We start from the raw sequence: 72,089 nt of genomic DNA, 5'->3' as shown, positions 1-72,089 counted from the left end.
TAAATTTAGTATTAAAACCGTCTGTAAATTTACAGACAGTTTTATAAAACCGACTGTAAAACTATAATTCTAGACAATTTTCAAAGCCGTCTAACAAAAACCGTCAAGAAAATGTGATTTTTTTGTAGTGCAAGTTCAGACGAGGAGAAGTATTACACTGCTTCTCGTCCGAATGAGTTAGTAGTCCTGTGTGGACGAGATTGCGACAAACTGACTGAATTGCGTGTTTAAGTAGGGTAGCAACTCTATTTACCATATAAGCTAAATATGAACGGCTTAGGCTGCCAGTTCTGTGTAATTTTCATCAATTTTCAATAAAAAACACTTAATGAGTGATTTTATATTTATTTTTCCTCAAATTCTTGATTTGTTCTTGGTTTTTGAAAGGGTTTTTAATATAATGTTGTTTGTTTTGTGATCCATCACATCCACCCTGCATCAGTTAGTATCATAGCCAAGGTTTTCTTTCTATGATGCGAAGGGGACGCAAAAGGGAAAACTGTTTTGCAAAGATTGGTTATGTGCCCGAGCATGAAGAAGCAATGTGTGATGAGCAATTGACGGCACGTTTGCAACACTTGTATGAGCAGTTTGATTGGGTTGATGATCTTTTGAGCAATTTGGAGAACAAATTGGCACACAAATTAGAGCACTATCCTAGTAGTTTACCGCCATGAGTGGTCTAAATGGTCGTTGCTGTCGACCAAATCCGTGTTATGTGGAGGAAGAAGATGAGTATGGTATGGAGGATAAACTCACCAATCCTTTTGCAGAGCATAAAGTGTGGTGTCAAACACCCCACCCCTTATCACTCCCCTAAATTTTTTTCCTCTCTCGATCGATAGAACTCCTTAATTAAATGTCTTGGTTGCCCACCCTCAATCATTCATTAGGGTTAAAGCTTTTTCAAGACGATTGGTATTCAAACTAGACGCCCTCAACCCCTCACAACTCGTGCATTTTGTTTTATGTTAGATGAAGAATATTAACTGAAGATTGAAGAAGGAAGATATTTTAAGGTAAGTAAAGCTGGACAAAAGCGCCAACTTTGAAACATATTCTCAACAGCAATATTCTTCAACGGTCATATTTGCCCACAGTAATATTCTTCAACTACCATATTCTCTCAATATATATAATAGATCCATTTCCTCTTTAATTTTCATCTACCTCAATCCAAATTTCTCTTCCATTCATTCTTTGTCTTTCCTCTATGGATCATATTTTTGAACTTAATGGCCTTCTATATAACTCTTCCTCTGATGATGAATTGAAAATAATTTTAGCTTTTTTTATGAAAAAAGAATGATTGAATAGTGAAAGAGGATCAACATCATGTTGTTGTTATGTTTAACGACGCAAGTTCATCAAGCATAAGGGCAAGGCCACGAAAGCCTTTTCTGCGACTATTTGGTTGAACCATCAATATATCCTCTCAATGTATTTTAAACGAGGGAGGATTCAAATGATCATGATCTTTTTCGCCGCATTCAATTTGTGGTGGAAGCTTATGAACTATACTTTGTCTTAAAAGAGATTATACTAGAAGCAGGCTTGGGCTGCCTTCCCTTCAAAAGAATGAAAAGATTATTGTCAGATTTAGGATGCTCGTTTATAGAGCAACAACCAGAAAAAATTGCTAAAGAGATGGTTTTGATTTTTTCTAACGAGTACTTGAGGTCACCAAACAACAATGACATTGCTAATTCCTAGCAGCTAGCCAAAACCATGGTTAATTTTTCAAAGATATTCGGAAGCATCGATTGCATGCACTGAAAATGAAAAAAATTGTCCGATTATGTGGGGAGCAATGAGAAAGATGTTTTACTTATATACCACAATTCAAAACAAGCAAATAAACTAATGTGTCGATCACTACTCCCACTGTACTGGGTGACTATAAAATGAACTTCTAAGAAATATTCTAAAAGATATTAATCGCGAAATAAATGTCATTCATGGGAAGTATATATGGAGATGCATGCCAGATAATTAACCATCAATGACCAACTCAATCAAGCTAATCAAGTATCAGTTAAATGGAAATATAATTATTATTATTATTATTATTATTAAAAATGGAAATATAATTAAGGATAAGAGTTCTCATGCAACGTAAATTCCACAGTACTAGTACTCTCTGTTAATTAATACCTTAAGAGGCATATTCACTAAATAAATGCAGATCGAGCTCTTGGTTGTAATTTTGAAGACGACCACTAAGTAGCCATTAAGAACTTTCTTCCTAAATTAATTGTCATCAGGAATGGTGGACAACAACAACCCATGAACAAACTATCAGAAGTACAAAGTGGAAGAGAAAAAAACAGATGGAACAGAGTTGGATTGAATCTGTGATTGTATTGCATTAACTGAAACAGAATTACAAAGAGTATTTTATATACAACTCTGCGTGAGAGTAAAGAACTAAAGCTCTACTGCTAACTATCTTCCAGCTGTCTAACTAAAAAAACAGCTTAGTTACAACTCAAAACAACACGTGTTTTATACATATAATTACATTCACCACGTGTTATCTAATACCCCCCTCAAGATGAACAATGTTTGTTTAGGATGTTCATCTTGGATAAGAGAACCTGAAAAACTTCAGAACCAAGGGGTTTAGTGAACAAATCAGCCAGTTGAGCAGAAGAGGAAACATGAAGAGTTCGAACTAAGCCAAGTTGGATCTTTTCTCGCACAACATGGCAATCAATTTCGATATGCTTAGTTCTTTCATGATATACAGGGTTAGCAGCTATGTGTAAAGCTGCTTTGCTATCACAAAATAAAAGTGTAGCTTGAGGATGAGAAATCTGGAAATCACGAAGTAAATGAAACAACCAAGTTAACTCACAACAAGTAGCAGCCATGGATCTATATTCAGCCTCTGCAGAAGAACGTGATACAGTAGTTTGCTTCTTGGATTTCCAAGAGATTAAAGAGTCCCCCAAGAAAACACAAAAACCAAAAACTGACCGGCGAGTATATGGGCAACCAGCCCAATCTGAATCGCAAAAGGCCTTCAAATGACATGTGGAAGAGGTTGGAAAGAAGAGTCCTTGACCAGGAGTTGCCTTGATATATCTGAGAATACGGTAAGCAGCATCTAAATGAGGCTGCCGAGGTGCTTGCATAAACTGACTCAGAGTATGGACTGAATATGTCAAGTCAGGTCTTGTGATGGTGAGGTACAATAATCTTCCAATCAGCCTGCGATAAACCGTGGGATCCTTAAGCAAAAGTCCATCCAGTGCAAAAAACTTTGCATTAGAATCCATAGGAAATTTTGAAGGTTTGGCAGCCAAGTGACCAGCATCACTAAGGATGTCCAAAGCAAATTTTCTTTGACAAAGAGAGATGCCTGCATCAGTACGAGCAATCTCCAATCCAAGAAAGAACTTCAAAGGACCTAAATCTTTAAGCTTAAAATGAGAATTCAAGAACAAAGTTAAGTCTGAAATAACTTGACGATTATTACTAGCTAGTACTATGTCATCTACATAGACTAACAAGGCTATGAATGAAGATCCAGTCGACTTGGTAAACAAGGAATAGTCTGCTTTAGACTGAATGAAACCATGAAGAAGTAAGGTGGAGAAAAACTTAGAGAACCATTGTCGGGAAGCCTGCTTCAAACCATACAAGGACTTATTCAACCGACAAACCCGATTATCACCTTTGGAAATAAAACCAAGAGGAGGCTTCATAAAAACTTCCTCATCAAGGTCCCCATGTAAAAAAGCATTATTGACATCTAATTGATGTAGATGCCAATTCTTAATTGCTGCCAATGCCAGTAAACACCTCGCAATGGTGAGTTTAGCCACAGGAGAAAAAGTTTCAAAGTAGTCTAAGCCTTCACATTGAGTGAAGCCTTTAGCCACAAGCCGGGCCTTGTACCTTTCAATAGTCCCATCTGCCTTGTGTTTGACCTTAGACCCATTTACAGCCTATAGGAACTTTGTTGGGAGGTAAAGACACAAGAGTCCAAGTATTGTTTTCTTCAAGTGCCTTGATATCATTCTGCATTGCCTCACGCCAGCAAGCATGCTGTACAGCTTGGTGAAAAAATTGTGGTTCCTCATGGGAAGAAATTGATAGAACAAAATGTTTATAAGAAGGAGACAATTTTTTATATGAAAGTACAGATGAGAGAGTATAAGGGATATCTGAAACAGTAGAAGAATGACAAGGAACAGGAGATGAAGAAGATGCCATTTGACAATGAAAATCATGTAAGTAACTAGGTTTCTGTCGAATCCTAGAAGATTGTCGAGTAGGTTTGAGTTGACCAGAAACACCAGGAGTAGAAGAAGAAGAATGTGAATCAATAGGTAAGGAAGTATCAGAAATAATGGAAGGAGAAAGGGGTGCAGAATCTGCATGGGTTGGTACAGAATCTGTATTAGATGGCACAGAATGTGAAACAGAATCAGAATGGGAAACCGAATTAGATGGAAAATCAGGTGTAGGCTCATCAGAATCTGAAACTAGATTAGGAATAACAGTGTTGTGAAGAAAAGGAAAAAATGAATGAAATTGAGTATGAAAAGGAAACACATTTTCATGAAAGACAACATCTCTAGAAACAATAATAGTGTTAGTAGAAGGATCAAATAATTTGTACCCTTTGACATTATATGGATAACCAATGAAAATGCAGGGTTTAGAACGTGGATCAAGTTTGGAACGATTCCTAGTGAATGTAGAAACAAAACACAAACAACCAACAACCCGAAGATGAGAAAAGGTAGGAGGAACAGAGAAAAGACACTCAAAAGGAGTTTTGTTTGACAGAATTGGAGTAGGAGTTCTATTGATTAGATGGGCAGCAGAAAGAATGCATTCACTCCAAAGAAACAAGGGAAGATTGGCTTGAAATCTTAAAGCTCGTGCTACATTTTAAAGGTGTTGATGTTTTCTCTCTACTACAGAATTCTGTTGAGGTGTTTCAACACAACTCAATTGATGGACAATGCCTTTGGATTGAAAGAAATCAGACATCTGAAATTCAAAACCATTATTACTCCTTAAGCATTTGACTTTGGATTCGAATTGATTTTCAACTAGAAGAATAAAGGTTTTAATCAAATTTCTAGCTTGAGATTTATTAGTCATGAGATGAATCCAAGTAAAACGAGAAAAGTCATCAACAATGGTGAGAAAGTATTTGATACCATTAAGAGAATCAGTGGAGAAAGGTCCCCAAATATCACAATATATCAAATCAAAGGCTTTATTTGAAAAAGACTGACTTACAGGAAATGGCAAGCGATGTTGCTTAGCCAATGGACAAATTGTGCAACATTTATTCATATCAACAGAAATACTAGAATCATATTGACTAAGAAGTTGAAGACGAGAATTAGACAAGTGGCCTAAACGATAATGCCATACATCTGAAAATACAGATTTAACAGAAGCACTTTGAGCAGGAAATGGAGAAGTTGAAGGTGGCAAAGCTGGTTTATTGAGTAAATGAAATAAGCCGCCACATTCTTTACCCACTCCAATCATTCTCCATGTCAACAGGTGCTGAATGAAGCAAAAATCAGCAAGAAAAATGAGACAACAAGAAAAGAATTTAGTGAGTTGACTTGCTGATATGAGATTAAAAGAAAAAGAAGGAACACAAAGCACATTGGTTAAAGTTAAGAGAGCAGAAATCTTAACAGTTCCAATATGTGTTACTCTAGCAAATTGACCATTAGGAAGTTTAACAAATCTTGAAACAGTAGATGTAATGGTAGTAAGATAAGAAATGGAATATACCATGTGATCCGTAGCACCAGTATTTATAATCCATGGATTATTAACAAGTTGAGAAGCAACTTGAAAAGATGATATGGATGAAAAAATAGAATATTTAGAATGATTTTTGATCATGTTAGGAGAAAATAAAAAATTACCTGACATATGAGCAGCAAGATGATTGTGAGATGCACCTACTGGATTGATTGAATAAGCCACATCCGATACACCAGATTGAGAATTTTGCTGTAGCATGGCAAACAATTGCTGAATCTGCTCTTGTATAATTGGCAGTGTGACAGATGGAGATTCAAGTTCTGAAACTTGATTGGCAGCATGACTTTCAGCAACAGATTTTCCTCTGGTAAACTTGAAACCAGGTGGAAAACCATGTAGCTTATAACACTTTTCAATTGTGTGTCCATAGACTCCACAATGAGTGCATGTAGGACGATCTTTGCGAATCATATTCGGTTTTCCATACCGAGGATTTGCAGAATTTGCAGGATTAGCAGCAACAGGTCGAAAAGAAGGAGAAGGAGAAGAAACCTTAGCCATCAAAGCAAATGTGTTGTGATTCATTGAACTAAGAGAACCAGATATACCTCTCTGACGTTCTTCTTGAACAATTACAGAAAACACCTTATTAATAGGTGGAAGTGGATCCATTAACAAGATTTGGCCTCTTACATGAGAGAAAGACTCATTCAATCCCATCAAAAACTGAAGAATATATTCCTGGTGATGATACTCAGTAAGAGTTTTCAAAACACCGCAGGAATACTTACCACACAAACAGATTGGTAAAGGCCGATAGATAAGCAGTTCATCCCATAATCCTTTAAGAGATGTGAAATAACTGCTTACCAATTGATTTTCCTGAGACATTGCAGAGATGGCCTTCTGGATTTGGAAAATTCGTGGACCATTTTGTTGAGAGAAACGATCACGAATATCATTCCACATAGTTTCTGCTGAATCAACATAAATCACACTTGCTGCAATCTCCTTGGACACTGAATTAATGATCCATGATAGAACCATATTGTTGCAGCGTGTCCAAGCACCAAATTCTGCATCAGAAGGATTCGGCTTTGGCAAACCACCATTGATGAATTGAAGCTTGTTCTTTGTCGTCAAAGCCATGAACATGGACCGGCGCCATGTGTAGTAGTTGTCTCCTGTAAGTAGTTGAGAAACAAGAACAGAACCAAGGCTATCGCCATGGTGAAGATACAATGGATTAGAATCCATTGTAGATAGAACAGAGGTTAAGGAATTTGATTCCATGAAGAAGATGAAACAGAAAATTGAGAAGCGGAAGAGAAAAATCTAGGGTTCAAGCTTGCTCTGATACCATATCAGAAGTACAAAGTGGAAGAGAAAAAAATAGATGGAACAGAGTTGGATTGAATCTGTGATTGTATTGCATTAACTGAAACATAATTACAAAGAGTATTTTATATACAACTCTGCGTAAGAGTAAAGAACTAAAGCTCTACTGCTAACTATCTTCCAGCTGTCTAACTAAAAAAATAGCTTAGTTACAACTCAAAACAACACGTGTTTTATACATATAATTACATTCACCACGTGTTATCTAATACTCACATCTTTTTGCCTTCTCTTCCTGATCCTTGATAGAGAGGGGAGATGACTGGACATTTCTGTCGCCAAAAAAACACAAGTATATATTAGAGTTGGCCAGAAAACTCAAACAAATAACGAAATGATTTGATATATATATATATATATATATTATTAGATGTATTAATTGTAGTAGAATCCAAGGATAGAAGAAACGACAGCTTCATCCCTTTCCCCTTTGAAAGGAAAAATATAAAATAAAAAATATATATGCTGCATTTGCAGAAGCAAAAGAAAGGTAGAATATGACGAATTAAATGCCATATTTTCTATTTAAAGAAACTTACACAAAGGTAAAGAAAAGGCTATTTATATCCATATGTTTTATATATATACACACTTACAAGATTGTTGTTATGTGAATGAAATACTTTCATGAGTGGTGGCCTCATAGAGAGAGGGGTGGCCAACGGTCTGTGAGGAGAAGTTGTCTAGCATAGGAGAGGGGCCGCCACTCCTCCTCATCTAGTGAGGGGGCACATACATCTTTCTCTCTTTCTTTCTCTCTCTCTCCCCTTTTATATATATATATATATATATATATATATATATATATATATATATATATATATATATATATATATATATATATATATATATATATATATATATATATATATATATATATATATATATATTAACTTTTTTTAATTTTCATCGTAATTTATAGTAACTATGTCACGTGGTACATACGATTGGTTCACGTCAAACGAAAATCACATTACATTTGAAGTGATATATCCTTAATTAATTGGACGCTAGGTTAACGGATATACCTACTTGAAATCAAAGAAAAAACTTAAAAACCTAATTATCAAAATTTTAGATCTAGAAACGAAATTGAAATTGCAAGAGATCTCCTCATCATAAACTGAAACATTTAAGAATGTTTCAGATGGCCTTTTAAAGCAATGCTGCTATAATAGCACACAAAGATTACAAACAACATTCTGCAATCAAAAGAAAATTGCTTCCAAGCAAAATTGAAAGAACCCACAAAAACGCCCAACAATTTAGATTGGGGGTTGGAAATTCCAATCCAACCAAATGGAGAGTAGGGGAACCCAATGAACTCTTTGCTCTCTTATTCCTAGCGTCTAATTCAATCAAATTAGGGCTAAAACTATCCATCTTAATGGCAAAATACGAGGTCGTCGGTCGTTTATGTATCCACTACCTGTTCTCCATTCCAAAACAAGAGCTTAACCTTGCTCACAAATTCTTAGATCAGAAACCCACAAAAATTCAAATGTATCTTAATTTTATAGAAGAGTAATCCTATTTAGTAGACTATATATATGATTGTCATACAACTGTTGGGATGACATACGTAGCAGTGAAAATCAACGTGAGCTTGTAAAAAATAAAAATTAAGAGTTGATTTTCACTGTCACGTCATCTTAGTCGTATAGTAATCTAATAAATAGCATCGTAATTATTACGTTTAGAACTAAATTAACTCACTATAAGAAATCATGTTTTTTTTTACACTTTTTTTTTTACATGTCCACACAAGAGGGGGGAGGGAGATTCGAACTAGTAATATCTGCTTCATAAGGCGTGGTCTCCAGCCGATTGAGTTTCCCCTTAAGGACATGTTTTTTTTTACTCATTTCAAAATTGCCGTTGCTTTTAAAATTATTATTAAATTTTGATCTCAATAGTGATTTTAAAAACCAAAGCAATTTATAATGTTTTTTTCGTCGGAAAATATTTTCAACTAAAATCTTTTTTTCCTAAAAATATTTTCGGTGTTTGGCTCGTACGAAAAAATTACTGAAGGTGAAAGACTATCGGTGACGAAATTCCAGCTGTTGTGGCCAGAATCTGGCAGCATTGACCAGATTTTGTGGCCAACCGGAAAAATTTTGGCCAGATTCGTCGGAATCAAGCTACTATTGCCAAATTTTGACTACAGTAGCTGGAATCCAACGAAAATGGCAAGATTCCAGCACTGGCTGGCCGGATTTTGGCTACTGTCTCTGGAATTTGGCAAAACTAGCCACTAGATTCCAATGCCAGAACCCAAAATCCGAAAACCTTCGGCGCAAATTTGGGCCGCCAACAAACTCCAATGTTTGGCTGTTGCGAATTCCCACGAACGTTCGTACAAGAACAAAGAGTTTAAATTCAAGAAATGATTTATGATTTTTAAAACCGTAAATCATTTTCCAAAAATTAAATAAGTTTTTTTTTCTATCAAACTGAAAATGATTTTTGTTGACTATCATTTTCGCTTGCACCAAACATCTGAAAATAACTAAAATATTTTCCAAAAAATATTTTATGCCCAAACAAACGGTGCATAAGAGAACTTAAAGAAGACATGGTGATTTTAATTCTAGAAGTCCTTCTATTTTTCTTCTTGTGTCTTTCCAATAATAATGTGGCTTTTAAAATCACCATTCAGCTTGTGATTGATCATTATTTAATTTTGATCACACAATGATTTTAAAAGTTACCTCATTTTTGGAGGGACACTGGAAGAATATTAGAAGGACTTCTAAAATTACTTTTATCGATTAATGCTAAAAGTCCATCTCGTGTCCCTCCAATAATGATGTAACTTTTAAAATTATCATTGAGCTTATGATTGATCATTATTGAATTTTGATCAAATTATGATTTTAAAAACCATCTCATTTTTTAAGGGACATTGAAAGAACATGATAATGACTTTAATTAGAATTACTCAAAATTGTCCGATTACATGGGGAGTTATGTTTTTTGGTCATATCCATGAACCAATAATTATTTTTGAAGTTGTGTCATAAAATATATGTATTCCATCAATACGACATTCAGTATGCATAAATCAAGAGATACCTTTTTATTAATTATATTGTTATTCTAAGGTTTTGTTTCAGAGATTTATTAACTTGCTTGAACAAACATGGCTGGATGCATGTAATCCTAGACCTCTATATTTCCCTCTGCGTTCATATACTTGGAGCATATATATATATAATCATGTGTTTATGCTTGCAGTAAAAAGATTTAAAAAGAAAAAACAAGCAAATTAATAAACTTCTCAATTTACTGGGCGACCATAAAATGAACTTCCAAAAAATATAGTAGAAGATATTAATGGCAAAATGAATGCAGAATTCCACAGTACTTTGTTTGAGCACTAAGCAGCCATTAACAACTTTCTTCCTCATCAAGAAAGGTAGACAACAGTAAACAGGGGGTCGTCGTCGATGTTTGCATCGGCCACTACCTGCTCTCCATTCCAAAACAAGAGCTTATCCCTGCTCGATTATTGATTTTCAAAAAGGAAAGTGATGAAAGAAAGCTTGGAGAGAGGAAAGTGTTTGAGAGAAGAAAATTATTCTTGTATTGATAAAAGTGCGTAAAATGAATTACAACAGAGAGTCAAATATTTATGCTAAGACTAAGGATCCAACTCGACTAAGCTAGGATCCAGCTCATACAAAACTGAATAACAGAAAATGAAACTAATTAACAAAAGCTTAACTATATAACAACTAGTCTAAGCTAAACTGATAAAATATATCGTAATACCCCCCCTCAAGATGAAGGGAATATGTCAATAACATTCATCTTGGACTTGAGCAATTGAAAAGGACCCCAAGCTAAAGGCTTGGTGAATATATCAGCAACCTGATGCTGAGTGTTAATATGAAGAGTCCGTAAAATGCCTTCTTGTATTTTGTCCCGAACAAGATGGCAATCAAGCTCAATGTGCTTGGTCCTCTCTTGAAAAACCGGGTTTGCAACAATATGGAGAGCAGTCTTGCTGTCACAAAAAAGTAATGCAGTTTGTGGGTGATCAATCCTGAAATCCTTAAGTAAAGATAAAAGCCAAACAATCTCACATGCTGTGGAAGCCTTGGACCGGTATTCTGCCTCAGCGGAAGACCGAGAAACAGTATGTTTTTTCTTGGATTTCCAGGAAATAAGAGACTCTCCCAAGAAAATGCAAAAGCCAGTGATGGAACGGCGGGTGTCCGGACATCCTGCCCAATCCGAATCACAAAAAGCCTTTAAGTGAAAAGTGGAAGAAGATGAGAAGAAAAGACCTTGACCAGGAGACCCTTTAAGGTATCTCAAAATTCTGTATGCTGCATCAAGATGGGGCTGTCTAGGATGAGCCATGAACTGACTGAGCTTCTGCACTGCATATGAGATGTCCGGGTGTGTGATTGTCAAGTAGAGAAGACGACCAATTAATCTTCGAAAAACTGATGGATCTTCAAGCAAAACACCATCAGATTGAGATAACTTCAGGTTTGACTCCATGGAAAATTTTGCAGGCTTAGAAGCAAGTAGACCACAATCATCAATAATTTCTAAGGTGTACTTTCGTTGAGAAACAAAAATACCTTGAGCACTTCAGGCAACCTCTAAACCAAGAAAAAATTTCAGAGGTCCGAGGTCTTTCAACTTAAACTAATTGTTCAAAAACACTGTCAACTGAGAAATAGCTTGAGAATCATTGCTGGCCAGGATAATATCGTCAACATAAACCAATAGAATCACAAAAGAAGAACCTTGAACCCGGGTAAACAAAGAATAATCAGAAAGAGATTGGGTAAAACCCGAATTAAGTAAAGTGGTAGAGAATTTGGAGAACCATTGTCTCGAAGCCTGTTTTAAACCGTACAAAGACTTGTTCAATTTATAGACTTTAGATGTGTCTTGTTTACAGCCAGCAGGTAACAAAATCCCTTTACAATCAAAATTGGGAGGAAGAGTCATATAAACCTCTTCGGGTAAATCGCCATGTAAAAAGGCGTTATTCACATCTAATTGGTGTAAAAACCAATTTTTGGCAACAGCAACAGCAAGTAAAATTCTCACAGTAGTGAGCTTAGCAACTGGAGAAAAAGTGTCATAGTAATCCAGGCCCTCACACTGTGTGTACGGCTTGGCAACAAGCTGGCCTTGTAACGCTCTATAGAGCCATCGGCCTTGTACTTAAGTTTATAAACCCATTTACAACCAATAGGTTGCTTATGAGAGGGTAAGTCAACAATTGTCCAAGTATTATTAAGTTCAAGTGCAGATAACTCAGCATGCATAGCATCTATCCAAGACTGTGATTTAACGGCTTGGTAAAAATATTTCGGTTCAACATGAGAAGAAAGACTAAGACAAAAATGTTTATGAGTAGAAGAAAGTTTGTCATAAGCAATGCAAGATGAAAGGGAATAAGGAATACCTTGTTCGTCAGTAGAGGATGAAGAAGATGGGTGAGTGGCAAGCTTACAGTGATATTGTTGCAAATAACTAGGTTTACATTTAACACGAGTAAATCGTCGAACAGAAACTGGATCAGTAGAAACAGGAACTGAATTTGGAACAAAATCTGCAATATCTAACGAAGTATGTGGAATAGGAACAGAGGGAGTATGTGAAGGAATATGTGGAATAGGATGAGAAACAGATTTTGGAAAATCAGAAAAAGAATGAGGTAAAACAGAATGATGAAAATCTAAGGAATTAGATTTATAAGGAAAAATAGACTCATGAAAAATCACATTTGGAGATAGAAAAATGGACTTAGTTTGCAAGTTAAGCAACTTGAAACCTTTGACACCAGCTGGATATCCTAAAAACAAACAAGGAATAGCTCTAGAATCAAACTTATGACGATTTTTTGTTAAAGTTGAAGCAAAACAAAGACATACAAAGACCCGCAAATGTGAATAAGAAGGAGGTTTAGAAAATAATATCTCATAAGGAGATTTATTTGATAGTAAAGGAGTCGGAAGTCTATTAATGAGGTGAACGGTTGTAAGTACACAATCACCCCAAAAATGTAAAGGAAGATGTGATTGGAAACGCAACGCATGAACTATGTTTAAAAGGTGTTGATGTTTACGTTCAACAATGGAGTTTTGCTGAGGAATTTCAACACAAGATCGATGATGAATAACTCCTTTAGCCATAAAAAATTCTACCATATCAAATTCAACCCCATTGTCCGAACGTAAACATTTAACTTTGGTATGAAATTGAGTTTCAACCATTTGAAAGAAGTATTGAATGAAAGAACAAGTTTGGGATTTAGAATGTAACAAAAACACCCAAGTGAAACGACTAAAATCATCCACAATTGTCAAAAAGAAACTAGCATTATTATTGGATTTCACATTAAAAGGACCCCATAGATCACAGTGAATCAAATCAAATGAGGCCTGTGAAACAGAAATACTAGATGGAAAAGGAAGCTTATGCTGTTTTGCTAGAGGGCAAACTGTACAAACAGAATCAAGACTACAAGGAACAAAAGAAATGAAATTTTCTAACAATGTCATTCTAGAATGTGACAAATGACCTAGCCTATAATGCCATATGTCATTAGAAGTATTCTTTATTGAAGCAGAATAAACCTATGCAGAATATAAACGTGGTTTATGCATCAAATAGAAAAGGCCACCGTGCTGTCTACCCACTCCAATCGTCATCTAATCCAACAAACTCTGTATGAAACAGAAATTAGCAAGAAAGATTAGACAACAATTAAGAGATTTAATCAACTTTCTAGCCGAAATCAAGTTGAAAGAGAAAGAAGGAACGCAAAGAACATCATGTAAAATAAGATGTTCAGAAAGCTTAACTGTACCGATATGAGTAACCATGGCAAAATTGCCATTTGGTAGTTTTACACGAGAAGAAATGGTTGCAGTAATTGAAGTGAATAATGATACTGTACTGATCATATGATCAGTAGCACCAGTATCGATAATCCAAGAATGAAGATTAACAGATGAAATATGCGGTGGTAAATGTGAAGTTTAAAACACGGAATGCTTCATATCCAAAGAAACAGAAGCAAAGGAAATCACAGAATGAACCATAGAATGCTTCAATTTCGAAAGGAAAGAAGCAAAAGAAAAAGGAATGGAATGAGAACCATTACCTCCCATATTAGAAAACAAATGGTCCTGAGAGTTGACGACTTGATGTGCTGAAGGTTCTTCAGCAGCTGAATTTGAAGTGGACGGCTTGATTAGAGCCAACAGCTGTTGAATCTGCTCCTGAGAGATAGAGAGCTGAGGAACCTGGAAAGGTTTATCAGCTTCTTGGACTTGATTAGCTGAAGAAGAATTCAGCTTGTTCTTGTTGAATGTGTAACCTGGGGGATAACCATGGAGTTTGTAACATTTCTCCATTGTGTGGCCAAGTAAACCACAGTGAGTACATACAGGTCTTTCTTTACGAAACGGTGGTTTGCCAGTACGATTTGGCTGATTCTGGTACTGTGAAGCAATCTTTGTCAACAGTGCAGCAATTTCAACTTGAACAGGATTAACAGAAATCACGCGCTGCCTATCCTCCTGAATCACTAGAGAAAACACCTTATTGATCGACGGCAATGGATCAATAAGGAGAATTTGCCCTCGGATTTGAGCAAAATTGTCATTCAGTCCCATGAGGAACTGAAAAACGCAATCTTGATGATAATGATCAGCAAGAATTTTCGGAGTATCACAGGAACACTGTGGAATTGGCTTGTAATTGGTCAATTCATCCCAAAGCCCCTTGAGTCGAGTATAATACTCGCTAACAGAGAGGTTCTGTTGAGAGTGAGAAGAAATTGCCTTCTGCAATTGAAAAGGCCGAGGCCTGTTCTTCTGTGAAAAACGATCCTTTAAATCTTTCCACATTTCTTCGGCCGAATTGATGTAGATCACACTCGTCGCAATATCCTTGGACACAGAATTCAAGATCCAGGATAATACCATATTATTACTGCGATTCCATGCGTGAAATTCATCTTCAAGCTCAGTAGATGGTTTCTTCAGTGATCCATCGACAAATTTGAGCTTATTCTTGGCTGTTAAAGCCATGATCATCGAGCGTCTCCAAGTGTGATAATTGTCCCCTTGGAGAAGTTGAGAAACAAGAACGGAGCCGGGACTATCCCCGTGATGAAGGTAGTAAGGACTAGAAGAATCAGAGAATGCGAAAGAAAAAGAGCTAGACGCCATTGACGTTTGCTCTGATACCATATTGATTTTCAGAAAGGAAAGTGATAAAAGAAAGCTTGGAGAGAGGAAAGTGTTTGAGAGAAGAAAATTCTTCTTGTATTGATAAAAGTGCATAAAATGAATTACAACAGAGAGTCAAATATTTATACTAAGACTAAGGATCCAACTCGACTATACAGCTAGGATCCAGCTCATACAAAACTGAATAACAGAAAATGAAACTAATTAACAAAAGCTTAACTATATAACAACTAGCCTAAGCTAAACTGATAAAATATATCGTAATATCGATCACGACAAATTCTTGAATCAGACCAAATGTATATTAATTTGATAGAAAAGTAACGTTGTTTACTATGTTGTTACACCGTGAAAATCGACTTTTGAATCGGTAAAGAATTTGAAGTGCAATTCTTGCTTCTTTGATTTGCATAATAGGGGCTCACTAAAATCTTCAACCTGAAGATAAAGAATCAGTGAGGAGTTGAGTAGTCAGAAATAAATCTCTAAAGAAAATTAAATAGGGATTTTTACATATTTCCAGCCCAAGTGCCCCAAGCATTTGTTGCAAATCAAATCTGCCTTTGTGTTAACACCAACCCTCCGATAATGTTCCGGACCGTCAATCACCAGGTTCACACTACATCGATCTCAAACACCCAGGTAAAATAAAAAAGAAAAAATAAAATAAAAAAGAAAAAAGAAGAAGAAGAAGAAGAAGATTAAATGCATCATTATGCATGCGTGGAATTAAGTTTGAAGTATATCTTACGCTTCTTCAAAGTAGCCTTCATTGTCGGGCTTAGTCTGCAAAATGAAATGCAAACGATTGTGAGTAAAAAAAAATATATTCTTTTCTCGATGATTATTATAATATATATATATATAAACAGTGATTTATGCATGCAATATTATACATAAACATCAAATTTTGACTGTCCATGCCACGTACGATGGGAAAAGAATTGACATTGAAACGGGGGAATTTAATAGACAAAACAAAAGAATAGATAAGTTTTATTCTAAGAAGAATGCACGTAATTACTCCTTTTTTTTCTTTTTCTTTTTATTTATCAAATCTTGGAAGTTGGAAGTAGTTGAAGATAAGAGAAACTACATCAAATAGTCTTAAAAATAACTAAGGTCGTACACTCGCACGTATCTTCAAAGAACATCCCAAGAACAATCAAATTCTCAAAAATGTATATATATATATATATAGTCTTAAAAATAATTTGAAATCTGATTATTTGCAACAAGTTTTCTTTGTATGCATAAGAGTATCCAAGAAATTTAGAAAACCGAGAAGAATTAAGGTAACAGACTTTCTTTGATAGGAAAAACTGAAAAAAAAAAATCAACACAGACGCACAGGAGAGAGAGAGAGAGAGAAATCTGTTACCACGAAAACGAAGTCTCGGACCAAGACAATATGGGTATGGCATGTACGGCACAAGAAGAGCTTGGTGTGGGGAGTTTGATCGTATTGAATGAGAAAGAGCCTCCCCATTTCAAAGAGCTCTGAAACTTAATTCAGGTGTTATGAGAAGTAGTTCAAGAAACTCTGCTTCAGAATTGTGAGAAGATCGAAGATTTATAGCAGTGATTGATTATCAATCTGGAGGGGGAGTGGTGACCACAAGGATCACCTCATTTAACTGTTTCAGTTAAATGCCACCGTGGCGGGAACTAAACAGTTTGTGGGTTGCCAAACGTACATGCACCAAATTGCTTTACTCTGCGCGCGCATATATATATATACATTTAAAAAAAAAATGAAACTAAGGTATGGTCATTTCGTGTGTTCGTTTCTGTTGGGCAAACATCATATTCATGCAAAGCGCTCTCTTCATATTAATTGGGTAAATTAGTTGGCATTCGATTTCGATCATGAAGAAAACGACGGAGGACGTTGGTGTCCGGAAGAGGCATGTATAAAATCCGTTGGAAAGAGTTTACTGGGAGGATAGTGGAAAAGGGTTCAGGGAGCTTTTTTAGAATGACGATCAGTTCAAATCCGAACAAGTCATTAAACATGAGGATTCGAGACGCTCGTTCGCCAGCCCATTTGGAACAAGTTCGGACAAGAAGTATTATGCTGCTACTCATCTGAATGAGTTAGCAGTCCCATGTGGACGAGATTGTGAAAAACTAGCAAACGTCTCAAACTAGATTATTCACGTTTCCAAACGTCTCTCTTAAGAATATTCCATTAGGATTTGCTGTTAAATCCTAACGAAGTACCCAAAATACCCTTCTTCTTTTTTTAGGAAAAAAATGCTAGGATTTAAGTATTAGTCAAAATTTAACGGAATTTACAAAAATACCCATGCTTGAATTTTTGAAAAAAAATATAATTTTAAAAAAAAAAAAATACAAGGATATTTTGGAAATTGTGGCAGGATTTAACAGTAAATCCTAACGGAGTACGTACCCTTAAGTGAAACGTTTGGAAACGTGGATACCCCAGTTTGAAATGATTGCTAGTTTAGTACCCTTATCTCAAAATGACGTATAATTTGATACCATTTTGTGAAGTTATCCCAAAGATTTAAAGAGAAAAAACAAGCAAATTAATAAAACCTTTCAATTTACTGGGTGACTATAAAATGAACTTCCAAAAAAAAGTATACTAGAGGATATTAATGGCGAAATGATTAATGCAGAATTTCCACAGTACTCTGTTTGATCACTAAGCAGCCATTAACAACTTTCTTCCCAAATTGTCATCAAGAAAGGTGGACTACAGAAACATGGGGTCCCCATCCATGTTAATTTGCATCTGTTAATAGGGACATATTCAGACTATGAACTAATTATACCATTCGGCCACTTCCTGTTCTCCATTCCACAACAGGAGCTTATACCTGCTCACGACAAATTCTTGGATCAGGCCAAATGTATGTATCTTAATTTGATAGAAATTAAAGTAACGTTATTTATATAATTAGAATGATGTGAAAATAAACCTTTTGAATCAGAAAAATTAAAATTAAGTTCATTGAAACTTAATCATATGACGACAGTCTAATAAATAACATTTCTCTTTAAAGAATCGAGGATAAGTAGGACTTTTAGAATTAATTAACTTACATACGGAGTACAATTCTTGGTTCTTCTCGATCATCTTCAACCTGAACATTAAGAATCGGTGAGGATCGAGTTGAGTAGTCAGAAAGAAATCTAAAAAGATCAAAATTAAATAGAGATATTTTTACATATTTGAAGCCCAAGTGCCCCAAGCATTCGTTGCAAAGAGCATCTGCCTCTATGTTAACACCAACCCTCCGATAATGTTCCGGACCGTCAATCACCAGGTTCACACTACATCGATCTCAAACACAAAAGTCAAATAATAATAATAATAATAATAATAATAATGAATTGAATGAATTAATTTTGAATAATATCTTACGCTTTTACAAAGTAGCCTTTATTCTCTCGAGGGGTCTGCAAAATGAAATTGAATAATATGTTATTATTATTATTAATATTATAATTTTTTTTTTTTATAAAAAGTGATTTATGCATGCATTATATATAAACATCAAATTTTGACAGTTCACGTACGATGGGAAAAGAATTGACACTGAAAAGGGGGAATTTAATAGACAAAAACAAAAGAATAGATAAGTTTTATTCTAAGAATGCACGTAATTACTACATTCTTTTTTTTTTATTAATCAATTCTTGGAAGTTGAAGTAGTTGAAGATAAGAGAATTGAAACTGCATCAAATAGTCTTAAAAATAACTAAGGTCGTACGTATCTTCAAAGAACATCCCAAGAACAATCAAATTCTCAAAAATATATATATATATATATATATATATATATATAAATTTGAAGTCTGAATATTTGCAACGACTTTTCTTTCTATGTATAAGAATATCCAAGAAAACCGAGAAGAATTAAGAAAAAAATCAACACACACGCACAGGAGAGAGAGAGAGAGAGAGAGAGAGATTTGTTACCACGAAAGATAAGTTTTCGGCCAAGGCAATATGGGTACGGCATGTATAGCACAGGAAGAACTTGGTGTGGGGAGTTCGATCGTATTGAATAAGAAAGAGCCTCCCCATTTCAAAGAGCTCTGAAACTTCAGGTGTTATGAGAAGTACTTCAAGAAATGTTGCTTGAGGATTGTACGTGAGAAAGAAGATTTATCAATCGATCGATCTGGAGGGGTAGTGGTGACGAGGATGATCACCTCATTTAACTGTTTCAGTTAAATGCCACCGTGGCGGGAACTAAACAGTTTGTGGATTGCCAAACGTACGTGCACCAAATTGCTTTACTGCACATGCATATATATATATATATATATATATATATATATATATAAAGATGAAACTAATTAAGGTAAGGTCATTTTGTGTATTCATTTCTGTTGGGTAAATCTTATATTTGTGGAAAGTGTTTCCTTCGCATTAATTGGGTAAACTAGCTGGCATTTGATTTCATGAAGAAAACGGTGGAGGACGTTGGTGTCCGCCGGACAAGGTATAAAACCCGTAAGACAAAGTTTACTAGGAGGATACTGGAAAGGGATCCAGGGAGCTTGTTTGGAATGGCGATCAGTTCAAGTCCGAACAAGTCGTTAAATATGAGGATTCGAGAAGCTCGTTTGCTAACCCATATGGAATAAGTTCAGACAAGGAGAAATATTACGCTGCTACTTGTCCGAATGAGTTAGTAGTCTCGTGTGGACGAGATTACGACAAACTGACTGAATAGCGTGTTTCAGTAGGGTAGCAACTCTATCTACTATATAAGCTAAATATGAACGACTTAGGCTGCCAGTTCTGTGTAATTTTCATCAATTTTCAATAAAATAAAATAAAAACACTTAATGAGTGATTTTATATTTATTTTTCCTCAAATTCTTGATTTGTTCTTGGTTTTCGAAAGAGCTGTTAATATAATATTGCTTGTTCTATGATCCATCACATTCACCTTGCATCAGTTAGTATCATAGCCAAGGTTTTCTATCCATGGTGCGAAGGGGACGCAAAAGGGGAAATTGTTTTGCCAAGATTGGTGATGTGCCCGAGCATGAAGAAGCAATGTGTGATGAGCAATTGACGGCATGTTTGCAACTCTTGTATGAGCAATTTGATTGGGTTGATGATCTTCTGAGCAATTTGGAGAACAAATTGGCACACAAATTAGAGCACTATCCGAGCAGTTTACCGACATGAGTGGTCTAAATGGTCATTGCTGTCGACCAAATACGCGTTATGCGGAGGAAGAAGATGAGTATAGTATGGAGGATAAACTCGCCAATCCTTTTGCAGAGCATAAGCGTGGTGTCAAACGCCCCACCCCTTATCACTCCCCTAAATTTTTTCCCTCTCTCGATCGATAGAACTCTTTAATTAAATGTCTTGGTTGCCCACCCTCAATCATTCATTAGGGTCAAAGCTTTTTCAAGATGACTGGTATTCAAACTAGACGCCCTCAATCCCTCACAACTCGTGCATTTTGTTTTAGGTTAGATGAAGAATGTTCCATCTTGGTTAATGGTACCCCTTCTGGTTTCTTTCAGAGCTCGCAGGGGATTAGGCAAGGTGATCCTCTTTCTCCTTTGTTGTTTGTGGTGGTTATGGAGGCGCTTAGCAGGATGTTGTATGAGTCTATGCGTCAAGGCTTGCTGTCAGGCTTCTCAGTGGGCATTAGGGGTAATGAACCTTTAGTGGTGAATCACTTATTGTTTGCGGATGATACCTTAATTTTTTGTGGAGCACAGGCCGAGCAAGTTCGAAATTTGAGGTGTACCTTCTTATATTTTGAAGCGGTGTCAGGGCTGAGGATCAATTTAGGCAAATCCGAATTGGTCCCTATTGGCGAGGTGGAAGATGTGAAGTCTTTGGCACACATTCTGGGGTGTACAATTGGGTCTCTGCCGATGACTTATTTGGGTATGCCGTTGGGGGCGTCTTTCAAATCTGTTGCTATTTGGAACGGGGTTATCGAGAAGGTGGAACGAAGGCTGGCTAGTTGGAAGAAACTTTATTTATCCAAGGGTGGTAGGGTGACGTTGATCCACAGTACTCTTTTCAGCATTCCTTCTTATTATTTATCTCTGTTCCCTATTCCTGTGAGTGTAGCTAAAAAACTGGAGCGGCTTCAAAGGAATTTTCTCTGGAACGGTATGGGTGATGAGACTAAATTTCATTTAGTCAATTGGCATCGTATTTGTTCTCCAATCAAGGCTGGTGGACTGGGAGTTCGTAATGTTATTAATTTTAATCAAGCCTTATTGGGGAAGTGGATCTGGAGGTTTTCTCAGGAGCGCGATGCTTTGTGGAGATCGGTGATTGAGGTGAAGTATGGGAGTGTGAGGGGAGGTTGGTGTTCTTTACCGGTGACGGGGCCTTATGGTGTCAGTGTTTGGTAGTTTATTCGAAGGGGGTGGGACAATGTTGCCAAGTTTTTGCGTTTTGAGGTGGTGATGGGTCCCATATTCGCTTCTGGCATGATTTATGGTGTGGGGATAGGCCTCTCAAGCTCTCTTTTCCAACTTTGTATACTATTGCGCGTTCTCCTGACGCTTGGGTGGTGGATAATTTGTCTATGGTAGGAGGTGTGGCTCATTGGAATGTTCTCTTTACGCGCAATGCTCAGGATTGGGAGTTGGAGTTGGTGATGTCCTTCTTTGAACAATTATACTCTACTCGGGTTCGGCATGGGGAGGTTGATAGGGCGGTGTGGATTCTTTCCAAGAGGAGGAATTTTGAAGTGAAAACCTTCTATAAAGCTTTAGCTTGTCACGAGGCGGTTTCTTTTCCTTGGAAGGGTATATGGCGTGTTAAAGCTCTGAAGCGGGTTGCGTTCTTTGTATGGACAGCAGCTTTAGGAAAGATTTTAACTCATGACAAACTTCGAAGGCGTGGCATTGTAGTGGTTGAGTGGTGTGTTATGTGTAAAAAGCATGGGGAATCCATTGATCACCTTCTTCTCCATTGTGACGTGGCTCGGGTTGTTTGGAGTTTTTTTTATAGTTTGTTTGGGGTGGAGTGGGTTATGCCTAGTAGTGTCTTGGATTTATTAAGTACTTGGGGCACTTTGCTGGGTCGTGGTCCTGTTCACCGTATTTGGAAGCAGGTTCCTCTTTGTGTTTTGTGGGGCTTGTGGCGTGAGAGAAATTCTAGGCTTTTTGAGGATGTGGAGGTTCAGGTTGGGGCTCTTTGTAGAAATGTGCTTAATATGTTATATCTTTGGGTGTCGGCGTATAGCGTGAGTAGTATGCCGTACGCTGATTTTTTACTTTCTTGTTCGTTTTGGTCCTCTAATTAGGGGTTCATTTGTATACTTCCTGTGTACTAGGGTTGCGCCCCTCTGCACTTTTTAATGAATTTTTACTTATCAAAAAAAAAAAAGAATGTTTTAGGTTAGATGAAGAATCTTAACTGAAGATTGAAGAAGGAAGATATTTTAAGGTAAGTAAAGCTGGACAAAAGCGCCAGCTTTGAAACATATTCTCAACAGTAATATTCTTCAACGGTCATATTTTCGCACAGTAATATTCTTCAACTACCATATTCTCTCAATATATATAATAGAACCATTTCCTCTTTAATTTTCATCGATCTACCTCAATCCAAATTTCTCTTCCATTCATTCTTTGTCTTTTCTCCACGGATCATATTTTTGAACTTAATGGCCTTCTATATAAATCTTCCTTTGATGATGAATTGAAAATAATTTTAGCTTTTTCACTACAAAAAATTTTGTTTTTAGTCACTTGCAGTTAGCCACGTGTATGGGGGGTCATACACGTGGCTAACTATTAGCCACATGAGTTACGCATAGCAAATCCGGTTGTTGTTAAATGTATATTTAGATACGTGTCATTTTATATATGTGGTTATTTAGCCACATGACGTTTAGCCACGTGCTACTCACACGTGGCTAAATGTATTTTATTTTTTGAAAAAATAAAATAAAATAAAAAATAAATTAGACTCCTTTAGCCACGTGGAAGTGACACACGTTGCTAACACCACCATTTTTATTTTATTTTTCGCCAGTGCCCTTGCCAAAAACTCTTTTTGCAATTTTTTTTTTTCCCTCACCGGAAATTTCTACAAGGCCAGGGAAATTACTACAAAACTTCTCCATGAAATTTGATCCAGAAAATCCCTCAAAAATCCTCCGTCAACCACATTACCAAAAAATACAAACAAAACACCAAAAAATCTCCAACAAAATACCAAAAAATCACCAACAATCACCAAAAATCACCTTCATTCCCCCATGAAATCCAATCCAGGAAATCCCCCCAAAATCCTCCATCGACCCGCATTACCAAAAAATCACCAACAATCACCTACAATCACAAAAAATCAACAACAAAAACCAAAAATCACAAACTTCCAGATCAAAGAACTCAAAGAAATAGAAAGGAAAAGAAACAAAAAAAAAAAAAAAAAAAAAAAAAAAAAAAAAAAAAACCCCAAAAAAAGGCTAGAAAAACACCCCCTTGGCTTCACCGGCGTCGGGCCATGACACTCCGGACTCCGGCGCCATCGTTGAACACGGCTCTCTCTCAGAATCGCTCAAGTTCTCTCTCTCCAACTCTCTCAGTCTCCCTTTCCATCTCCCTGTCTGTGAAAAAAAAAAGAAAAAAAAAAAAAAAAAAAAAAAGGAAAGGCGGCTGTGCAAGGGAAAAAGGGGAAGAAGGATGAAAAAAGAAGAAAAAAGAGAAGAAGGAAAGGTGTCTGTGCAAAGGAAAGAGGAAAAAAAAAAAAAAAAAAAGGAAAATGAAAAGAAAAGTCAAATGGGGTGTGGGTAAATGAAAAAGAGAGAACAGAAAATGAAAAGATAAAGAGGCGGGGAAATGGTAAAAAAAAGGGAGGGGGAAATTAGAAATGAATTTGAGGGAATTATTTAGCTACGTGATTTATGTGCCACATGCCCAATAAACCACGTGGCTAAAATTTCAAACCTTAAAAAAAATTCAGAAAAAATTTCAATTTTTTTAAAAAAATATGAATATTTTAGCCACGTGTCTTATTATACACGTGGCTAATTGGCAACGTGGCCAATAAAACACGTGACTAAAATTTTAAATTTGAAAAAATTTCAATTCCTGAAAAAAAAAAAAATTATAAAAAATATGAATATTTTAGCCACGTGTAATTTGTACACGTGTCCATGTGGCCACGTGTAATTAATACGCGTAACCACATGGCCACGTGGAATAATTACACACGGCCATATGGCCACGTGTAAAAGTACACGTGGCCATATGCTTATATTGGCTTTTTTCCTACATATAGCAACGTGTTTTGGAAGACATGTTACTATATGGCCACGTGGCGAATCCCCCGTTTTTTTTTTTGTAGTATTTCTATAAAAGAAGAATGATTGAATAGCAAAAGAGGATCAACATCATGTTGTTGTTATGCTTAACGATGCAAGTTCATGAAGCTAAGGGCAAGGTCACAAAAGCCTTTTCTGCGACTATTTTGTTGAACTATCAATATATCCTCTCAATGTATTTCAAACAAGGGAGGATTCAAATGAATCATGATCTTTTTTGCCGCATTCAATTTGTGATGGAAGCTTACGAACTATACTTTGTCCAAAAAGAGATTACACTAGAAGGCTTGGGCTGTCTTCACTTCAAAAGATTATTCTCACATTAATTTAGGATGCTTGTTTATAGAGTAACGACAAAAAAAAACTGTTAAAGAGATGGTTTCGATTTTTTCTAACGAGTACTTGAGGTTACCAAACAACAATGACATTGCTAATTCCTAGCGGCTAGCTAACCAAAACTCTAGTTAATTTTTTAAGGATATTCGGGAGCATCGAATGCATGCACCGAAAATGGAAGAATTGTCCGATTTTGTGGAAATATACTTTCTTTCTTTTTTTTTCATTAAAAATGGAAATATAATTAAGGATAAGAGTTCTCATGCAACGTAAATTCCACACTCTCTGTTTAATACCTTAATAGGCATATCCACTAAATAAATGCAGATCGAGCTCTTGGTTGTAATTTTGAAGACCACTAAGCAGCCATTAGGAACTTTCTTCCTAAATTAATTGTCATCAGGAATGGTGGACAACAACAACCCATGAACAAACTCACGTCTTTTTGCCTTCTCTTCCTGATCCTTGATAGAGAGGGGAAATGACTGGACATTTCTGTCGCCAAAAAAACACAAGTATATATTAGAGTTGGCTAGAAAACTCAGACAAATAACGAAATGATTTGATATCAGATGTATTAATTGTAGTAGAATCCAAGGATAGAAGAAACGACGTACAGCTTCATCCCTTTCCCCTTTGAAAGGAAAAACATAAAATAAAAAATATATATGCTGCATTTGCAGAAGCAAAAGAAAGGTAGAACATATGACGAATTAAATGCCATATTTTCTATTAATTTAAAGAAACTTACACAAAGGTAAAGAAAAGGCTATATATATATATCCATATGTTTTATATATATACACACTTACAAGATTGCTGTTATGTGAATGAAATACTTTCATGAATGGTGGCCTCATAAGAGAGAGGGGTGGCCAACGGTCTGTCAGGAGAAGTTGTCTAGCATAGGAGAGGGGCCGCCACCCCTCCTGATCATCTATTGAGGGGGCACAGACATTTTCTCTCTCATATATATATATATATATATATATATATATATATATATATATATATATTAACGTTTTTTAATTTTCCGTTAGGATATAGTCGTAATTTATAGTAACTATGTCACGTGGCGCATACAATTGGTTTGCATCAAACAAAAATCACGTGACATTTGAAGTGATATATATATATATATATATATATATATCCTTAATTAATTGGAAAAACCAGAGAAAAACCTAAAAACCTAATTATCAAAATTTCAAATCTAGAAACGAAATTGAAATTGCCTCATTATAAACCTTAAATGTTTCAGATGGCCTTATAAAGCAATGTTGCTATAATAGCACACAAAGATTACAAACAACATTCTGCAATCAAAAGAAAATTGCTTCCAAGCAAAACTGAAAGAACTCACAAAAACGCCCAACAATTTAGATTGGGGGTAGGAAATTCCAATCCAACCAAATGGTGAGTAGGGGAACCCAATGAACTCTTTGCTCTCTTATTCCTAGTGTCTAATTCAATCAAATTAGGGCTAAAACTATCCATCTTAAAGGCAAAATACGGGGTTGTCAGTCGTTTATGTATCCACTACCTGTTCTCCATTCCACAACAAGAGCTTAACCCTGCTCACAAATTCTTAGATCAGAAACCCACAAAAATTCAAATGTATCTTAATTTTATAGAAGAGTAATCCTATTTAGTAGACTATATATATGATTAGCAGTGAAAATCAGCGTGAGCTTGTAAAAAATAAAAATTAAGAGTTGATTTTTACTGTCATGTCATCTTAGTCGTATAGCAGTCTAATAAATAGCATCATAATTATTACGCTTAGAACTAATTAACTTACAGACGAAGTACAATTCTTGCTTCGTTGCATAACAGGGGCTCTTTTTCATCTTCAACCTGAACATCAAGAATCAGTGGGGAGTTGTGCATGTGGTAAGAAAGAAATCTCAAAAGATCAAAATTATAATTAGAGATTTACATTTTTCCAGCCCAAGTGCCCCAAGCATTTGTTGCAAATCACACCTGCATCTGTGTTAATACCAACCCTCCGATAATGTTCCGGACCACCAATCAGCAGGTTCACACTACATCGATAAAAATAAATAAATAAAAAGAAAGAAGAAGAAGAAGAAGATTAAATGCATGAAAGGAAGTTTGAATTATATCTTACGCGTTTTCAAAGTAGCCTTCCTTGTGGGGCATACTCTGCAAAATGCAATGCGATTGAAAGATTTTGACTTGTAAGTAAAAAGAATCTCTCCTTCTTTTCATGATTTTTATATAAACACAAGCTGCTCAATGGATGCATTATATATAACATCAAATTCTTACAGTACTCCACGTACGATGAGAAAGAATTGACATTGAAAAGGGGGAATGATCAATAGACAATCTAGATATATATAAACAAAAGAATAGATAACTTTTATTCGAAGAATGCACGTACTCTGTTTTCCAAGTTATTCTACATTTTTTTATCAAATAGTCTTTGAAGTTGAAGTAGTTCAAGATAACAGAAGCTGCATCAAATTTTATCAAGAACCCATTTCCAAACACTTTTTCGAAACTGAGATGCTTTGAACGCACACCCCAAGAACAATCAAATTCACAAAATATATAGACTTAAGAATAATTTAAAGTCTGAATATTTGCAACCACTTTTCTTTGTGTGTATAACAGTATCCAAGAAAACCGAGAAGAATTAAGAAACAGACTTTCTTAGCTATGAAAAACTAAGAGAGAGAGAGAGAGAGAGAGAGAGAGAGAGAGAGAGAGAGAGAGAGAGAGAGATTGGTTACCATGTAAACTAAGTTTCCGGCCAAGGCAATATGGGCATAGCATGTACAGCACAAGAACCCAGTGTTGGGAGTTTGATCGTAATCAATGAGAAAGAGCCTCCCCATTTCAAAGAGCTCTGAAACTTGAGGTGTACGTTATGAGAAGTATATACTTCGAGAAATATGGTTGCTCTGAAAGTTTGCTTGAGAATTGTGAGAGAGAAGAGCAGAAAGAAAAAGAAGAAGAAGATTTATAGCGGTGCTTAGTTATCAATCCTCATTCAACTGTTTCAGTTAAATGCCAGCGTGGCGGGAACTAAGTTAACTAACAGTTCGTGGGTTGGCACATGCAGAATATTGCTCCCTCAGGAGACAGGAACAGAGATGGCAGATTATTTAAGAAATCTGTGAACCATGCAATGCAGAACTAGGAAAGTCGATCGACGACTCTTTTGTATAAAAAGAAGGGTAATTTATAGTTTGCATGATCCCTATATTCTAGTTTACTATCTATATATAATTATACTAGAAAACTATGAATGGATTATAGGAAGATAGTTGGAAGAATGAGTACACTTTTGAATATTTTGTACAAAGTGATCACAATTACCATTATAATTTGATCAATGACTATCTTGCAGTCACTTATTGAATGATAGATAAATCACTACAAGTGAGAGAGATACAAGATTTAAACACACCCTAAGGTTTTAATTTACAAGATTCAAAAACGGAGCCAGAAGTTCTTATGGCCAAGAGCCAGAGACTAGAAAAATTTGTTAGTAAGGACCAATAAGCTAAATTTTTATTTTACTTATTTTCTTTTCTTTTTGGAATTGAGGGGAGGGGGGGGGGGGGCGTGGCCTATATGGATCGAACCTTTGTTTAAGCTGAGCCATTAATTAATTATTTATGGCTCCTTCTAATGTGGCCATTAATATGCGTTGAGAATAATGTGGGGTGCCCTTGAACTAAATTGTCAAGCACAAATAATTTGAGAAGGTCATTTCAAACTATTTGCTCGAATTTTAGAGAATTCGGCCCAAAGACATATTACATGTATATTTTTTATACATCTTTCATACATGATTTATGGGAGATGTAAAAAAATCATTTCTTTTCGGCCCAACTATCTATTCTAGGTGGGTCTCATAAATAATATCTCATAGTTACCTGTCTGAATTTTCTAAAATTCGACAAATAACTTGAGAGGATTTTGATAAAAATGAGCTTAAAATTCTTTTCAAAACAAAAAAAAAAAAAAAAAAACAGTTCTTAAAAGAACAAAACTACAAGCAATGAAAACCCAGAAACCCAAAACAAAAACATAAGGAAGAATCGAAAATTATTATTGTTTTCAAACAGCCTTTATCCAGATTCAATTTTTTACCACCACTTCATGAAATTTCACACTTTAATTTGCTGAAAAAACCACCCACCATCAACAATTCTGACATACTGTGAGCATCAAAGTCAACCACCAAACTAGAATGAAAAAAAAGAAGGGAAATAAAAGACAGAAAAAGAAAAAGAGGAGAAGAAGAAGAAGAACTCAGTGCTACTGTAGTTTCATCCATGCTCAATGAATTTCAGACAGATTTTGTTGAACTCTCTGTGCGAGGTGGTTCTGTCGTCGTTATAGCCAGTACTGCCTCGTGTCCATTCCAAAACAGGAGCTCCTTCCTGCGTGCCCACAAATTTGTCAAATGTTTCTGTTCATACAAACCAGTGTCATAATGATCATGCTGACAACTTACAAAGGAATGAAAATTGGTCCTTCTCTGATTGCCCCGGGAGGTTTTTCAACTTCAACCTGAACATAATTAATCAGCTAGTGTTAAAGTATATCATGAGATCAAGAACTAATCCAAGTTATGGTCGAAGATAATCACAATTGAAGATTGTGACTTAACTACAGTTGAAGCTTGTGACCTATCTACAGTTAAAGTCTATTACGAAGTCACAGTTGAAGACCTAGTTGTAATTGAAGTATATTTGTATTATCTAATTCTCCTATAAATAGGAGTCTGTTATATTGTAAACATCACTCAAAAAAATAAGAGCAAAATGTAATCATTTGAGCTTTATCCTGTGAACGTAGTCATAGACTGAACCACATAGTTTTTTGTATTTATTTTTATATTCAGCATTACATTATCTTTCAATTAAGAGTAGTTCTGTAGCCACTTCATCAAAGTGAAAAAAATTTGATGCAACGGGATATAGTGAAAAGCATCTTCAATTCTAAGAACACTAGCAACAGCTTCTTTAAATATACGGAAAACTCCTAAAAAAACCCCTTGAATCAAATTTTCTTATTATTCCCTAAATAAAGGAAACATCAAAAGGACCAAAAGTTGTACCTAGATCTAGGGAAGCAAAAGTGGTTCCCTTAACATTATTTCAATATAAAAAAACTTTATATTTTCTCTTTTATTCCCTTAACATTTATTTGAAACAATATTTAAATTAAATGATTTATCTTTCTCCTACCATTTAATTTAAAGGATATTTAAATGGTATAGGGAAATGATAAGAGAAGCTATTATAGAATACAATTAAATAAGTAAGCAAAAAGTAATTTAGTTCTATAAATTGATGAAAAGTTAAAGGCGGCTAGTGCTCTAACACTAACAAGTTAAGAAATTTGTAACACCCCGATCTCATGTATAGTTGATGATTTATAAAGACACTCATGGGTTCTAATTAAGTTTCACGTTACTTACTATGTGAAACTGAACTTTATGAGTAATTTTAGAAAAACTCAAAGTTGATTAATTAGTTGTTTTGGAGTGTGATAATGCAGTCCTCGTTAGCTTTGAAAAGCAAAAAGGAACTCAGAAATTTCCCTAGTATTTAAAATTCGTTATTCAACTCCCATTTTCCATGCATTCAACAGTAATCTTTTTATAATGGTAAATACAATAGGTCAAAAGAAGAGAAAGTAATTGCTAGGATATTCATTCTAAATATAGGCAATTTATTAAATACGAAAAATATAACTAAACATAATAAATATAACCAAAAGAAACAAAATCAAAGCCTCAATAAAAATAAATTGAATTGATTTATTGTCTAATTAAGTTGAAAAATCAGAATCTCAAAAAGAAAAATAAATAGAGATATTTACACATTTCCCGCCCAAGAGCCTCTTGCATTTCCTGCAAAACACATCTGCCACTGTGCTATTACCAATCCTCTTATAATTTGCAGGACCGTCAATCAGCACGTTGACACTACATCTCAAATAAGGAATTCATAACTGTGTTAATTAATTAAGACATAATAAGTGAAAAATATAATTTAAAATGGGAAAAAATAAAAATAAAAATGGAAGATGAAAATGCAATGAACTTTAATTCAAGGCTCGATTACAATTACAAAGATCGAACATCATATGTTTCAAGATAAATGAACAGGACTTTGGTGATCAAAATAGAATAGAAAGATCAATTGGATTGAATCATATAATATTGAAGGAAGTTTGAATAATATCTTACGCTTTCTCAAAGACGCTCATGTGGACAGCCTGCAAAATGGATGGAACCAATCATAAGAAATAGGATATTTTGTAAACCAATGATTTATGCATGCATTATAACACCAATCATTATTACCACTTATTTCAAGTTTCTCTAAATCATCTTATTCAAAGTATTAATTAAATAATTAAATTTACTGTTTCCTATAACAATGATCGAACAATTTTATAAATTGTCTATACAAAAAAAAAAAAAAAAAAAAAAAAAAAAAAAAAAAAACCCTCTGCTATACAGATATCAGGATATGATTTTAAAAGTTAGATTACAATATTGTTGAGGAACTGAAGAACCCAGAGCAGCATCTCCAAACACACTAGTTCAAAGCTGTGATGCTATTGAATGCATATATCTAAAACACAACATTCCAAGAATGAGGCTCTTGAATGCATATATTACTATGAACCAGAAAGCACGTCATATAAAGAGCAATGAAATTCTTAAAGAAACCCAAATGCTTCAAAGTCGACCTTCCTTTTCATGTATAACACTATCCAAGAAAACCCTGAAGAAGTGAGAGAGAGAGAGAGAGAGTTATTACGTACCCTGCAAATAGAGTACTTCGCCAACGCAATGTGGTTATGGCATGAACGGCACAAGAAGAACTTATTGTCAGGAGTTTGATCGTATTCAAGCCTCTCCATTTGGGAAATTTATTGCTCAAAGAGCTCCGGAACTTGAAGCCTTGTGAGAAGTAGATTCAAGAAAATGTTGCAGCTGCAAACGAAGTTAGATTGGGCATATATATATATGGGAAGAAGCCGGAGAAACAGAGCCAAGAACGAATTCAAGAGTTTGATTGCAGCTGTCTATGAGGTTCACAAGTGGGTTTAGATAGAGGTTCCCGGTTGTGAATTGTGAGAAGAAAAAGTAGAAGATTTATAACAGTGTTTCTCAGCCCAGGAGGGAGGAGAAGGGCCTCGTTTAACTGTTTCAGTTAAGAGCCATCGTGCTATGAACTACCAGTTTGTGGGTTGTTTGTGATCAAACCAATTTGTAAATAATTGACAAAAATCCCAGCACTTTGTGACTAATATTCAAATGATGCATCATTTTCAGTGAAAAAAAAAACAACATAATTTCACATGATGGTAATTAATATACATAAGTTTTTGTTCGTCCCCTTCCTCGACTTCGTTTTCCGGACTTATTTTTTCTTCAAATTTCCCACTTTCAAGTAATATGGGCTATAAACCCTCTTCTGGCCTCCAAACATCTTTAACAGAGTAACCGCAAGCTTAACCCTGAGACCCTTATCTACACTATCCAACCCAACTCTGACACCCTAAGCCTAGAGCATAAACCCTGACCCCATTCAAAGGCCAAAGAGAACCCAAATGCATTTCCTAACAGACTCATTCAGCTTTACACCACCGCTACTACACTTCTCATCCACAAATTCCACACCGCAACCAAAAACCCAGTTCAGATAGAGAATCTTTGCCCAACACAACATCACCAAAACTTCAGGGATTTAAGGTAAAAATTATCAATTTGGCAACTCTGAAATCAGAAGCGTCAGCATCACAACCGGAATTTCATCCAAACAAGGACCATAACGCTCAGAATAATTCAGCTTTCCACCACCACTACTACAATCCTTATCCACAAATTCAACTCCGTAACCAAAACCCAGTTCACAGAGAACATTTGACCAACACAATTTCTTTTGTAACCAGAACACCGCAACACCATCAAAGCGACATTCCTTCAAACACCTTGGGTAACAAATTAGAAATTATCAATTGGGGAAAACCCAATCCAAGCCAACAATTCAGATTAAAATTCCACAAAACACAAATATTTAACAAAAAATATTCCATTTCATTTCCAACATGCACATAACCCGGATCGAGCGGATCCATCTTCTTCACAAACAAAACCAAAACAAAAAAGTGCAAGAAACTGAAATTAAACCCTAACCCTAACCCTAGACAGAAAGCCTTTTAAGAGCTTGTGAACTTGGTGACGGCCTTGGTCCCCTCGGAAACAGCGTGCTTGGCGAGCTCACCGGGCAGCACGAGGCGAACAGCGGTCTGGATCTCCCGGGATGTAATCGTGGGCTTCTTGTTGTACCTAGCGAGCCTGGACGATTCCTGGGCTAGCTTCTCAAAGATATCGTTGATAAAGCTATTCATAATGCCCATGGCCTTGCTAGAGATCCCGATGTCAGGGTGCACCTGCTTAAGCACTTTGAAGATGTAGATCTTGTAAGTCTCCACGCTCTTCTTCGTCCTCTTCTTCTTCTTGTCTGTCGCGCCGGCTCCGCCTTCCTTCGGGAGCTTCTTCCCGGCTTTCGGCTTCTTCTCAGCCGGCGCCTTCTCTGCTACCGTGGTCTTCTTCTCCTCAGCCGGCTTCTTCTCGGCAGGCTTCTTCTCACCTTTGGGGGCCATCGGAAATTGCTTTGAGTGTGGTGGGTAAAACGAAAAAGTCGAAGGGATTGAGATTCGCTAAGTAGATGGTTGTGTGAAGACGTAAGGGGTTGGGAAAGCGTTTATATAGAGAGGAGAAGTGGGCTTGTATTGGACAAAGGGAGTTTCACGCGGATTGATGACTTGGCGTGTGTTGGGATGGACCGTTGGATTGTTTATTGTGCAAAAAGACTGAATCGACGGCTGAGGTAGATTGTAACTTTGCGGACATGGGGTTGCTGTGCGGATCGGTGAGTTGGCGATTGTTTTAGCCGTTGAACGGCTTTCACGTGGGCTCGCGGATCGACGGTTGCGCTGATTTTAGCTTGCAAAATTTGGACGCGTTTGGCTCGCGCGGGAAGTTGTTTTTTTCATTTTTTTTGGCTCGCGCGGTAGCGTTTGAAAATGAGTAACCGCTTTTTCTTTTTTTGATTTTTCAGGCAAAATTACGCCATCGCCCTTGATGTTTGTAATCCAAGGAACCATACTTCAGTAGATTTCCAAAAATTTTAAAATAAAGAGTGAGAACGACGCGTCGTCGTTACAAATTCAATGGAAAATGAACTCAAACCCTTCAATTGTATCATAATTAAATTTGTGAAAATTGAACTAATTCATCAAATGATTCTTCCATTCTACTATTTATACCAATTAAAAGACTTTGGGTGGGATAACACATGTTGTTTGGATTTTCTTTGCGTATGCCAACCATTTCTACTATTTATACTAATTAAAAAATAACGTATTTCTCACGTGCTAAGAAATGTCTGACATTTTTATAAACTGAATTTAAAGTTTTGAAGAAAATTATATCCATTTTGAAAATGTTCTCCACTCTACCTAACACTGGAATAATCGGTTCAAAATGTTTGTCTATTATTAATAATTAAGAAAAATTGTTAAACCGATCCATATGGTTTGACCTTGTGATAAATAGATCTATGAGATTTTAGATTGAACAATTAACTCTTTGTGTTATGCCTGTGTAACAAATAAGTCCCACCTACAAATTGCTATACTTCTCTTCTTAAGACAATATCTCTTTATAAAGAATAATTTATTCTTGAAATAAACAAAATTTCAATCATGTTCACAATGCCATTGAATGGAAACAAGTACATAAATGGCATTTAAAATTTGTTTATGAATGAAACCTTTATACAACAAATGTTGATAATAATTAACTTGAAGGAATCTTTAGTAGAAGGAGTAGGTATATTACCTACCTATATCTTTGAAATGTGGTGAAACTAATTGAACTGTTGAGGCCTTGAACCAATGAATTAAGTTTAGTTAGACACAAGCTTCACACCTCACTTAATAATTACCTAGTTATGAGTTGGCACTAACTTAAGTTTATCTGTCTTTGACTTTTTCCCACTTTTCTTTCTCTACAATTAACATTATATATTATATATTAACATATACGAGTCGAGCTAACAAACAAGTTGAGCATTATACGAGCTTATTTACGAACGTTAATTGAGTTGAGCTGAGTTTTTTACGAATATGTATCATTTAATAACCGATGCTTGTTTTGTGTTCACGAACAGCTTGTTTAATAATCGAGTCGAACCCAAACATCTTTACAAATAGCTTTATTCATTTTACGGCCCTACCGACTACCAAGTAAAGTCTAAAAGTTTTACAACACAAGTTGTTAGCATTAAATACAAAGATACTAAGTCCTCGAGTGTATTCATGGCAACTACATAACATCTAGCAATACCCCAACAAAAATCCTAAGAATTTGTTGCCCAATTTGTTATTATGATCATGCCACAAGATATTAGACAACTCAAGGTCTTACTCCTCAAAGACTAGTCTAACAATGTCCTCCATGGCCATCAGTTTCCTGCTCAACCTCCCAAACTTCATCTTCTAATGGATAACCGAATGTAAAACAATAATATTGTACATGTGAAAAAAATAAAGTACAAGTCTACTACTTATTCCGTTAGCATAAGAGAAAACACGTCATCATGTAGTGAACTCAGTAAATCTGTAAAAGAATAATAAGTCATACGCATTATGCAATGGGGTTATTGTCAAAATAACAAGGCAAAAACCATATTAATGCTTTATAATAATAATATATGATATTGCATGTGAACAAGTCATAGCTATTCATCCATATGGTTTATTTGTATTACTAACCCTCTTATGATGAGGTTTGTGCGTCCCGTGGAACATTTGCTACAATATCGGTGCTCCATTGAGTTACAATAACTAGCCACCACTAGCCGTCCGACCAAGCACAACCTTGGTTGATCCACACAACTTGCAGTATCGCAAGGCGTGACCATCATCCATACATAGTTGCGTTGACCACTCTCCCCGTTGGATCCAAGGCAAAAAAAAACTAAAATAAAACTGAATCATATGGTTAAGCTCATATACTGGTATGCACATGCTATATATTCTTTATCTATATCATCTATGGTAACCATGTTATATGATGCAATTAATTATTATCTTTTACATATATGCACTTATAAAACTCACACGATTCATAATTCATTTTTTAAACACTCTTATCAAGGCACTAGTATTATGCTATATGTCCCACGGAACACACAAATTTCATTATAAAATGGTTATGGGTACAGATAAGCCACGTGGAGGATGGTGATGGACTAAGATATAATTATATCTATTATATTGCATGCTTCATCAGCATAATTTTTTGTCTTAAAACTGTTGCTTATTTTCTCAAGTATATGCCTTGAAATTGTCTGCTAAATGTGCTGCTTCCAAATTGACATGATTATTGTGATAACTACTTATAAGCATAATTTGTTCTAATAACCTAATGTTTAATCCTTATTCCTTAATGATATTTTGATGACAATTCCTCAACACTCTTTCTACAAACGATTGTCTTTCTAATGTTTATTACTAACTTAAACCAAGCTCATAGCATGGTTTAAGTTTTATTAACGATTTACTTACAAAGTCGTGGACTTGCGTGATTATTTCTACCTTTATATTGTTTTACAGACTAGCAAGTAATAGTTTCAAAGGTGAAAAATATAGGTATTTCACGGAGATATGAAGTTGCTATGCGAAGTTTTGTAGAGGCTGCTTTGTGTGTATTTATGTATATTATTGTATTATGAGATAATAATTCAATTATATTGAGTAATGCTATATCCTGCACCCACATTTTACTGGCTGGATTTTTTTTTTTTTTTTTTTAACAAAAACTGATTTAAGAGCTAATAGGCATTGTCATATCAACTCAATATGATGAGAGTGTAGTATTTAGCATTACTGATAGACATTTGTTGCTGAGGTAAAATGAAGAAAATAGGAGAATTCTTTAAAACATACAAGAATTTGGATTAAATGGTTTAAGATTCCAAAATTTTCATTTCACTAGGCAAGATTTCTGATTAATCAACTAGCTGAAAATCTTAGGCATTGTCAAGTATGTGCAAGCAGCTAAACAACAATTTAACAGTTCACAAACAAAAGGTCCAGGTTAACTTCAGGTATATCTGCTCCAAAAAGATAATATTTGCTTTGTTTGATAACAATTTTTTCTTTTTTCTCTATTCAAAATAAAAAATTAACAAACAGTTCCAAAATATAAAACACTCAAAACTACTTCCAACTTCATGTTATATCAAAACACATTTTCAAACAAAACACAAAAGATGTCATCTAAAAAGCATTAACAAACCGAGCTACATCGATATCTTCATGCATTCAAAAAACTACAAGCATGGAATTGCAGAAAGTGACCACCATGAAGGTGGAAGAAAACTGAAGATGCCATATGGTAGGAGGGTTTAAATGAATGGTAGAAATTAGCAATAAATTAGCCTGCATAATATCCTTTGGCTGTTGAGTAATTCTCATCTATGAGGACTAGAGTCTTCCTTGTGTCCTAAATGTCATATGGCTTTAAAATCACCATTTGATCAAAATCTAATAGTAATCATCTCAAATTTAATGGTGATTTTAAAAGCTACGTAACATTTTGGAGGACACAATGAGGACTCCTCCTTATAGCATTACTCTTGCCTGTTTGGACAAGTAAACCATCTAAATTTGAACTTCTACTACTATAGTGGTAACCGGCACATTTCTAACTTTCCGATCCCCAGCAGAAAGGATCGTAGAAAGAAATAACCTACATCTATAGACTGAATGGCAACAACATAAAATAAAAAAGAAATAAGAAAAGAAAAAAGGATAGTTCTTTAGATCTTCAGGGTAATGTAGAAGCTCCTATTACCTGCCGCATAAGAAAAACAAGCGATCAGAAAACAACATCAATAAGTGCAAAACAGAAATTCATAACAATGATATAAAAGGACAATAAATTTTATTTTTTTTTTTATAAAAAAAAAAAATAAAAAATAAAAAATAAAAAATAAAAAAAAGCATCACAAACACCCAAGTTGCACAGTAGAGTAGGGAAAGACAAATTTTCAGTGGCATTTAATGGCACAACAGTGTGCATTGCAAAGCCTGTTCAAAGATTTCGTGAATTCAGCTCATAACAATCCAGAGGAGAAGGTTTACAAAATGGTTTAGCTAAGAAAAAAGGGTTTATACACATTCGTTCTTCAACGCAAAAGGCATTAGATGCATTGAAGCCTACACGGTGTTAAACAAAACAAATAAAGGGATATCTCAGTCAGAACAGAGAGCTTTTGTGCGTTCAAAGGTTAAACTAGGTTAGTTTAAGAGGAACCGAAGCTTCCAAGCAAATTGAAGAGAAACCTAATAGATTGGCAAAAAAGAAATAACATAAATTAATGGAAAATATTTCAAAAAAATAACATGAAAATACTATTATGCCATTCTAATCAATTTTTTTCTTTTTTTCTTTTTTCTTTTTTTTAAAAAAAAAAAAAAGACCCACCCATTCTATTGGGGGATGGCCACGAACCACCCCTCTGTTTAGGGGCCCGTCACCCCAGTCAGGGGGAGAGCCATCCCTTTATATATATATATATAATTTTTTTTAATAGAAATGGCATAATAGTATTCTCATATCATTTTTGTTATATATTTGAGGGGAAAATACGGACAGAAGTCTTAGATTTAAAATTTTCATTAACTCAGGTCTTAAATTGACAAATTAAAAACTGGGATACCATCAACATATATTAATTCTAATCATAAATGCTATTTCTGATAATTATGATTAATGTTGTAGAAATATCAGACAATTATGATGAAATCCCTCTTCTAGTACCACAGAGGTAATCCTCTAGCCTTGCAGCACTCTTTTTTACACTAAAGAAGGGTTCTGACACTGGTTACCATGGCTCTTCTTGCCTTAACACACCATTCAAACCAAAACTAAATGGAAAACGTAAAACATCAAACGCATTAAAGACTACACCAACCAGAAAACATTTTGATCGAATCAATATTTAAAATATATTTTCTAAACTTTAAGCATCATTGATCTGTGGGCAATTTTAGGTATAGTATAGATAGAGATTGAGATTTGAGCTACCAAGACGACATAAGAAAGAAGACCTCTGGCCTAGAAAGGATTGCTTTCTGCAACTATCTTTCCTTTCTAGGATGGAGGACTCGAAGTATCTCTCTAGATCTGACAAAAGGACCATTTAACAAAACGGTTCTGGTATCAGGCAGGACCCCAAACATAAGAGTGCACTAAATCAAAAAGAGAAGCAGAAACAGATGTTGTACTAGAGGGATAAGAGAACAGATGTCGTACTAGAGGGATAAGAGAACGAACTACAAATATATTGCAGATGAGTGTGAGACCACAGCTACAGAATTCGAAGTGTAATTCAATATTAGTTAATAAATATCAAACCTATAAGATGGCTATAAGACCATCCATGACAAGAAGCAAGTTATAACTCAATTAGAGCATCTCCAGCAATAAGAGGTATTTTAGCTAGTAAAAAAGTATTTGTTCTTTATTTTACCTATTCATTTTTCTATACAAACTCCAACATATTATCTATTTCATTCTCTACTTTCTTTAAATATTATTTTACTTTTGTTTTTTTTTTTTAAAAATATTTTCTTAACAACACCTTTTCTTCCACACTCTCTCATCTCTCCCCTTTTGGACATGGAAATGGGGGAAGACATAACCCCCACCGTTGGAGCTAAATTTGTTGTTAATTTTCCTTTCACCTCAGGAAGCGGAAGATCATCATTGTGGATAGATGCTACTTATGCAAGGGAGATGGGGAATCTGTGGACCACCTTCTTCATTGTGATGTGGCTTCCACTATGTGGAATCATGTTTTTTCTCGGTTTAGTATGTCTTGGGTTATGCCTAGAAGAGTTATCGACTTATTTGCCTGTTGGTGGAAGGCTGAAAGGCCAAGAAGTGCTGCGGTTTGAAAGATGGTGCCAATTTGCATTCTTTGGTGTGTTTGGAATGAGAAAAATCTTAGGTGTTTCGAAGACATTGAGAACTCCTTAGAGGATATTGTTGCCTCGTTCCTTCATATGTTGTATTTTTAGACAGTGGCCTTTTTGTCACCCTTGTCGATTAACTATTCTGATTTTCTTGTTCGTTTTTCTTTGCCTTCTTAGGCATTTCCTTGTGTATACTTCCAGTATACTTAGGGGCACCTTACGCTTTCAATAAAACTTTATTTACTTATCCAAAAAAAAAAAAAAAAATCCCTTTCACTTTCCTGTTTGTTGTTTGAAGAAAAAAAAAATTTACTTTCCCATTCTTCCTTGGACCAACTCTGCACACTCATTACTGTATAATAACAAAGACGCACAGAGCAAATATGGAAACCCATTTCTACCTGCTCTGCATAATTTTCTTCTTCCTCGTCTGAACATTTCTCCGCAAATTTCTTCCTGTTCGGGCTGCGCAATTTAAGAGCAAAAGAGAGAGGTGACCTAGAATTACTATTCACTATAGCAAAAAATGCATTTTAGCTCTTCTAGAGCTAATTTGTTGGAGACGAAAATTGACTCATAATAGCTAAATATAACTATTATGACTCCTTTTAGCTACTCTACTAGAGTTGCTCTTAGTATTTGCTTAGAGTGAGCTTGATTATTTTGGTCATGCGCAAGAAAGACAACTTTTGCGCCAACAAACAAAGACTTTATGATTCCAATCCCAAAGTAATTAGGATGGGGCATTGTTAAGCGTGTGCTATAAGTCCTGTAGTAATCCTTAGGAATACAATCTGTATAATGGCGAAGGACAATTTTTTAAGTCAACCCCCAAGATGGAAAGTGGACAAAAACAACCAAATAATTCTGATGATAATGATAATTTACTGTCATGCACAGAATCTTAAACAAAATAGACATGAAAATACAAAAGTTTGAAGAACACAAGACACTAAGATCTATGTGATTTGGCTTGAAAACCTACATCCATGGGTGAAACACTAAGGTTTTAATTCCAAATCCTTAGTTTATAAAATGATTCAGCTCCTATCTACCTTCTTGGGCGAACTTCTGAAAAGTAACTTCCCTAAAGAATTATTCTTCATCAAATCCAGTCAACATAATAATTTTGAAATTGATGACCTTTCAATGAGCAACCCAATAGTATAACAACTTTTTGATGGGTTGTCAACCATGGTTCTATTACGATTCTAAGTGCCCCAAATCAGTTAAGTGCAATCTTAACTATATATATACAAGTTCATGGGCACTCGCCCTTTGCAAATCAGTTTTCAAAGATGAGTTGTACCTGAGGTTTGTCTCATTTGGGTATCATAGCCGCCACCACATTGCGTATGGGATCGGATGCAGCTTGTCAAACATGAGATCGAATGGGTTACGACTTTGTGGCCGAGTCCAGGAGGAAGTAACCTATAGGATGGATTAAAATATTTTGGTATTATGTATGGGATAGTGTTAAGTCATTGAATACTGATAGGTAAGTAGAATCGCCAAAAGAGAAATTGCTACCATCGACAATGTCGATAGAGTGGGCCGTTGGCAACGGAACTTGGTTGTATGTTACGATTTTAAGTGTCTCGCATCGGTTAAGTGCAATCTTAACCATGTGTATATAAGCTCTTGGACACCCTCCCCTTGCAGGCCAGTTTTTAAGGGAAAGTTGTACCTGAAGTTTGTATAATTTGGTAACAGAGTGTGGTTGTGTATACTATGATACCAATTGTTAAGGGCATAACTATTGATACAAAAGCCCTAGGATTGTTGGATACTAATTTGGTTAAACCCTTAATCCTTAGAATCGTAACAGGTTGTGCTTGTATAAGAGTTTGAGAAAGTATGAACTTGAGCAACCAGCCTTTTCAGAGTAACTAAATTTAAGGGGAAAGGCTTTGCTGCAACAACACTCTCTCTTAACAAAAGACTTCACTGATGGATACTTGAACACATGCATCAAAATTTTTAGCAGGCAATGCACATGTAACTGAAATACATTTATATATAATGCATTCCCCATGCACCAAATCATAACCATTCATCTTCCGAGGATTAGGAGACAGTAAATTTTACACAATCAGTGGCTAAATAACCAAATAAATGTCACAGGAAGTAAATTACCAAAAGACACAATCACATATGAAATCAAGATATGCTAGGAATTAAATGTATCAAAAGCTACATTTACAGAAAAGAAAGACTCTGCATTTTAAATTTCCTAGGGTGGAACTATATTGAAAGCTAAAAACCTCTAACGAATGAAAGAGGATCCTAAATATATTTTTTTGATAAGTAAGAGGATCCTAAATATATAATTAAACCTAAACACATTATACTACAACATACCCACAAATGTCGATGAAATTCCATGATCAGATAATAGTGACCATTTATTAACCATACAGATAATTAGCATTTTACCAAAAAAGCTTTGCCAATACAAAAATCATGCAACAACCAACAAAATCGTGCAAACCCCAACCCTTAAAGAACTGCAATGCGTAATATCTATGAACACGTACAAACAATGAAACAAAGCAAGAAAATTTTGCCATATACCAAAACGACAGAAAACCCATAGAACAATATATGAATTAATGCAAAAGCCAATAATGATTCCTTGAATTAGACCTGAAAAAACACCAACTACTTCATTTTGACACTCAATGTAATGTAATGTAATATAGACCCAAACACAACGCAAGCATATGCATACCAAAATCGAAACTACCTGCAATAATTAGCACCCATTTTCCTAGAAAATGGAGGCGGCCAGTCCGACAAACTCATGGCGGCAACCAAGTCTCCCAACCCTAGACTCCTTTCCTCGCTTTCTTCATCGCTCTCGTCCCCAAACACCTTCCTCATCGTCCTCTCAAAGTAATTCCCATACACGTACTCCTGCGCAAACCCATTCTCTTCGTCGTAAAACACCACGTGCCCGTGCCACTCCCAAACTCTGCAATCCGAGTCAGGCTCCTCGTGAGACGAAACGCACACGTAGTGTTCGCCAATGGGTACGGACTGCCCCGAGTTGGGCCGGAGGGAGTCGAGCTTCCCAGCCGTGACGGCCTTTATAATCTCCCTCTCGATCTTTGTTTCTTCTTTGAGTATTTGTGCCCTATGATTGTTGGGGGTTTCCTGAGCGTGGGGTTTTGGGGTTTGAGAGAGGTTTGTGTAAAGGTGTAGTGGGTTCAGAGATTGAAGAAAAATGGAGTCACGGTTGCTGGGTTTGTACGAATTCATTGTTAAATTGAGATTTTTGAGACTTTGGCGCTTTTGGCGATGGGGAAGAGGGTACCGTAGGGCTTTGAATTTTGACGATGGGGTTTAATAACCCATTAAAACTACTCTTTATTTACATTTTACAGATTGCCATGAACACGTTCTAATTTTTAACATGAAATGATGAGTTCAAAAATTAAATTTACTTAAACTTTTAAGTTTTTTTTTTTTTTTAAAAAAAAAAAAAAATCAAATAAAAGAGACTCAATTTTTTAAAAAATAATAATAATAATAAGAAAAAACTAATAAAAAACAAGGTGTAGTTGACCATGTAGGGGTGAGTAGGGCCGGCAATTTTGACACGATCCGACAACCTGACATGAAATTAGTGGGTTTGGGTCTATCTTAAACAGGTTTTGGTCATAAATGGGTCGATCCGTTTAACTTAGTCTGGTGGGTGACCTATCAGACATGATTAACTCTCTTTTTTTTTCTTTTTTTCTCTTTAACAAAAAAAAAAAAGGGGGAGAGGGGGGGGGAGGGGAATGGGATTATTTATGTTTTAGCCGAGAACACAAAATCGGAAAACCCTAACTTCTTTCTTTTCGGTTTTTCCTTTAGTCGTGCTGCCCTTCTCTTCTTCTTCAGTTCCGCGCCCGCCGCCCCTTCTTCTTCCTCCTGCGAGTCCCGCTGGACGCCTAGACCCGCTGGACGCTCTCTCTCTCTCAGTCTCTCTAGTCTCTGCTCTCCGCTCAGCGCTCGCTACCGACATCTCTGCTCTCCCCGTCTCTCTTCCGCCGATGTCGCATCTGGTACCGCTGGGTCCGCCGATATGTTAATAGTTGATTTCAATTTTTATAGCATCATTATTGTGGGTATTAAAATCATAATCGTGATGCTTGGTCGGCATCTAATCCTAATAAAGTTTTCGTATTAGAGATTATATATGCATGAATCCCGATTTTTTGGGAAATAATTTATTTTTCTTCTTGTATATTTACATCTCGTGATTTGAAAGGTCATACCCTTTTAGTTTATAAAGCTTTAAGGGGTGTCACTACTAAAATCAAACATCTTCATGTTTGTTAATGTATTTTAATGAAGGGGTGTTTTTTGTTTTTAGTGTATTAGGAATTAGTAACATGAATGTAAATTTGTCAGTGTATTTGTCTTGAAAACAAACAACAAATTAAAAATACAAACACAAACAAATATATAAGGTTTTAATATATTGTGTTAGGTATTGTTATTATTTGTAAATTACTTATTGAGTGTCTCTGTTTGGATGCTAGGAAAATGCAGGAAAACAATGAATGTGAATTCATATGCTAAACGGGTCGAGTCGACCCGATTTGACACATTATGCTTAACAGGTTTCACGAGTCACGTCGGGCGACCCGTGAAATTGTCATGCCGTGTCGTGTTTGGATCTAGCATAAATGGGTCGCGGGTCGTAAACGGGTTGTGCCGGGTGCCTGTTTTGCCAACCCTAGGGGTGAACAAATTATCCGATTGCCGCCCACCGACTGACACTGAACCGCTCACCACCTCACAAAAAAAAATTAAACTAAAACATCTATACCAACATCAGGTCGGGTCGGTAATCATTGAAGGATTTTTTTAGTCGTTTATCGACCTGACCCGACATAAGTAAGCGGCGTTGTTTTACTCCTACTATATATTCATGCTTATAACCTCTTTCTTTTTTTTTTTTCCTTTTCTCTTCTCTAAACCCTAACCTCTAGCAGCCAAGCTGCCTGCCTTGCCTCTCTCTCTCTCTCTCTCTCTCTCTACCCCACTGCCACAGGCCCCTAGCCGCCCACCCCTCTCCCTTTTTCCCTAGTCTCTACTCGCCTCTTGTCGTCTCTCTCTCTCTCTCTCTCAAAGTCTCGGACTCAAAGTCAAACTCTCATACCCTTACTTAAAGTCTCCTTCTTACCTCTCCCTCCATCTCTCTCTCTCAGCTCAAATCATTAGTAGCTCGCTGTAGGTATGTGTCAGTTTTGGGGATTCCATTAGTTTTGTATTCCATCCCAAATATAAGGGCTTTCTTTCTTTGTTTTGTTTTTTTTTTTTTCTTTCTTTCTTTTCCCATCTTTGCGGATTTTAGCTTTTGTTAACCAATCGACTAGTTACCGAATTACCCGAACTACCTAAGAATTTCAAAATTGATGCTTAATGGAAAATAGTTAAGTAATTACCCGAATTACCCAACAATTTAGGGTAGAAAATTGAATTTCCTATTTTTGATATCGAATTACCCAATACCTAGGGCTAGCTATGTGGAGGTTGGTCAAACTACCTCAATGCCTGATGATGGTGATTGAACCACCCCCAATGTAATTTAAGGTAGCTGAACCATTATTGGGAGTGATCGAATCACCCTTCGTGAATTGGAGGTGGCCGATCCATTCCAGGTATCCAGGTGACTTTGCCACCACTAAATGTGGTTCAATCACCTTGCTACTAATTTTTTATTTTTTTTAAAAAAACTTTAGGGCATTTTTGTTATTTCAAGTAAATATAAGCACATGCATATCACACGTATGCTTTTTTTTTTTGGTTTGTCAAATTTAATGCGCTTGGCTAATAGAAGGGTTTTGTTTGTCAACAATTTGTAGTTGAAGGGGTCATGTGTCACGAATAATAGTTCGCGGGGGCAATTGATAAATGAGTAGTAGTTGGTATGTGCCATGTCATAGCGAATAGTTTTGTGACATATGTATACATTGCACAATCAACCTCATTATGTCAAATGCATACCATTGTCAACAACATGTCATTAAAAATACCATGTCAACAAATCACTAAATCTCGTGTGTAAAAAAAAAAGAAAACGAAAAGGTGAGGGAATGACTAAGTGACCACCCTTATATGTTGTGAGAAGGGTGATCGTGTGACCATCCCACCATGTATTGTAGCACAGGGTGACCATGCAATTACCCTTTCCCATGCCATAAGGGATGGGAGCACAACCAATTATATCCCACAATAGATAGGGTGGTTGTGCGACCACCACTCACACAAGAGTTAGGGTGGTCACACAACCACCCCTAAGAGTTGGTTGTGTCATCACCCTTTCTACAATAGATTGGATATTTGAATGGCCACTTAGCTACTACCTTCTACATAAGGGAGTCACCACCCCCTCCCAAAACATATGGGAGTGGCTGCCCATTCAAACCTTGTAACATCCCGATTAAGCATGTTGCAATATTGAATTTAAAAATTTTAAGTTTTATTTGAAAGAGAGAACTAGGTTAAGTGAGGAATTTGGGACCCATTATTGGTGGGAGAGATGAAATGGAGAGTAATAAAAGGTGTTGTTAGAATGAAATGGAGAGTAATTAGCCGCTGAAGTAATAGTTCATTTTAAAATAACTTTTTAAATTTTCAAATGTATTAGGGTCCGTTTGGGTTTGCGATTTCAAAAAGTGCGATTTAAAATCACGATTTTAAAATGTGCGATTTGAAAAAAGTGATTTTTAAAAGCGCAGTTAAGCGTTTGGCAACATTGCAGTTTAGCATTTAAAATCGCAAATTAGCCTTTAAAATTATGCGTTTTCAAAAAAACACCATCTTACCTGCGATTTGGAAAAACAGATTTTTTACGTTTTCAAATCGCAATTTTTAAAAACGCAATTTTCAAATCGTAATTTTTAAAAACGCAATTTTCAAATGATTTATGTTATCCGATTTGGTTTAAAATTACATTTATTATCTACGAAATCGCAATCCCAAATCACACTTAATGTGATATATCAAATTATTAAAATGTGTAAAAAAAAAAAAATTTATCGAAATATTTCTATCTTACCCCTACTCTCCTGAAAAGACCATGTCTCGGCCTTGTTCTCACGCCCGATTTACCTCTGGGCCTCTGGCGGGGAAGCTAAAAGAAACGATTTCAGAAGCAGAGTTTGATTGAGGAAATCGCCGGGTTGCTCTGTTTTTCTTCTCTTATTTACCCAAAATAGTTATTGGGCGTGCCCTGGAAAGTTAGGAAGAAAGCAAAGGGCCGGAAGGGTGCGCTATGAATTCATTTCTAAGCCGAGCATTGGCAAAAACTGCCTCGACGCTTTCCACAACGAAGCGGCGTCGGTTTCTACAGCAACCCTCTCTCTTTCTGCAATCTTACGCCGCCACAGCTAAAACCGCCTCTGCAGGCAATAGTGCAAGTCGTAAAACTGCTTATAAGCTGGAAAAGCCCAAGGTGTTTGAGCCCACCGCCGCCACCACTGGAAAGCCCGAACCCGGAGAAAAGCCAGCTCCTAAGGTGTGGGAGAGGCCGAGCGAGATTCCGTTTCAGGCCAAGGTTGCCAATTCGGTGAACCTGATCGGCAAAGTTCACATTCCAGTCCAGTTCGAAGCCTCTCCTGACGGCAAGTGCTGGGCTGGGACTGTTATCACCCAGGACCATCCTTCTGACTCTTCCCATCTTTGGTATGCACTTTACCCTAAACAGAAAAAAGAGTCAAAAGCCTTTTTGAATTTCATGCAGAGATTTTGTTATTCATGATTTTCTAGAAATGTATTTCCTGGTAAGTTATATAGTTACCCGTTTTATTCTTCACATTTTGAGTTGTACAAAAGTGAATTGATTTGGTGATTCTGTTACAAGCTATAATCATTCTTGTTTCTCCTTAAATTCTCATTGTTAGGGTTGATTAATTTTTCATTGCTTTTGCTTATTAGTCTAGGGACAAAGTTTTTAGTTTGGAGGAATTCCAGTCTATTAAATTTACATGTGTGGACACATGTCAATTAAATACACCGGATCGAAAGAATTAACTCAATTTGGAGGAAAACTTTGTTAGTAGTTTGATCGGTTAATTCTATGAATTGTGTTAGCTATCTCTTTATGTAATCATTTGTGGTATTATTTTTCCTACTTATGCAAGAATGTCTTATATGTTTTTCGCATAAATCAGGATTCCGATCATTTTCGAGGGTGATTTGGCTCATATTGCTGCTTGCCATTTGAAAGAAAATGATTGTGTTCATGTAGCTGGACAACTGAGTGCTGATCCGCCTCATGTGAATACAAGTCAGGGTCAGGCCAATATGCAGGTATGTTTCTAGTTGGACCGTTGCGTTGAACATGTATGCTTTGCAAGTAAAAATGTGGCCCTGTGGGCTTCACTGACATTTGGTGTTAATTAAAGTCTTAGTGAATTAATTTGCGACTGATTGTGGATTTTTCTCAACTGTTTGAGGAAACCAATTTTTCTTTTTTGGATGAATTTAAGGAAACCAATTTTATGTTCCCACTGAATCATTTTAGATTTGACGCACCCCCGATCTTCTGATTGAATTAGAGTTTAAGAATCTTTTGGGATCTAGGGAAATGTCTTAATTCAGACTTTCAACCTTGGTCACTAAAAATGGCAGCTAGCTATATGATTCAGAGGCCCTATTTACTGTCTACAGCTGCCATTCAAAACTCGTTTTTTTCTTTCTTAATTTCAATCTCAAACCTTCGAAATTTTTTGGACGATTGAGCCCCATACATTGTTGTTGGAGTAGTGCTATTTATTTTGGCATATGTAGTAGAGAGAAATTACATTTGTTCACATGTGTCTCTTTTAAAGTCAGTCTTTTTTCTTTTATATTATTTATGCAAAATTTTGTATTGAATCTGACATCCAATGTTTGACTGTATCAGGTTATAGTGAATAGTCTTAACTTGGTCCAGGGATATCCTCAAATGAAGAAAAATTTTACATCTCATGAAAAAGAGATACCATTACAAAATTCTGGTAATCCATATGTTCTTAGTTCCATGATCTATGCTTGTCACCTTAATAATTATTTGAATACTTGCTACGCATTCAATTAACGTTCCTTTCTCATGCTTGGTGATTTATTCTTTCTGCACATATGGTCTCAAGCCCTGAAATGGGAGGGTTGTGATAAAACTGAAGACCAATGTGAATTAGTCACATCTTATTAATCTAGACCTTTAGAGATGACTTGGGGCATCTTGTACCAGAGCCACACAGTGCATTGGTCCCCATGTGTAGTTAGAATTGGGCAAGGGGCATTCCTTACGAGCAACATGCTATGTTGGGGCTTGTATGCACTGAGAAATGGGGAAGGGCTTCCATACTTTATGTCGATAAAAAAGTTAGTCCAAGAGAATAGGATTTGTTTATTTATTTATTTTTTATTATTATTATTTTTTTATATATAAGTAATAATACCAATCTCATTAAAAGCGTGCGGTGCCCCTAAGTACACAAGAAATATACAATAGGAAAAACTTAACTAGAAAGAGCAAAGCGAAAAAGAAAATCACTAAAACTAATTGACAAAGTTAGTCCAAGAGAATAGGATTCTGTAGCCTCTTAGAATTTAAGTTCATCAACGCGTACATTGATAGAATTATGGATATTATAATTAGGATGAGAATAAACATAGCTTGCTTTCAAGAGATTACTGGTGGGCTCCCTTAGCTTTTGGATAACCTTGGAAGCTCCTATACCCCTCTATTACATTTTTATCTTAATGTTTTAAGGCATTGGTTCCTTTAGCCTTGGCATAATCTCACCTCATCTTCTCATGAATAACTTCATTGTTTATCAAATCTTTCTTAGTGTTTCCATAGATCCATCACAATGTCCTCATCTCAACTACACTTTTCCATGGTAACCTAGATGCAGCTCTCTTGTTCATCCAACCTGCCCTAACTTCATCCTCTTGATTGTCCAAAAGAAGCTTGAGACAATGGCATTTGATTTCAAAACTCAGTTGAAAAGCTGGAGAAGTACTTACCTTATTCATTAAAAATTTTCATTTTAGCACTTTGGTGACTTCATTGTGTCAAACGTTTAGAATGTTTTTACTAATATTTTCTATGCCAATCACAAAGTGGGGACTAACTCATTTTCAGATGGTGCAAAGAAAAGTGGGGACCCTGTGTTAAATTCTTGGAGAGAACTTCTTGATGATCCAAATCAATGGAGGGATTACCGTGATAGTAAGCGCAATGGATCGGTAATAACCCCTCTCTTCTGGTGTCTACTCTATCTGACTCATTTTATTGGTGAAATGCATGACCTTCTTGTTTTCTTTATAGGTGAATCCAAGATACCCTGATTTTAAAAATAAGGTTGGCGGTCAAGGACTCTGGCTTTCATCTGCACCAAAATTGGTTTTGTCACAACTTGAAGGATTAAAGTTTGACGTTCAAACTCAAAAATCAAAACAAGCAAAGCAGCAAAAAGGTGAGCATGGAAAATATTTCGTATTCAGTATCCCACAACTGTGCATAGGAACCGCAATGAGACGGTGGGTTTCTCCTTCCCTCTCCCAACCTTGCCTAGATGGAACCCCTATCTCTCTACCTGCCCCATACCCAAGTTGGACAGCAGTTCATTTCTTTCTCAACACCTAAAATTTCCCAACCCTGTCTGCACCCCATCCTACCCTGATTAACCCAAGTAAGTGATAGTATTCGTATATTTTTTATCAGCTATGCTGTTATACACCAAAAGATCAAAGGGAAAAAGTTACTCAAAAATGAAGGAATCAGGTTCAAAATAAAAATAAGAACAAAAAGTCTGAAGAGCCAAACTTGAATTGAAAAATACCCCATAGATTGCAACACTAAATATTCCAAGGGTGGAATATATTTTAAGAAAGATAGATAATCAAATACAGATGCAATTAAAAAAGGAAAAAAGAAATACTGATTAAAAGTTGTATCACATAATATATTATTGCATAGATAAGTTGTAGAAAATAGAAAGGAAAGGGATGATGTTAATTTTAATGGGGATTTCAAAAATTGAAAGCTGGATAAGAGATATGTTGATGATTGATGGTGACCGGAGAGGGAGTAAAAACTACAGAAAAATGGGTAGGCATGGGCATAGTGGTGGTTGAGTAGGAAACCTAATAAACATGTAGATATGAAGTTATGGAAAAGATATGTATTGTTGAAGGGCATTTTAGTGAAAAGAAGTTTGGGTGGAGAGACCTGTCTCTGAAATTCTATTTCAAGTTTTTATCTGTTTTACCTTTGTCTCGTCTATCTAGGCTCCAAACCTGCCCCTAAAGCAATGGGGTGGGCTGGTATGCTAAACTGCCCTTATTGTCATCCTTCTTGTACATCCTATTGTTTGCCCTTAATTTTTCCCATGTTGGATTGCTTGCATACAACGTAGACATGGATAATTGTTGTTAAGCATATCCCTATGATTTTAAGGTCCTTTCAATTAAGGCAAAGTGGCAATTATAGTAACAAGAAGGAATATTTAGGACCCAATTAGGCCATTATCTGAATATAATATTTAGTTTGGTCATAGATTTATCAACAAATTAGGATCAACTATATGTATTTTTTTTTTCATTCTATCGTATTTATCAAATTTAACATGTACTCTTTATTGCCTCCCTAATTAATCTTTTTTCATTCTCTATCTCTCTCTCTCTCTACATGAATTGATTCACTCTTTCTTGTTGATGTATTAATTAGTCTCCATTGCACATGATCAAACCAATCTTAAGTGACTTTCCCTCATCTTTTTCTCAATTGTCATCCTTATTGTACATGTTATTTAGCCCTAATTGTTCCAATGCCGGCAACATAGATATAGATAAACATTATTATGCATATATCCGTATGAATCCAAGGTTCTTTCAATTAAAGCAATGTGATGACTATAGTTACTAAAAAATATTTCAGTGCAGTATAAATTGATTCAATCCAATTAAGTTTAATCTCGATTAGATTTATATTGGTTATAGATCTATCAGCTAATTGCGATTGACTATGTGTATTCTTTTTTCGTCATTTTAACATATCTAAAATTTTACTCTTTGTCACCTCCCTAATTGATATATAATTTTTCATTGTTTCCATTCATATTATTCTATGCCTCCTTTCTTTTTTTTCTCTCCCATAACTTGAATTGAATCATTCTTTCTTATTGGTGTATTCATTACTCTCCGTTATTCATGACCAAAACATCTTAAGTGATCCTCTCTCATATTTTCCTTAATAGGAGCAACCCTTAACCTTGAACAAATGACTTCATTCTTTCTTTCGTCATTCCTAGAATTATCATTTCAGTTATACTCATCTATGAATATGTTATTTCTCAACAATCCAACAGTCTGTATCATATCATAAAGCATAATTGATCTTCTAATAGTATTATAGAAATTTCCCTGACTTAGTAATTCTATAGGAGCAATGCTACATATTACACCCCCATCACACTAGGTTGATGTGGAAGTGTCTATCAGCCCTTGTATCATCCATTATTAAAAAAAAATAAAAATTCAAAGGCTGATGTGGTAGTGCCCATCAGCTCAGTAGAATAGGGGTGAGATGTGGGTATAGTTTTTAACATTTCTCATTGTCCAGTGACACAGCTTTCTCGAGATAGTTTTTCATTTCATCCAACCTATTTTTGTTTTATGAGCCGCATCCTCAATCTCAGTTTTTATGAATTATTGATCTAAGATACAAAAAGTAATAAATCTTTGATATCTCTCGACCATCAAGTTTTGTTATTCCCAATTCGTTATATCTACTTTTACTGAACTTGCACTGCACATACTCGGTTTTGGTCTCACTTAACCTAAAACCTTCAATTTTGAGTATCCCTCCAAACTTCTAGTTTGGAGTCAACTTCTGCTTTAGCCTTGGCAACTATGATGATATTGTCTGCAAATTGATCTCATTCTCAATTGATCTAATAAGCTCATCCATAACCAATGTAAACATATATGGACATAGTGCTAATCTTTGATGTAAACTTAATGTAATGGGAAATTTGTTTGTGCTAGTTACAGCAAACAAAATAAGTGATAGTGTAAATTTCTTTACTACCATGTCAATGTTTTTTTTTTTTTTTAATAGATACTTTGGAAAGAAATTACATCAACTAGGGCTGGGCAACCCAATTGAATACAAATAAAGACTAGGAAATACAAGTAAAAGGCTAAGAAATTAAGTACGCAGGGGCAATACTTCCGAAGATGGGGGCCCATTAATTCTGGACACGGATGCGAAGAATCAAAGCCACCAGTGAAGGTGGTAAATGATGTATAAGGAATCCAAAGGACCCAAACATCATGGGTAACCAATACAGAGAAATACAAAGAGAATATGTACAACAAAAACAAGAAATACAGCAAAGCCCAAAAATACAACAGAGAAACAAAATCAACAGAGAGCACGGGGGAAGAAGGATGGGAGACTCCATTGCCGGCGCGTGTGAACCACGCGCCAGCTTCTGGAGACCTCTCCCTACCTGTGAGAGCCGCATGCAACCGAAAACCACAAACAACACAGGCGGTGGGGGGCGGAGAGGAGAGTTGGCCTTGCACGCGCCGATGAAAGAGAAAACCTTTCTGGCGTGTGCAACCCACGCTTTGGGCAGTTGGTCTCAGAATGAAAAGCGGCTGGTGTCAGTGGAAGCACGATGGAGAGGCGCGTGGCATGCAAAGATTGGCGGAGATGCGTAGATCTAGATTCAAAAATTTCGATCCAAAAACCTTGCCAAAATTCGCAATAAACACAAAGGAAGTAGGAGATGGCCGGTGATTTCTTTGTTGATATACAAGAAAAGAAAGAAAAAACAGTAGATAAGCTCTAGCCAAATAAATGCTAGAGCAAGCTCCAGCTAGAGAGAAGCAGGAAAAGAGGAGCAGTGATTGGGAGGGGACCCCTAGCTCCCCCTTCCCCCACTTTTTAATAAACAAACCAATTTTATTGAAAAAGAAAAAAGAAAACAATAAAACAATTCACTTTTTGAATATAAGTGGTTTGTTTATTATAAAGTGGGGGAAGGGGGCCGGCTAGGGGTCCCCTCCCAATCACTGCTTGGAAAAGAGGGGGGGGTTGGGGGGGGGGTGAAGCTCTGGGGGAAGTACAGAGCTTCCCTCCTCCTAAGTAGGCTGGTCAAAGAAGGGAAGGGGTTTAGGAGAAGAGAGCGTTTTCGCCCTCTACCACTTTAATTTTTTACCATTTCAATGTTACATGAACAGATGAGGAAAATATCTTCCTATATCTTATTTGATTTAATATGACATCCATTTCATGTCTTTGGGTTCTCTGACTAAAAAAAATGTCAGTCTGGTTTTTCCAAGTGTTCATTTGTTCTTTTGCTTCTTTCAATTAATGGGTAAAAGACATTTGTTATCTTGTGTTTAACATTGTATCTACGCCTACTTAATTTAGGTGAGCAATCATGGAAGGACTTGGTGGAAAACCCAGGTAAATGGTGGGACAATAGATCGAGGAAGGTAATTAACCCTCTAGATTCTGATTATCTTTTGGTATTTCTTTTACCACTATATTATCTCATACCTCTCTAACTAACCTGTATTGGTAGACGAATGCAAAAGCTCCTGACTTTAAGCACAAAGATACTGGGGAGGCGTTATGGCTTAATGATTCCCCCGCTTGGGTGCTGTCGAAGTTGCCGCCTCTCAAAAGTAAAGACGGGGTTATTGGCTGGAGGGATACATTGCTATCTTGAGACCTGAACAGGATGGGAGTTAGGAGGTGATCAGCTGGGATGCATTTTTCAGCCCAACTGCAACTTTTCGTGATTGAAGAACAAAAGGATTTACGTAAGCTTTCACCTTTTAGACAATGAGATAGTTTGATGGTTTATAATAGTTGCTGTACATGAAAAATGGTTAGAAAAGATAACGTTACAATTTCAAACTATCCTGCTATCTTAGCTTTATCAGCTCTATCACATTTGGATATCAAACTATCCTGATCTGAAATTTGCACTATCAGCCTTCCTGATATGGTGAGAAGATGATACTTGTACCTTTTGATTCAACTCATGATTCTACCTTTTAGGTGTGGATGTCCGTTCCAGTTGATTCTTTTCGTTTCAGATGGATGGTTGACGTGTTAGGAATGTGTGTGTTTGTTTGTTTGTTTTTTTTTTTGTTTTTTTTTTTTTTTTTTTTTCATTTATCGTGGACATAATGCAACATGACTAGCCAAAAAAAAAAGAAATCGAAACTTTAGTATAATATTATTATTGTGTTTCGGAGAAATTGGGTGTTTTTGACAACCAAATGGATAAACATTTGTTCCATTCAATTTCGTTCATTCATATATATATATATATATATTTTTTGTACATTTATATACAACTAAGTTTCAAATTTACCATTAAATTTTTGGGGCTCAATATGAGGTCTCGTCTCATAAATTAAAAGGTAGATTATACAAGAGAAGTATAGGAGATGTAAAAATATAATTTTTTCATAGGTTATGTGCTGACATAGCACTGTCAAAACCAAACTCAAAAATAAAAAAACAACAAAAAAAAAATTACGTGGCTGGACCACACCAGGTGTCTGGGAGCCACCCCTAGCGGTTTCAGTGGTATATATATTTTCAGTTTTTGATTTTCATAATTTGGATTTATTTATTCTTTCATTTACTTTTTTAAAATATATTCAATTTAATTCATCTTTCCAAACATCTTTTTTTCAATTTGTTTTATATTCTATAAACCATCAAAACATAATTTTTTTAAAAAAATCCTCGGTATTCACAATTTTGAATACAGTAAAAAATAATACAAAAAAATTATACACCCAAACGAGCCCAAAAAATTATATTTTTATCTTACAACACTGATGTAATAGTCCCAACGTGTGTTGAGATAATTACGTCAATATTGTGAGATAGTTATAAGATAAAAATATTGTTTATAGTATTACTCTTTTAAAGATGTTCCATAATTTGCATGAGTAATGTTATATACCACATTTTTATCCAATAATTATCACACAATGCTGATGTGGCAATCTCAATAAACCCTTAGGTATATATGTTGATCCAATGGTTGGTTGAGACTATCACATTATTAAATTAACGTTCTGGGGTAATTGTGAAGTAAAAATGTAATTTCTAACATTATTCAATTTGCATTGGGATATAGTCAGATGACTAAGATAAATGATATAGGTTAATGATTTTTTTATATCACATTGGTGTACATAAACTCTACACCAAGACACAGAGGGTGTGAGACTCATACATGTAGGTCTCATACATTTATAGGGTAATGATATGGAGATATGTTATGTGCACAACAATGCTGATGTGTCCAGCATTTTTATTTATTTATTTTTTTTTAAAAAAAGAATTGATTGCTGCACTACAAGAGTGCACAACAAGTGCACTCTCCCCCTCACATGAGGGTGGGCCCCACACCCTCATGTGAAGGGGAGGAGTGCACAAGTTGTAAAACTAATATTTCCCCAAAAAAAAAAATATTGGACATATCAGCATTGTTGTGCAATTGTTGTGTAAGAGTTGTGCAAAAAATATTGGACATACCACACTTTTATCCCATAATTATCCTGCAACGCTGATGTGAGAGTCACAACTAACATTGCGAGATAATTGGATAAAAACGTAGTTTCTAGCATTATTTAGCCTTATTGTAAGAGAATTGTAGAATAAAAATGTGGTTTTTAACATTACTCTAATCGTATTAATCAAATGTGGCTCCATCCATTCTTTACTTTTTACCAAAAATGACTTTGTTTTGTTGTATTTCTATGAATACTATAGTTTTTACTATAAGTTTCTTATAAATTGATATATCTATTGTATGTTGATACTTATTTTTTTTTTATTACCCTTTTAGCACCACACGACACTTATATAAGCTATTATGTGAATTTGTAAGAAGATTATAATAAAAGTTTATTCTATAAACATTTTTTCTTTACCAATCTTTACTCTAAGGGGAATAGATTTCAAGATTACATGGTAAGGAATTATGAGTATTCTCTTACATTTATGCCTTTAATTTAAAATTTGTTGCAAGGCTCCTGTTGTACCATTATAATGTTCGAGTATTTCCCTTTTAAGGTTTCGTTTGTTTTGACATAAATGTTTTATGTTGAAAAATATTTTCAATGAAATCATTTTCAAGAAAATTATTTAAGCTTAAAATATTTTTTAGTTTTTAGCTCATACAAAAATTTAGCAACAGTGGGCAACGACCAATGACCTCCAACGGTAACCAAAAAGGCTGGTGACTCCTAGCAACCTTCGACGAAATCTGGCGGCAATGGTTTGTGACGTCTGACGAAGTTCGATGGCGGCAAAAGAGGCTGACGACCTTCAGTGGTAGCGGAGAATGAACTGCGAGAGTGTGTGCGAAAATGAGAAATCAAACTCAAAAAGTAGTTTACGATTTTAAAAAAGAAAAATTATTTTACAAAAATTAAAGAAGGTTTTTATGATTAATCGTAAATGCTTTTGGTTTAACCACGATTTTATGTCATAGAAAACACCGAAAATGAAAAACATTTTCATAAAACATTTTATGTGGAAACAAAATAAGCTAAATCTCCTACTTAAAAAGAAAAAAAGAAAAAAAGAAAAAAAAAAAGAGAGCTAAATCTCTTCTTATTTTTTGTCCTCTATTTTTAATATGGTGATTTTTATTATTACATTTTTCTTTTTCCCTGTTTCATCATCTGTAGGCTTGACCCGTATTGAGTTTTGGTCCAAGGGCCGAGGCTCCTAAAATTGTAGAAGGGCCCAAAACCAAAAGGGCACTCTAGTAAAATACCAACCACGTTAAGCTCTCCATATTCAGCTCGCCCCCCACAAAGCCAAAACCCTAGTCCATCTTTTGCTCTCTTCTCAAGCTCCCACTCGCGGCCGCCATCTCTGCTGTCAGGTAAACCACAGGATCTCACTCTCTGTCTCTCTCGCAAGATTTGTAAATGTTTATATTGTTTGTTGAATGGCGATCCCTCTGTAGCGATTGATTTGTAATTAGTGTATCTTGGGCTTGTGAATGATTGGGTGTAACCTTTTTCAGGAGCTTGAATTTCTGAGGATGGTGAGAATCAGTGTGTTGAATGACGCTCTCAAGAGCATGTACAATGCCGAGAAGAGGGGGAAGCGGCAGGTCATGATCAGGCCGTCCTCCAAAGTGATCATCAAGTTTCTTCTGGTCATGCAGAAGCATGGTTTGTTCGATTGCGTTCATTTGTTGTCTCATGTGTTCTCATTTTTTTTTTGTACGATCCGAGTTATAATTTTATTTATTTATTATTTTTAATTTGGTTTTGAAGGTTACATTGGGGAGTTTGAGTATGTTGACGATCACAGATCTGGAAAAATTGTGGTTGAATTGAATGGAAGGCTGAACAAGTGCGGGGTTATAAGTCCTCGATTTGATGTTGGTGTTAAAGAGATCGAAGGCTGGACTGCCAGGCTGCTTCCGTCAAGACAGGTTAGCCTCAGAAACTTCTTATCTATTGTTCTTTGTATAACTTGGTTCTAACAAAAAGAATAATCATTGATGTGATTGTTTGTATATATGGTTAATGTATCGTTTGGTAGTGTGTTTAAAAAATTGCGATTTGAAAATGGGTTTTCAAATTGCAAGCAAGTAGTGCATTTTTAAAAATGCACAATTTTAAAGGCTAAATTGTAATTTTAAAGGTTAAATTGCTATTTATCTAAAGCTTAACTATGTTTTAAAAATCGCGTTTTCAAATCTCACGATTTGAAATTGCAAACCCAAATGGACCCTAAACCATATGCATGTTTTGAGAGCTTTTCAGATTTTCTTGCAATGTTTGCGAATCGAGGATCACATGCCATATATTGGGTGCTTTATGCCTACTAAAAGTGTATTGAGTGCTACTGTGCAATATGTAACTTCTTTAGAATGATAGTTTTGATGCAATGATGTGATCTCATCAATGGAGTCCATCACTTTTGGTGCGTGTTCGACAAGGGAAGTGGTTGCTGGTAGTGTTTGTGTGGAGTACACTTGCATATGTTGTGTAAGGGTGAAAATGCGGATACGGTTATTAATAATATCCGCATCAACAAAATGCGGTTATCACTTTTACATGTCAGTATCTGCATTATATGATTACTATCCCCTATCTGCATATGAGGCAATGACGTTTTGGATTACTATCTAAGTCTATATGCAAGATTAATTAATGTAATTATTACTATATGTAAGCTTAAATAAATTAAGATTTAACTTGTTACACAATTCGCGATTATTAGTCATAGAGGATCATTGTGAAAGATTTATTAGGATTTTGATTACCAAAGAAAAGAAAAGAAAAAGAAAAAAGTAAATGCAATGAGGTATATTTTTGAGATGATAGTGAAAAAAACTTAATATAACCTAAAGGTCCTAAACTTACTAAATTTAAACGATGTCGTTTTAGTGAATATATATATATATATATATATATATATATATATATATATATATATATATATATATATATATATATATAAAGGGAATGTATATATATGCGGATCTTAGTTTTTGCTTTATCTGCTCGCATTTTCATTCCTAATGTTGTGGGAACATTTGTATAACTTAATGGATGATTATCTTTAGATATAACCCATAATGCTGAATTGGATGTGTTCATTATTATATCCATTAGTTTTGGCAAGCTACTATGTGTTTGTTGTTGATTGGTGTTATAACTTTTGCAGTTTGGATATATTGTGCTGACCACGTCCGCCGGAATCATGGATCATGAAGAAGCAAGGAGGAAGAACGTCGGTGGCAAAGTACTTGGGTTCTTTTACTAAGAAGCATCTTAAGGATCCTTTTTGAAATTTTGGATGATCTGCTGAGTAGTTTCTCTATTCACTGGCCGAAAGAAAAGAAACTTAAAAAGACAATTTTCCTTCCAATGTTGGTATTAAATTTATTCTATAATTTGCAAGGACTTCTATATTTTGTTATGTTTTAATACTATTTTGCTTCAAGTTTGATATGTTTAGATGCTTACCAGTTTGATATGTTTAGATGCTTTCCATCCTTAGCATTGTTGAGTTTTATAAGTTGTGCTTTATTTTTGTTGGGGTTTTATTCTCATAATTTGTGATGTGCCATTTATTGTTCTTCAATTGAAAAAAAATGCCTTACGATTCATTGCAGTATGTTTTTTAGGTGCCAATTTGGGCTTTATCCAACATTAAGCTAATGTTGTCAGTTGTGCCAATGATTATTATTATTTTTTTATATAAATGAGTGAAAATAAAATTACAACAGCAAACTAAAACAAAAGAAAATTGCAGATAACTATAAACAAGATTGAGTGTTGGTAACAGTAACCTCAATTGCCTTCATGTCGGATCGCACAAAGCGTCACGTTTGTTGTTGGGGAACTGTGTAGCCACTCAGGAGCTACCTCGGCCATAGCTTATGCCACAACTGACTTGAGGAGGTGGCGTTGGTAAGCCATCCTAGTCAAGAAATTTGGTCACTGTCGGACGTGACGCATGATGTTTTTATAACATCTTAGTAATTTGAATAACTAAAAAACCGTCTTTATGTCAGCCGTTATGCAACCAAATTTCTCATTAGCTAGAAATTTGGATTGGATTGCTAATTTACTACAATGGAAGTTTATGCCCCCATAAAAAATGTTTAACTTTCTCGTTAATTTAAACCAAGTTTACATTTTTTCTAATCAGTTTAAGCTTTTAGAATATATGATAAGTTGACAAAGATAAAATTCTATGTTTTCCAATGTGACATTTTATTGACGTCTCGCTTCTCACACCTGTTCTCTCCTCCTCTTAAGAGAAATGAGACATTCTTTGACCTCCATTTAAGCTATGCAAGAAAAATTTAGAATCAAATCTTTGGAACAGAGAAGTTCCTTAGAATATTTTTTTGTTCAGGTACAGGTAATCTTTTGATCTGTTTACTTTTTTATAAGTACATGCCCCATAAGAATTGTTTACCTGAGATTGTTTTTTTTTTAATTTGTTAGTCTTGACACAAAGAATTTTAGCTCTTTCAAAATAATTTCATTGATGCCTCTTGTCCTTTCCCCTCTCTCCTCTCATGTTCAGCCTACAACATAATAGTTTTTGACCTAAGGTTGTACCTTGTCCTATAGTCATGATATAAGATAGAATTATATCTTTTCTAATGTGGTATCTTATTGACGTCTCGTCTTCGCACACTACTGTAAGGGAATTTCAATGTGGTATCTTATTGATGTCTCGTCTTCGCGCACTACTGTAAGGGAAAAAGATCTCACATTCCCACACATTTTACAGGAAATGAAACCTTCTATACCTTCCACTTAAGTTATACAAGAAAAATCTATAGCCAAATCCTTAAAATAGATAAGGATTTTTGTTTTTTCATTCTCACCAGTCACCAGGTACATATAATCCTTTGATTTGTTACTCTTTGAAGGTCTATGCCCCATAAGAATTGTTTACATGAGATTATCCTTTAATTTGTAAGTCCTGACACAAAGTTATAATTTTAGCTCTTTCAAATAAATTTCACGATGGGTCATCCCCTTTCTCCTCCTTCCTCTCATGTGCGACCTACAACATAAAAGTTTTTTTTTTTCCCTCACTATACCTTGGCCTATAATCATGATATAAGATAGAATTTCATCTTTTCCGATGTGGTATCTTATTGATGTCTCGTCTTTCTACACTCTTCAAAGAGAAAAGATCTCACCTTCTCACCTATTTTAAGAGAAATGAAACCTTCTTTACCCTCTACTTAAACTATACAAGAAAGATCATTAAACTATATAAGAAAGATCCAGAACCAAACCCTTGTAACATAAAAGTTTCGTAGGATCTTTTTTATCCAGTTTCAGATAATCTAATCTTTACATACATGTCTATTTCACACAATCTCGTACTCTGACATAATTCGCCCCCTTTCATGCATGGCCTTTTGGTTTGGTACATGCGATTATTTTGGATTGGGTTGGTTGCCGATAGCATAATATAAAAATATATAAAAAATTAAAAATTAAGAAAGATAAAATAAAATATTTTGAACTAAATCGCCAACGTAAAAAAAAAGAAAAAAAAAAAGAAAAAAAAAAAGGGCCAACTCACAAAGAAGGCAAGAAAAGCCAAGAGCTTTAATTATTCATCTAAGCTTCGAAAATAAAAGAGAAAAGAACATGAATTCTTTTCATGATTGACGAAGCTTGAACCACAAATGATCTCATTCTACATACACTGCCAAAGGGTCTTTAGTTGCCCAACCGATGATCAAACATGTCCCGCAACTTCAACGGCCACGATTCATGTGCCCACCGCCATCTTCCTCTTCATCACCGCCGTTGATCTCGCCGCTGCATGTCCTTGATGCCATGAGAAATGCAGTGGCCGGACGTACAGGTAGCTAGATGAAGGCCAGGGATGATGTCTCAAAGAGAATGAGTGAAGGGAAGGTTAACGAGCTTTAAAGGAGAATATGTTTTTGTGGGGGAGAGGATCTTCTAAGCATATGCTTGGAGCATTAACTTCCTGGCCCATATTTATATTCTTTTTTCCTTCTACTTTTCGATTATAATTATAATGGGAACGTGGATGCAATTTGCCCAACTTTTAATATTTGCATATATTTCTAGCATTTATATATATTATATCATATTTTTCAATATCTTCCTGCTTTTGGATTTTGGATCCTACTTGTTTTCCCTAATTATTTTTTTATTTTTTACTAATTAAAAGTTGATTACACATGTAAAAGGCATTCTAATTTCATGTTGACTCCCACTAAAAAAAATAAAAATAAATAATTCATACTGACCCGTGACAAAAAGTTATTCTGAAATTAATAAAAAACAAAGAAGTCAAATTATGTCAGAAATTTATTTATAATTTTTTTTTTCATCAAGTCAAAAGACATTAACATGTTAAAATTTTGTGACAAAATATAAAAACGAGAGAAAATAGTGGAAGCGGGTTCCTTGTTAGCTAGGCATTTACATCCACCCTTAAGATTTGTTCTAAAGATTACATTATACTTTTATTTTTTAATATACTTCACAATATAAATGATTAGTATTTATAGGAAAAATATGGTAGGTGAAAACAATACAAATAAGGTACAATCACGTACACATACATGAGAAATAATCCGTATTAAAAATTACATTTTCATTTAAGTAGTGCCAGACCAACAACTAGTCTACAACTCATCTTTTACAACTTGCTGACATGTGTTAGCAAGTTGTAAGTCTAACATATATATATATAACCTTTATGTTACATTATAACATATTTTTCAAATAAAAGACAAATCACTCCCAAATACAGTGGCAGATGCATTCCTAGGCTTAGGGCTGAGCATGAGGTGGGGGGGAGGGGGGGGGATGGGGATTTTTCGACCCCGCACCCCGCAGAAAATCCCATGCACCCGCACGGGGTGGGTGTGGACGGGGCGGGGTTCCCCGCGGGTTATGCCAAGGTGAGAAAAATGGTGTTTTTACACACACACATATTAAAAAAAGACTTGCATTGTGTTTTTATATCTAATCTTTTATTACTGTTATTTATTTATTTATTTATCTTTATATATATATATAAAGAAGCCACAGGTAGGACCACATCTTAGAGACAACCCAACCGTGGCCACTTGGCCAGACTCTTGCATAACCAAACACCCGATCCAGTTGGCTGGACATTATCCTGCTTCATAATTCTTGTGCAAAAATACATAACCTCTTTACAAAATTTGATCATTACTAATTTATTTTTTGCTAGATCTGGCAGTACATCTTCCTCAAAGACCAACTCATCATGGAAGCCTATATCTCTTTCAATCTCAACTCATTTGACATGTCTATTATCCAGTTAGAGCTAGTTGTGATCAGAATTATGAAACAACAAAGGATTTAATAAGACATTGCATAGATATATCACTAGAAAAATACTTACTTTCTTGTTGTTCTTCTCCGAAAATTACTTTGAGATGAGCTACACTCTGACGTGCGGGGAGGTGAGGGCATGAGGCGACGAGGGCGTGAGGGCCGGTGACTGGTGAGGACTGAGGAGAGTGGCGGAGTGAATGTGATGCAATGATGTAGACTGCGGCGCTTAGGGAGTTAGAAACTTAGAGAAGTTAAAGTTAGGGTTAGGTTAGATTCGTTAGAACTTAGAAGGATAGAAACTGAGACAAGTAAGAAAAATTGAAAGGGGCCAAAGCCCAAAGGGCTGTAAGCCTGCAGACTGCAGTGGCTGCTTTAGCCTGCTTGTGTTTTTTACATTTTTTTGCTTTTTTTTTTTTTCAAAATCTGCGGGGCGGGGCTGGGCGGGGACCCGAAAAATTTCAAGGGCCCGCCCCGCAACCAGCCCCGCATTGCGCAGGGGGCCCAAATAAGGCCCCGTGGCCCGCACCATGGGTGCGGATTTTAGGCTTTGCGAGGCGGGGCGGGGCGGGTATTGCGGGGAGGGGCGGGTTCTGCGGGGATTTGCTCAGCCCTACCTAGGCTAGAAGGGGCCGTAGCCCCTGTTGGAAAAAAATAAATTAGTAGTTTTTTTAATGGCCCCTATCCTACGGCGTACCTTTTTTTCAGACTTTTCTAATGTCCTAGCCCTACCACATTTTCCTTGTTTTTCTATCTGTAAGTGTAAGATCGAGTAAGTTGTACGTAGAAAAAAAAAAAAAAAAAAAAAAATTCTTCATACTTCTTCTATGCTCAGCGCCTCAGCCTAGCTACTACTAGTGTCACTGTGTCAGGAACTTTACATCATTATTACATGGGAAATGAAGAAAAAAAAAAATATTAATCAGTCAATTGTGTGGTGGAAGTGGAAGGCAAGAAGTGCTCTATGCTTGAGAAAATGAAACTGAGAAGAGATAGTCTATTAGTCTTTGACTCTTTGTAGAACCAAGAGCAGATTGAAGAAGAGAATAAGTGCACCTATGCACGCCATCGTCGCCATGGAGAGTGGAGAGGCATCGACAACTATTATGGACATGGTAATTGCTTTGAGGGTTTGGGTGACCGGGTCGTTCTGATTTTTTAATTTATTTTTCAGTTCATAATTTAACAAGCTATTTATAGCTCGATATTAGTGTTTTTTTTTTGTTGTCAATTTTTGTTGTTGTAGAATGCTTTCCAGGGTAAAACTAAAATAGAATTAGAGATAGTCATGGAAAGCTTTCTCTACATAGACTTCATTCTTCTTAGTTCTCAATTTTTATAACTTTCTCTTCATTTTTCTTAGTTCTTTGTTCTTATAAGATAAAAAAGTTCAAGAACCAAGGCTAATATATCGTCATTGGTATGAAGTATATGAATCTCTAACTCTAGCATATGCATATTTTTAGTTTGGCCCCTCCAATCACAATTATCTAGCTCCGCCATTGCCCAAATACATTAACAAACATACCCAAGACTCCATGAATCCTATATGGATGCTTTGTATACATTATTTATTTATGTAGCTTACGTTAGGATTAAGAATTTGGTAAAAGGGGATTTGGATTTTAGTATGTAGTGCAAATCAATTGACTTAAGTATCAACATTGATGATCTTGTAGCCTTGTGATTTTATTTATTTATTTATTTTTCGCGCTAGAGAAAAGCGTTTGAATCCAACCCAACATGGATGTGCGGTTTGTGAGGATAAGAGTTTTTTTTTTAATCAATGATAGAAAAGAAAAATTCAACACAACAATTTAAAATACAAATGAAATTGATAAATAAATTTAATCTATGTATTCAAAATTATTAGAAAAGGATAAGTAATTAACCCTGAGACATTCTCAAAATAATAACCGTAAAGATTGTATCTTTATGTAGGAATTAACTTATAAAATTAATTTTATCAACCTTGTATTTGTAAAAAGTTGTAACGAATTACCACAAGTAATTTATCATAACAAAATGGGATATTTATTTTATATCGTATGACATTTTTACACTAATTTAAACAATCCAATTTAAAGTCTATATAAATAAAGAGAAATGTTATACGTGCCTCACTCTTGCGATATTTGATGTGGTAGTGAAAATTATTATTGTATCCATAACTTAATAGTATGTGATTCATCCAAAATCTAATTGTAATTTTCACTGTCACGTCAAGAAATGTACACTTAAAAGTATGGGAGTATGAGTGTGTATAGCATTTCTCATATTTCTTCAGAAAAAAAAAAAAAAAGAGAAGCATTTATCATATATAAATTATGAGACATGGTGTTTAGTACACTTGGATTCTTCTCCCGTCATTCCATTCTAAAAATCAACCATTGAATTTGTGTAGAGAGGACAAGAGAATGATAGTAAAATACAAATATCATTTCTCGTAAATTATAATACATTTTTCTATATGTGCTATTCTGGGTGCTATAAGGCACCTAATGATCGACGTAGGTGTCTAACATCGAAGTACTAAAAAATTCTATTCTCTATAATTTTCCACTTCATTATGAAATTATTCATCTAAGTCGGCACCATGGAAGAGCTGTCATGTGTTAAAAGTCCAAAAGCATCCCAACATTAATTGTTGGAATTACATGGAAATATTCATAGCCAGTAATAAATTCCAATAAACTTGTTTGCATGGTCTTTGTCTCAGCGAAGTGTTAGGCCATGACCCATGTGCAGGAGCGGAACTATTAAGAATGTTTGGGCTACAGCAGCCAAGTCTCAAAATATTTGTTTTTTTTTTTTTAAAAAAAAAATATTTTATAATTCTGTTAAAATCAAATTTTTATCTCTGAATTCCTCATCGTCTCCCATGTCTAAAAAATTCTAGTCCCACCCCTGCACTGCACATGTTGTATGTTGTGTAGATATACACAAGAATGAGCTAATGAGGTGTACATGTATCTTGGCGTATTAATGGTCCAAATACCAACGTAAAAAGTAAGTGGAAAAAGACAGAGAGATACATGGAGATGTAGTAGGCTAATATGATCCGATGAAAGAGGGAAACCCACTATAAGATGGACGATGAAAGTCATTTAATAAAGCATCCTTTTTATATATATATATATATGATTTGCATCAATCTTGGTTTATACAGTATATAATCTCTCAGTTTGGCATTTATTTATTTATTTATTCTTTTTAAGCAAAAAAGGGTAGACCGGGGTGATCATAATGTTTTTTTTATCTGGGTAATACTATAGTAGCATTTATCTGTTGGCCGGACCTTAACAAGAAGGTCTTGAACGGTCTGTAAGGTAAGAGATTACAAACGTTCTCTCAAACCAATATAAGCCATAATCTGACCCAATCTAACTATGGTATCAATGAAACTTAAGCCGGTTTACATCGGTGGACATGAGGATTCTCATTACAGAAGTCACACCCATGTCCTTGAGTGATAATGCTTTTTAAGGTAATGTTTTGAATTATTGTTAACGTTTTTGTTTTTTTATTTAAAAAAAAAAAATTAAAAAAAAGAAGCGTTAACAACTGCAGGTCTAATGCAATCATGTACAAGAGCTAATAACTCACAATCAGAAAGTTACTTCTTTTTTTTCTTTTTTTATTAAAAAAAAAAACTCTTATAATCAGATAGTTTGGCTTTGCTTAGTCATATTTTAATTGGTCTAATTAGATTTTAGTTTGTTAAAATGGGTTGGACGAAACAAAACACAGAAAAAGATATATGATTGTTTTAAAGGAGCTATGATCTCTAAATGAGTACATGAAGATGTGGTTTTTGCAACAACCATAATTACATTTGCAAAATGCAGATATTATTTTTAAATATCCGTATTCGCATCTGTATAAGTATTGTAGCTATTATCTACTATCCACATATGATGTAGTATGCCTTTTGAGCCTTTTTTAGGTTTCTATTAAGGCCTATTTTAAATGATTTTAAAAATAATTTAGGTCGATTTTTAATGTTTTGGGCTTGTTTAAATCCTTTAGAATCTTTCTCTGTCCAGGTGCAGATAATCTTTTGATCTATTACTTTTTTAGAAGTATATGACCCATAAGAACTATTTACCCGAGATTGTTTTTTAATTTGTTAGTCTTGACACAAAGAATTTTAGCTCTTTCAAAATAATTTCATTGATGCCTCTTGTCCTTTCCCATCTCTCCTCTCATGTTCAGCCTACGACATAATAGTTTTTGACCTAAGGTTGTACCTTGTCCTATAGTCATGATATAAGATAGAATTATATCTTATCTAATGTGATATTTTATTGACGTCTCGTCTTTGCACACTATTGTAAGGAAATTTCAATGTGGTATCTTATTGATGTCTTGTCTTCGCGCACTACTGTAAGGGAAAAAGATCTCACATTCCCACCCATTTCACAGGAAATGAAACCTTCTATACCTTCCACTTAAGTTATACAAGAAAAATTCAGAGCCAAATCCTTAAAATAGATAAGGATTTTTGTTTTTTCATTCTCACCGGTCACCAGGTACATATAATCCTTTGATTTGTTACTCTTTGAAGGTCTATGCCCCGTAAGATTTGTTTACATGAGATTACCTTTAATTTGTAAGTCCTAACACAAAGTTATAATTTTAGCTCTTTCAAATAAATTTCACGATGGGTCATCCCCTTTTTCCTCCTTCCTCTCATGTGCGACCTACAACATAAAAGTTTTTTTTTTCCCTCACTATACCTTGGCCTGTAATCATGATATAAGATAGAATTTCATCTTTTCCGATGTGATATCTTTCTACACTCTTCAAAGAGAAAAGATCTCACATTCTCACCTATTTTAAGAGAAATGAAACCTTCTTTACCCTCTACTTAAACTATACAAGAAAGATCATTAAACTATATAAGAAAGATCTAGAACCAAACCCTTGTAACAGAAAAGTTTCGTAGGATCTTTTTTATCCAGTTTCAGATAATCTGATCTTTACATACATGTCTATTTCACACAATCTCGTACTCTGACATAATTCGCCCCCTTTCATGCATGGCCTTTTGGTTTGGTACATGCGATTATTTTGGATTGGGTTGGTTGCCGATAGCATAATATAAAAATATATAAAAAATTAAAAATTAAGAAAGATAAAATAAAATATTTTGAACTAAATCGCCAACGTAAAAAATCAAAAAAAAATCAAAAAAAAAAGGGCAACTCACAAAGAAGGCAAGAAAAGCCAAGAGCTTTAATTATTCATCTAAGCTTCGAAAATAAAAGAGAAAATAACATGAATTCTTTTCATGATTGACGAAGATTGAACCACAAATGATCTCATTCTACATACACTGCCAAAGGGTCTTTAGTTGCCCAACCGATGATCAAACATGTCCCGCAACTTCAACGGCCACGATTCATGTGCCCACCGCCATCTTCCTCTTCATCACCGCCGTTGGTCTCGCCGCTGCATGTCCTTGATGCCATGAGAAATGCAGTGGCCGGACGTACAGGTAGCTAGATGAAGGCCAGGGATGATGTCTCAAAGAGAATGAGTGAAGGGAAGGTTAACGAGCTTTAAAGGAGAATATGTTTTTGTGGGGGAGAGGATCTTCTAAGCATATGCTTGGAGCATTAACTTCCTGGCCCATATATATATTCTTTTTTCCTTCTACTTTTCGATTATAATTATAATGGGAACGTGGATGCAATTTGCCTAACTTTTAATATTTGCATATATTTCTAGCATTTATATATATATATTATATCATATTTTGCAATATCGATCTTCCTGCTTTTGGATTTTGGATCATACTTGTTTTCCCTAATTGTTTTTTTATTTTTACTAATTAAAAGTTGATTACGCATGTAAAAGACATTATAATTTCATGTTGACTCCCACTAAAAAAAAAAAAAAAAAAAAAAAAAAAAAACAAATTCATACTGACTCGTGACAGAAAGTTATTCCAAAATTATTTTAAAACAAAGTAGTCAAAATTATGTCAGACATTTATTTATGATTATTTTTTTTTTCTCAAGTCAAAAGACATTAATATGTGTTCAAAAAAAAAAGAAAAGACATTAATATGTTAAAATTTTGTAACAAAATATAGAGGCATCTACGTCCATCCTTAAGATTTGCTCTAAGGATTACATTGGGCTTTTATTTTATTTTTGATATACTTCACAATATCAATGATCACTATTTATAAGAGAAATGTGGCAGGTAAAAACAATACAAATAAGGTACAATCACACATGCATGAGAAATAATTCATATAAAAATTACGTTTTCACTTTAAGTAATACTAGACCAACAACTAGTCTACAACTTTACAACTTGCTTACATGTGTTAGCAAGTTGTAAGTCTAACATTTTTTTTTTGAATGACCTTTTATGTTACATTATAACACATTTTTCAAATAAAAGACAAAAATCACTTCCAAATACAGTGGCAGATGCATTCCTAGGCTAGAAGGGGCCGTGGGCCCTGTTTTTTTTTTTTTAAAAAAAATTGTAATTTTTCTAATGGCCCCTACCTTACGGCCCACCTCTTTTTAGACATTTCTAATGTCCTAGCCCGACCACATTTTCCTTGTTTTTCTTCCTGTAAGTGTAAAATCAAGTCAGTCATACGTAAAAAAAAAATTCTCCATACTCTTATGCTCAATGCCTCAGCCTACTACTAGTGTCACTGTGTCAGGAACTTTACATCATCATTACATGGGAAATGAAGAAGAAAAAAAAACGTATCAATCAGTCAATCGTGTGGTGGAAGTAGAAGGCAAGAAGTGTGCTTGAGAAAATGAAACGGAGAAGAGATAGTCTATTAGTATTTGACTCTTTGTTACTTTGTAGAACCAAGAGAAAATTGAAGAACAGAAGAAGTGCACTTGTGCATGCCATCATTGCCATGGGGACTAGAGAGGCATCAACAATTATTATGGACATGGTAATTGCTTTTAGGGTTTGGGTGACTGGGTTGTTCTGACTTTTTTAATTTATTTTTCAGTTCATAATTTGACAAGCTATTTAGAGTATTTAGAGTTAGATATTAGGGTTTTTTTTTTTTGTCAATTTTTGTTGTTGCAGAATGCTTTCCGGTCATTGCAAAGTAAAACTAAAATAGAATTAGAGATAGTCATGAAAAGCTTTCTCTACATAGACTACATTCTTCTTAGTTCTCAGTTTTTATAGCTTTCTCTTCATTCTTTTTAGTTCTATGTTCTTATAAGATAAATAAGTTCAAGAACCAAGGCCCATATATTGTCATTGGTATGAAGTATATGAATCTCTAGACTCTAGCATATTTTTAGTTTAGCCCCTCCAATCATAATTATTTGGCTCTGCCACTGTCCAAATACATTAACAAACATACCCAAGACTCCATGAATCCTATATAGATGCTTTGTATACAATATTTATTTATGTAGCTTACGTTAGGATTAAGAATTTGGTAGAAGGGGATTTGGATTTTAATTTGTAGTGCAAATCAATTGAATTAGGTATCAACATTGATGATCTTGTAGCTTTGTGATATATATTTTTTTTCTCACTAAAGAAAAGTGTTTGAATCCAACCCAACATGGATGTGCGGTTTGTGAGGACAAGAGAGTTTTATTTTTTTTATTTTTTTTTGTCAATGATAGAAAAGAAAAATTCAACACAAAAATTTAAAATACAAATGAAATTGATAAATAAATTTAATCTATGTATTCAAAATTATTAGAAAAGGATAAGTAACCCAGCTGAGACATTCTCAAAATAATAATCGTAAAGATTGTATCTTTATTTAGGAACTTTTATAAAATTTGAAAAATAAATATTTGACTTCTAAATATCAAATGCATGTTCGTGTGCAACAAAATATCTTAAATGCAGAAAATAAAATAGACAAGATATTTGTTAACAAAGTGAAAATTCTGTGAAGAGAAAAACCACTCCGGGGTAGCCAAAATCAAGAAATCCACTATCCAAACTTTCCAAAGATAAAACAAGTTACAAAGCACTCGTACTTACAAAACCTATTGCAGTAATCATGCCTTTAACTATAACACGAAGTTCATTGTGAATGCTTCCCAACCAAATCTCCTACCTGAAGGGGTCTTTGATGGAATCACAACCAAGCCTC

The 72,089-nt window shown here is 35.3% G+C and overlaps 4 protein-coding genes across 5 annotated transcripts; 2 read left to right on the top strand and 2 right to left on the bottom strand.

Annotated features, from left to right (window-relative positions):
* Positions 1-33,104: 33,104 nt before the first annotated feature.
* On the bottom strand, positions 33,105-33,782 carry LOC133878187 (probable histone H2B.1). Its single transcript, XM_062316700.1, has one exon. It carries the CDS (start codon positions 33,692-33,694, stop codon positions 33,248-33,250), a length of 447 nt encoding a protein of 148 aa, XP_062172684.1. The 5' UTR covers positions 33,695-33,782; the 3' UTR covers positions 33,105-33,247.
* A 3,723-nt stretch (positions 33,783-37,505) lies between these two features.
* On the bottom strand, positions 37,506-43,429 carry LOC133877915 (uncharacterized). 2 transcript variants are annotated; one of them, XM_062316368.1, is made up of 4 exons: positions 42,828-43,429; positions 41,391-41,512; positions 40,483-40,546; positions 37,506-37,955 (listed from the first exon to the last, which is right to left on the bottom strand). In XM_062316368.1, the coding sequence occupies exons 1-4, from the start codon at positions 43,340-43,342 to the stop codon at positions 37,952-37,954; spliced, it is 705 nt and encodes a 234-aa protein (XP_062172352.1). In that variant the 5' UTR covers positions 43,343-43,429; the 3' UTR covers positions 37,506-37,951. The 2 variants fall into 2 exon arrangements, with proteins under 2 accessions (XP_062172352.1, XP_062172353.1); XM_062316369.1 differs by lacking the exon at positions 41,391-41,512 and having other exon boundaries at positions 42,828-43,427.
* A 3,725-nt stretch (positions 43,430-47,154) lies between these two features.
* LOC133878391 (protein OSB2, chloroplastic-like) lies at positions 47,155-55,188 on the top strand. The gene is made up of 7 exons (XM_062316942.1): positions 47,155-47,764; positions 48,253-48,391; positions 48,987-49,080; positions 50,214-50,317; positions 50,400-50,547; positions 54,516-54,580; positions 54,670-55,188. The coding sequence occupies exons 1-7, from the start codon at positions 47,355-47,357 to the stop codon at positions 54,814-54,816; spliced, it is 1,107 nt and encodes a 368-aa protein (XP_062172926.1). The 5' UTR covers positions 47,155-47,354; the 3' UTR covers positions 54,817-55,188.
* Positions 55,189-57,884: 2,696 nt separating this feature from the next.
* Positions 57,885-60,100, top strand: LOC133877798 (small ribosomal subunit protein uS8z/uS8w). Its single transcript, XM_062316212.1, has 4 exons — positions 57,885-58,011; positions 58,156-58,306; positions 58,412-58,572; positions 59,814-60,100. The coding sequence occupies exons 2-4, from the start codon at positions 58,174-58,176 to the stop codon at positions 59,910-59,912; spliced, it is 393 nt and encodes a 130-aa protein (XP_062172196.1). The 5' UTR covers positions 57,885-58,011; positions 58,156-58,173; the 3' UTR covers positions 59,913-60,100.
* Positions 60,101-72,089: the final 11,989 nt, after the last annotated feature.

The sequence above is a fragment of the Alnus glutinosa genome, chromosome 9 (genome assembly GCF_958979055.1).
Source record: "Alnus glutinosa chromosome 9, dhAlnGlut1.1, whole genome shotgun sequence".
Taxonomy (NCBI): Eukaryota; Viridiplantae; Streptophyta; class Magnoliopsida; order Fagales; family Betulaceae; genus Alnus; species Alnus glutinosa.
This window is presented reverse-complemented; position numbering and strand designations above follow the sequence as displayed.

Bases quoted from the DNA above. Each gene is read 5' to 3' on its own strand.
- LOC133878187 (XM_062316700.1), bottom strand. From the start codon at position 33,694: ATGGCCCCCAAAGGTGAGAAGAAGCCTGCCGAGAAGAAGCCGGCTGAG.
- LOC133877915 (XM_062316368.1), bottom strand. From the start codon at position 43,342: ATGAATTCGTACAAACCCAGCAACCGTGACTCCATTTTTCTTCAATCT. The intron at 41,513-42,827 runs GTAGTTTCGATT...TCCATCCTATAG, and splicing joins ATGGGTGCTAATTATTGCAG to GTTACTTCCTCCTGGACTCG. The intron at 40,547-41,390 runs GTACAACTCATC...TAAATTGCGCAG, and splicing joins CCAAATGAGACAAACCTCAG to CCCGAACAGGAAGAAATTTG.
- LOC133878391 (XM_062316942.1), top strand. From the start codon at position 47,355: ATGAATTCATTTCTAAGCCGAGCATTGGCAAAAACTGCCTCGACGCTT. The intron at 48,392-48,986 runs GTATGTTTCTAG...TGACTGTATCAG, and splicing joins AGGGTCAGGCCAATATGCAG to GTTATAGTGAATAGTCTTAA. The intron at 49,081-50,213 runs GTAATCCATATG...ACTCATTTTCAG, and splicing joins GATACCATTACAAAATTCTG to ATGGTGCAAAGAAAAGTGGG.
- LOC133877798 (XM_062316212.1), top strand. From the start codon at position 58,174: ATGGTGAGAATCAGTGTGTTGAATGACGCTCTCAAGAGCATGTACAAT. The intron at 58,307-58,411 runs GTTTGTTCGATT...TTGGTTTTGAAG, and splicing joins TCTGGTCATGCAGAAGCATG to GTTACATTGGGGAGTTTGAG. The intron at 58,573-59,813 runs GTTAGCCTCAGA...TAACTTTTGCAG, and splicing joins GGCTGCTTCCGTCAAGACAG to TTTGGATATATTGTGCTGAC.